Source organism: Heterocephalus glaber, unplaced genomic scaffold, assembly GCF_053883595.1.
Source record: "Heterocephalus glaber isolate CG9 unplaced genomic scaffold, H.glaber_assembly_v1.0 deba00001666, whole genome shotgun sequence".
NCBI lineage: Eukaryota > Metazoa > Chordata > Mammalia > Rodentia > Bathyergidae > Heterocephalus > Heterocephalus glaber.
The window spans coordinates 709,619-770,566 of record NW_028258406.1 but is presented as its reverse complement, the minus strand read 5'-3'; the positions used below and the strand labels follow the sequence as shown (position 1 = coordinate 770,566).

Sequence of the window (60,948 nt, the reverse complement as noted above, 5' to 3'; positions counted from 1 at the left end):
TATGACTAAAATAAAAAATATGAAAGAGCTTGCTAGAAAATCCCCAAACCTGAAAATGATAGATATTACAAATGTTTCAACTTCTCTCACTTCTTATTTTAGAAAAAAGATCAAAACACCAGAACTATTAAAAAAATAAATCCATGTTAAAAACTAAATGATAGAAATGATCACACCTGAAATTATCTCTGCCAATGTTCAGGCCTTATACTCAATGAAACTACCTGCAACCTCGTCTTTAAGTTTTCCTTTTTCACTACGTCAAAGACCCCACAATCACATCATTGAAGACCCCTGAATGTACACAGGTGTGTGACTTTATTTACTGTAGATATATAGGTCACAGAAGAGGTGATTTGAATAATGTATTCTGACCTCAGCCCTTTTCCTTTTCTCTGTTTTCCCCCTTGCTGTCTGCCCCTGACTGCCATGTGCTGAGTAGCTTTGTTCTCCCATGCCCCTCTCCTATGAAGTTTCTACCTTCTGTATAGTCAATCATGGACTGAAACTTCTGAAATGGTAAGCACAAATAATCCCTTGCTTCCTTAAACTGATTTATGTCAGATATTTAGTCATAATAACAAAAAGCTATCACAATATTCTCTAAAATAATATTGTAACTATATTTTTGCAATTTATTTTTTTATTTTTAACTTTCTCTCCTTTAAGTTCTTTAATTTTTGGTATTGATATTGTAAGACTGTGTGTCTCACCAAATGCTCTGAGGAGCTGACTACAGTGAAGATCCAGGAGGGAACACACCGGACAAGTTGTTAAAGTAAAACAGACTTTTATTAGTCTGGCCAGACAGCACTCTCCAAGCTCCAAGCTTAGAGAGGAAACTGGCTCAGAGTCCAAGGCTATTTTTATAGGGGGTTGCAGGGGAAGTTGGCAAGCAGAAACACAAAAGTGGAGGAGAGAGATAAAACAGAACTTTTACAGATTGTCTTTAAGATAACATATTCAGATATGGAGTTGGGCAACCATGATGGAACACTACACACACAACAGACCTTCCTGGCACAACAACAAGCACATCCCTGGAATTTGATGTCTACCTGGTGATCCGTAACAGAAGCAGACAAGTTGGGGCCCTATTACAAAATGGAGTAACTGTTGTTCAGTCTCACATTCCCCACTGATTTTTCCCGTGGCTGTGTAATCTTATACAGCATTATCTTGGTATTCTTGTCTCCATCTTTCCTCTTTCTCATCTAGCTCACTTAAAGGATGATATTTGGCCTGTTGATTCAAAATCATTAGGTGAACAGATCCTATCTGGGCCCTTACATTGGCCATAAGCTCATTAATAATACATGGGCTGAAAGTCAAAGCTAGTAACAAGATTAACAGGGGTCCAGCAAGGGCAGAAACAAGGGTAGTCATCCAGGGAGACCAGTTAAACATTGACTGGAACCATCCCTCCTGTTTTATCAATCTATTATAACTTTCTTGTAAATGTTTATTTGCAGTGGCCAGGGTTTCTCTTATTATTCCAGATTTGTTAGCATAATAGCAACATTGCTCTCCTAGGGCTGCACATAGCCCTCCCTCTTTCATAAACCTGAGGTCAAGTCCTCAGTGGTTTTGAAGGACCATCTCAGCCAGAGAATCAACTTGTTTTTGCAAATGAGACACTGACTCAGTAAGTAGACCTAAGACCATTTTTACCTGTTGGGCAGGGGTCTTGAAATTAGAGTCTTGCATTCCTATTGCAGTCACGCCCAGAGCCACTGATCCCACAATGCCTGTTGCAGTTAATACAGGAATCAATGCTGGGTGGTGCTTCTCTGAGGTGTGTGCTCTCTTAGTTAGGTATTCCCAACCCTGGTCTTCATATATAGTGACTTGGGGTAAAGTGTGGACCACTACACATACCTCAAGTTCCTGACTGAGGACTGTCATGGATAAACAGGGAGTTATACCATTTGTACATGCCCACCATGCATTGTTTCCAGCTTTTAAATATTTTTCATTACTGATGATGGGTGTCTGATAAGAACATATACTGTCCAGATAAGAAGATGTAACACTTGGATTTTTAACACATGACCCTTTTCCTTTTATATACCCAATTGACAACCTCAGTTGTTTCCAATCACACTCATTCTGGTCAGCTTCTGAGAAGGTGCCATTTACTGCCAACCCTACATAATATGGGGGACATGGACTCAAACACAGCCAACACCCTTGAGTAAGATTGGAGCTAGACTCATTTAACAGGGTGTACATGGCATCCAGGGTTTTTAGGTATGGTTGGATTGGAGATTCAGGAGCAGCTAATGACACATTATAGGTTCCTTTTGCCTTTTCTTTTTCTTGGGGGCCGGAGACCCTATAAATGTTGCCTACCGGTTTAGGCAGTACTATTACTGGGCTACACTGAATGAAGAGGTCAGTCACAGGGTCCTTTCCACCCACATAAAGTGCCACCATCCAGGATTTTCCTTTTTCCCAATCTTTATATGGATTCTGCCATTGTTTTAAGGTTAGCTTGATGGGATTACATTTTCCTTTGGAACATGAACCACTTGGTGTTTATCATTCCAAGGCCAAATACACATCATTATTTTTCCATGGGGCAATAGATTCACAACCCCAATGATGACAGTGGTTTCCTGGTCCCCCATCACACCTTTTACTTTTTCCTATGGGGCAGGCATAAATATCTATATCTTGGAGGGGTTTTTTTCCAACTTATCATCTGTTCCACACCTCCCTCTGCAGCCCCCTTTACCCATCTTTCCAGATGAAACTTTACTCTTTGATCCAGCCCCTCCACCACTAATGATTGGAAGCCCCAGAGAACACAGGTCTATAGTAAAATGGGGCTGTCTATCAGTAGTAATGGTGGCAATGTGAGCTCCTGTTAAGGCATTTTTCAAGGACCAAGTCCAGTTCTGGGGAGTGTGGCTGGACAACACCAGCTGGAGTCCAGATCCTCCTTCCATTGGGGCTGGTAAGAACAGTAGCCCCAAGAACCCCCATATTGTCCAAACTAGTCTTTGATCAATCTTATCTTGAGGGGGTCCTTTGTAATCCAGTCGATCTGCCATGTTGACATTGTTTCCTCTGGGTGTGCTGCCTTTAAATGGCTGTGGTGGATCCAGGAAGAGTGTCCAGCTACCTTTATCGCTGAGGGAGTCACCAGGATGACAGGAAATGGTCCCTTCCAGCGGGGTTCAAGGGTTTTGGAGTTAAACCTGTAAATGAAAACCAAATCTTCCGGCTTATAGGGTAAGGGTTGCAAAGGTTTTTCACTGGGACCAGGCATAGTTCCTTTAACTCCAAATCAACCAGAGGGATGATTGGGGGAGATCACCCATAAATGATCTGGAAGGGTGACAGATTTAGGGGCGGCTTACACAGAGTATGAAGGAGGGCAAAGGGGAGAAGTTCTACCCAACCTTGTTCAGTCTCCAGCATAATTTAGTTAGAACTTCTTTTAAGGTTCAATTTGCTCTTTCTACTTGTCCTGAACTCTGAGGCCTATAGGCACAATGAAAATTCCATTTTATCCCTAAAGCTTTACTGATGAATCGAGATAATTTAGCCATAAAGCCTGGGCCATTGTCGGACCCCAGAGCTAAGAGCAAGCCAAAATGAGAAATTATTTCTGTCAAGACCCTTTTGACTGTTACCTTGCGTGTCTCTCTCTTAGTAGGAAAGGCTTCTATCCATCCTGAAAAAGTATCTACAAAGACTAATAAGTACTTGTACTCATACATGCCGGGTTTCATTTCAGTAAAATCCAATTCCCAATGTTCTCCTGGAATTAATCCTCTATATAGGACCCCTGGGGGTCTGGTCACCCAGTTTGCTTTTACCCTGATACAGGTGGGGCATCATCTCACTAGGTCTTTGGCCTTTTGTGCCATTTCCTTGCTGACAAAATGGGGTTGCAGAGCAGCCATCATTCTTTGCTCACCAAGGTGGGTGGACCCATGCAGTTCTTATAGCAATGTGTCTGCTATAGTGGCTGGGAGCACCACTTTTCTGTCCTTCATTGTCCACCATCCATGTTTACCTTGGGTCCACCACTTTTTGGTCATTTCCACCATTTCTTCATCTGTGTACTCTGGTTTCTCTGGCAGCACTGGTATGGGGAGCAGAACCATCTGTTTCCCCACTGATTTTTGGGCAGCCTGTTTTGCTGCCAGATCAGCTGCATTATTACCAATCACCTCAGGGCTAGCCCCCTTTTGATGCCCATGGACATGGATGATAGCAACCTCTCATAGCAGCCAAATAGCTTGTAATAATGTCAATATCTCAGTTTTATTTTTAATTGTCTTTCCTTCAGAGGTCAGTAGCCCTTGGTTTTGATAAATCTCCCCATGCACATGGGCAGTGCCAAAGGCATAACAGCTGTCAGTGAAAATATTTATCCTTTTATCTTTACCTAGTTCTACAACCTTGGTCAGAGCAATCAACTCAGCCTTTTGTGCTGACATCCCTTGGGGCAGCCCTTGCTCCCATTCTGGAATTAGATAGCCACTTGCTAGGGGAGCTGTTTAATAAGGGTTCAATGTCATAGGGAGTGACTAAAGTCAAATCCTGTCCGAATGTCAGTTTGTCAGCCTCTTGGGTTAGAGCAGCTGCTGCTGCTACAATCCTCAGACAGGTGGGCTACCCGTGAGCCACTGGGTCTAGCCTTTTCGCGAGGTACACCACCGGCTGCTTCCATGGTCCCAAAGGCTGAGTTATCACTCCCTTAGCTACCCCATTCTTCTCTGCTATATACAGAGTGAAGAGCTTGGTTATGTCTGGCAATGCCAGGGTTGGTGCCAAAGCAAGCATAGTTTTAAGCAGTTGGAAAGCCTGCTGGCAAGCCTCAGTCCATTTGAGGGGTGTATCTCCCCCCATGGGGGCTTCATGCAAGGGTTTGGCAATTTTAGCAAAACCTGGGATCCAAATTCTGCAATACCTGATTGCCCCTAGGAATTCATGCACCTGTTTCTTTGAGCTTGGTTCTGGAATCTGGAGAATTGCTGATACCCGTGATTCTGCCAGCCTCCTCTTCCCTTCCTCAAGAATATAGCCCAAGTAGGTTACCTTGGTCTGGCAAAGCTGAGCTTTTTTCCAGGATACCTGATATTCCAGGTCTTGGAGAACTTCCAGGAGGCCCTGGGTGGCTGCAAGACATTCTTCATTGGTTGAAATTGCCACTAGGAGGTCATTTAAATATTGAAGAATAGTTGCTTGGGGAAAATCTCTCCTTACCACTCATAAATCTTTGCTGAGAGCTTCCCCAAACAGAGTGGGAGAGTTCTTGAATCCCTGTGGCAGCTAGGTCCATGTCAGCTGCCTGGTAGTCCCAGTGTCTGGGTCAGTCCATTTGAAGGCAAAGAGGGGTTGGCTCACTGGTGTCAAAGGTATGCTGAAAAATGCATCTTTGAGGTCTAGTACTGAATACCACACATAGGCAGGAGGGATGAGACTCAGCAGAGTATAGGGGTTTGGTACCATTGGGTGGACAGTCTCCACCCAGCTTTTCACCTCCCACAAATCCTGTACCAGTCTGAAGTCTGAGGTGCCAGGCTTCCTCACAGGAAGCAGGGGAGTATTCCAGGCTGACTGGAAAGATGTTGGGAGCAATGCTACATAATTCTAGGGATAAATCATTTGGTTAGCCTAGTTCTCTTGCCTACAGCCCAGCTACAGAATAACTCCAGTTTGGCCTCCGGTCACAACTGAGACTTCAGTGATCCAGTGATGCTGTGATTCTCCAGGACAAGAAACATCCTGGGAGAACAAACACCTGCTCAGTTCCTCATTGTTCTTGGACTGATTAACATCTTGTTTGCCGGAGATGTACTGAACTCTCTGCAAGCCTTCCGTTACACCTTGTTTATCCCAATGTGAACTATTGAACTCTCTGCAAGTCATCTGTTACATTTGTTTCTCCCGATGTACTGAATAAAAGGTGTGGTAAGCTGGGGGCTTTTGTCTTTGCTGCCCAGAGCAGCACTGATCAGACCCAAAGCTCAGCTTCTTCTCGGTCTCATTTTTCTACCTTTCCTGTAATTCGCCGTGTGCTGCCGTGGCTCGCAGGAGACCAGGACTAACTGCAGAGGTTCTGGTAACGTCCCCTTCCCCTGTCCCCTACAGAAAGAGACCAATATACTGGCCTCTTGGAATCGGTGGATGTGCTTAGAGATTCCTACTTTGGCCTCCAGCCAGAGGGGGTATTGTAACACATGGATGGGGGCAGCAGAGGCCAGCAACCAGACCACCACCAAGGCATGGTGGTTGGCCAGCCCAGGTGGATTGGTTTCAGCCCATACCCTGGGAAACTTTTTCTGAAGGTAGTCCCATTTTTGTTTGGGGGGCTCTGCACCCTCCCTTAGCAATCTAGATTCATCTTCTAGGGGAACCATCACCATAATGGCAGAGGGTGGCTTAAGCTCAAAGGTCCCTCTTTCAGGCTCAAAGGAAATAATAGCCCCCAACTTTTGTAGCAAGTCTCTTCCCAGCAATGGGTATGGGCACTCAGGGATAACTAAGAAGGAATGGGAGATGGTGCCTTTTCCTAGATTCACAGTCTGTCTAGTGGTCCAAGGGTAGGAGGCCACTTTCCCAGTGGCTCCAGCAATGGAGGTTTTTGAGGAAGTGAGGGGTCCAAGGGGGGGTCTTCAAGACAGAGTGGGCTGCACCAGTGTCCACAAGGAACAGAACATCTGTTCCCCCTATCTCCAAAGTCACCATAGGCTCACTAGGGTTAAGCAGCCATGAGCCTTGGCCCCGTCACTCTTCTTCATCTACTAAGAGGATTCCACCTTTTTCCTTTTGGGCCTCCTTTTTTCTTTTTCTTTTTAGTTTTTCACAGTCCTTCTCAAAATGGTCCTTTTCCTTACAATAGGCACATTGATCTTTCTCTAATAGGGGTCAAATCCTTCCCTTGCTCCCTCCCTTATTTTTGAGTCTTTCTTTCTGGACAAATCCTCCATCAGCCAAGGTGGCTATGGTCACTTTTCCCAGCCCCTTGGCCATCCTCTCTTCTGGGGGATCTCTATTGTTAAATGCCTTCATGGTTACACTCATCAACTTTTCTCTATCCTCTCCCTCAAATCCTTCTAGTCTTTGCAGCTTCTTTCTAATGTCTGGGGCTGACTGGGTAACAAATGCCAAATTTATTGCCTGCTGATTTGCAGGGGCATCTGGATCAATTGGAGTATATGTACAGTATGCTTCCAATAGATGCTCCAAAAAGGCAGAAGGGGATCCCTCTGGTCCTTGAAGGACCTCACTTACCTTGCTCAAATTGGTAACCTTCCAAGCGGCTCCCCTCAGGCTGGCCAGGAGATGCTGACAATAGTTTTGGAGAGCTTCTCTCCTGCCCAAGGTACTAGTTTGCCAGCGGGGTCAGGTGGATGGGAACTGTGCTTCCAGATGGGCTCACTGTTGGTCATCTAGGGGGCCTTCCAATCAACCTAGTACCAACCTCACAGCTTGTTCCCAGATCCTTTCCCTCTCCTCTGAGGTAAAAAGGGCCTGGAGGAGTTGTTGGCAGTCATCCAAAGTAGGATCATGGGTATGGAAGATAGATTCTAGGAGAGATATTAGGGCTTGGGGCTTCTCTGAGAAGGGAGGATTTTGATGTTTCCAATTATATAAGTCACTGGTAGTGAAGGGGATATAAATATAGTGACCTTGTTCTGTTTCCCGAAGGGACAAGAGAGGGGCTGAACTAATTTCTCCAGTGGGGACCTTGCAAGGTCCATACGCAGCCCCAGATCGCATGTGCGGGGGAGAAGTCACAGAGTTCCGGGACTGGGGTCCCTCAGGGAGAGGAGGATAGAGAGGAGTAGGAGCCGAAAGTTGAACAGATGGAAGAAGGGAAGGATTGTGGGGTCTAGAGCGGGAGCCATCTGAGGGGGTGGAGGATTCCATATAGGGCAGAGGCCCTCCTAAGGGATCCAGGGTGTCAGATTCCTGCAAGAGAACTGGTTTAGGAGCCCGGGGTTTAAGTTCCCGGGGCCCTTTCGGGGCAGCAACTAAAATGCGAGTGCCTGTTTGGAGGGAACAGCGCTGCAGCCAAGCCGGAGGTTTCTCACAAGCCTGTGAACCCAGGTGTCTATGTAGGGAAATTGGTCCGGGTGGCCAGGGTGACCAGTGACTTTGCCCCAAACCACCCGGCAAACACTGGGGTCAAAAGTCCCTTTGGCTGGCCATCCCTCCCAGAAAGCTGGCCATTCCAGTTGGCACGGGGAGCGGAGATTTCCACAAGAAAATTTCACCCCATATTCATCTTCTTGTTCTGGAGAAAAAACCAATTTAAAATTAGTGAGAAAGCAGTCAAGTGGAGTGGACCCGGTAGAACAGGTTCCTCCCATTACTCTGCTCCTAATGAGGATTGGAAAAAAAAATGTAAAATCAAACGCACAACAGATACAACATTAACATACAAAAGACAAGACAAACAGGCGCCATGGCAAAATGAAACTAAATCTTCCCTTGTTCCTCCTCAGGAACCTCAGGGTCAGGGGAGGCTTCCTGGCTCATTAGCCACCTCATGCCTGACTTAACAAATGGTTGCAACTGGCTGAAAGCTTACCTCCTGAGGTTTTCTGAGGTCTGTGCCTGAGAGTCTCCTGCCGGATCCCATGGAGTCTCAGTCGAACCGGGGGTTCCTACCCAGGGATCTCGCTGGGCCCTCCAGAATGTAAGACCGTGTGTCTCACCAAATGCTCTGAGGAGCTGACTACAGTGAAGATCACCTGGGAGGGAACACACCGGACAAGTTGTTAAAGTAAAACAGACCTTTATTAGTCTGGCCAGACGGCAGTCTCCAAGCTCCAAGCTTAGAGAGGCAACTGGCTCAGAGTCCGAGGCTGTTTTTATAGGGGGTTGCAGGGGAAGTTGGCAAGCAGAAACACAAAAGTGGAGGAGAGAGATAAATCAGACCTTTTACAGATTGTCCTTAAGATAACAAATTCAGATATGGAGTTGGGCAACCATGATGGAACACTACACACACAACAGACCTTCCTGGCACAATAACAAGCACATCCCTGGAACTCGATGTCTACCTGGTGGTGCGTAACAGAAGCAGACAAGTTGGGGACCTATTACAAAATGGAGTAACTGTTCAGTCTCACAATATGTGTCTTAGTTACCTTTCTCTCACTGCTGAGACCAAATACCTGCTACTCAAAGTTAAAGGATAAAAAGGTTTATTTGGCTTACAGTTTGTAGAGGTTTCAGTCCATAGTTGGCTGGCTCCAAGTCAGAGTAGCACATGCCAGAGAGGCATCACAGAGGAGAAAGTGTTTATTGCAGGCAGAGATAGCAAAAACAGCCTTTTTGAGTGGGTAGAACTCACACCTTTAATCCTAGTGCCCCTTAATCCTAATGCCTTCCCAGCATTGCACCATGAATCATTCACACACCCTAGATCCAGCCACCTCTGAAAAAGTTCAATCTATGACCACATGAGCCCCTGGAGGACATCTAAACACAAACCATAACAATATCTTTCACTATTAACACAGACCTCACAGTACAGTACCTCAGTTGGAACTTGTTAAATTGAGTTTTAAGTTAACAATGTTAAATATTGAAAAATAAAATATGTAAGGGTCAAGAAATATAAGCTAAATAATATAGCAGCATGAGAAAATTTTTTAGCATATATTCAATTTTAGCATATTAAAGTATAATGTATTCAATTTTAATATTAACATATAAAATAATTTATTCATCAGATCATTTATTGCCTAAAAGTTTCCTGTGTATCAGAGTCAGACACTACAAAGTTAAATATTGTTTTCTAGTATCATTAAAATCTTGTAAAGTTATTCAAATTATCTTCAATGTTGGATATTCTTTCAAGTTGGAAAATTTTTTTTAAAGATTTGCAACTTTTGCAATAGATCCAACTATAACTTACAACTTTTTAACTGTTCTTTTTGTTTTTTAGAAATGATGGTCATGACCTTCTATTGAACGTTTTATACTTCTCTTGATTTCAACATGATGCTATAAAATGTTAAAATGCTGACAAAATTTATTGATACTACCTTCAGGTAACTTTTAAGAAGCTCTGTAAACTCATGAATAATATGATGTAACTGTTCATGAATACTAAGTGTTTTATATGACATATTCCTTGTGGAAAAACGTAGGACGCTACAAATAGTGCATAAATTTTTACTTGCTTTAATTAAAGAAATTTATTCTCTAAACTACAAATAATATTTTCAATGGTAATTGCTAAAATAATTTTATCCTTGATTTTGGAGATTATATTTTCCTATTGTTACTATAACAAATTAACACAACATTTGTGGATTTCACAACACAAGTAGATTATATTTATGAAGATCAAAAGTCTGAACTGTATTTTACAGTCTAAAGTCAAGATGTTAGCAGATTGTATTTCTTGTAGAGAGGTTCTGGAGGTGAATTCATCCTTGATATTTCCAGCTTCCAGAGGCGACCTCTACTCCTTGGCCCATGGCACCTTCTTTCCTTTCCAAAGTTCATCACATTGTGCATCTGTGCTCTGCACCATTCATAGCTTCTCTCTGATTCTAACCTTTTCTTTCTGCTTGGAAGAGCAGCAGTGATTATACTGAATCCACACAATGGTCCCTGCTAACCTATGAATCAGAAGCTCTTTAATCCAATTGCAAAGTCCTTGTATATTACTTTGCTGAAACTTCCATAGCAAAATACTGTAGATTGGGTGTCTTAAGTAACAGAAACCCATTTTTTCATCATTCTAGAGGTCAGGAGCTTACTATGATGATGTTGTCAAGTTTGATGTCTCCCTGAACCTGTATTCTCAGTTTGCAGAGAACCATCTTCTCTTTGTATCTCAGGTAGCCTTTCCTATATCATGAATTTCTGGTGTGTCTCTTCGGGTTCCCTTTCCTCTTCTTAAAACTAACAATCAGTTTAGGATGTTCTATGACTTGAATCTTACAAGTCTCCCAGGATCCCAACACTTATTTTAATCTTCTGTGGCCCATCCATTATTTTATTTACCATTTCATCTGCTCCTCTTTCTTATGATACACACACCTCAGTCACAGTTTTGGTGAGCCCAGAAGCTAATCTCAGTCAAAATGAGTATAAAACAAACATCACTGAAAAGCTTCTTTGAAAAGGAGAAAAAAAAAAGACTTGATGAGGTAGCAGGAGACTCTGAGACTAACAACAAAAAGAAAGTGGTATTTCAAAGAAAATGCCAAAGGCCTTACTTAAATTACAGGTTTATTGAAATAGGTGATTCACTTTTATGAAACTAACATTCTATAATATGTGGTGACTGATTATTGAACAAAGCCATTAATCCTTCCAAACTGCTTTCCCACATAGAGAATAAGCACTCTTCATTGAATGACAAGTCTTTGGAGGTTTTTCCCTTCTTCAAAGTGAACACAAAGGAAAAACAGAATTATTGAGGGTCACCAGTTCATTAAGTGTATCTGCACCAAGAGCATCATTCTTAGTGGCTAGCTGCATTGTTAAAACTAAGAAGCCCTGTATTTGTGAAGAGTTGATCCTGCCTACTTCTATGGACATTTAGTGAACTTTTTGAAGCTGTGTTTCAAAAAGTGGCATGTGTTTTCCTCCAGCAAGCACCATAACTAGACAAGTTGAAAAAGTAGAGGATACTGAGGCAAATTATTTAAGAGGATTAATGAGTCACTGTGGCAAGCAATTTAGGTTGATGAGTCTACTGATATTGACAACAATACTTGTTTTTGAATGATATAGTTTTCAGGAGGATGACAATACGACTACTGTTGCCAAAATCTCAGTTACTGAACTATTCAAGTCATTGAATAAATATATGTTGGGAAATCTGAATTGGTCCTTTTGAGTTGGTGTATGTACAGATGAAGCAACTACCATGTGTAGAAGTTTTTATGGTTTCACTATTCATGTCTAAGAGGTTGCTTTTAAATGTAAGAATGGGCACTGTGTCACTCATATAGAAATGTTTTCTGGCCAAAACCTGACACCTGAGGTTAACAATATTTTGCTGGATATGATTTGATTTATCAACCACATTAAAATATATGCCTTTAATTTATGTCTGTTCATGCAGCTCTATGAGAAGTTGAATGTATAGCACATGTGCCTTCTCTTATACATGGGTGAGCTGGCTTTCCAAAGGTAGATTACTGATTACCATTTTTCAATTACACAAGCCACTCCAGAGATGTTTTTTAGAAAAATAGTCACCATTAGAAACACATTTCAGTGACATAGAATGGGCCACAAAACTTGCTTCCTCTTGAGACATATTCAAATTGTTCAGTGAACAAAATCTGTTACTTCAGAGAAGAATGACATGGTGGTTAATTAATGGTCAACTTGAGTGGAAAGGCCCAGCCAAATTGAGTTAGCTGGGATCTAGAGAATGGTATAAAAGGAGAACAGGAGGGGAAGATTTTACAATGATTTCCCTTGGAGAAGCTTCTGCTGTTCTCCTCAGCTGAGCTCTGGTCTTTGCCTTTGCAAAAGGCAGCTGTTGTTCTCTTGGGAGGAGCTCTGGTCCTTGCTTTCTCCTTTGAGCATCATCTTTTTGCCTTTGGCACAGAGACTTTGGCTTGGAGTTCTGGTCTTTGCCTTTACCTTGGGTGTCCTCTACTGCTTCTCCACATTTTTTTTTTTTCTGATTCCAGCATTGGGCTTTTAAACTACTGGCACAGACCATCTCACCTCTGGCACTGGCCGTAGGACTTTCTGGCAGAGGTCCTTCAGTCTTCCAGTCCAGATTCCTTGGCCTCTTGAAGTGGATTTCCATGGAACAATACCCTCAGCTGGACTCAAGTGGGACATTGCAGTGGGATCCAAGCCCTTAGATGGATTCTTCAGATCTCTAGTACATGGAAAGATCTCTTGCACTCTTCTACACCTGACTCTAGTAAACACTGACTAATACAAATAACAATTGTGTTCACAAAATAGCTAAGTTCAAACCCTAACTAGAATAATGGGGGTGATGAGTGAGCATTGAGCTTTTTGACGTGTTTGAGACATTACCAGAGACTTTAAAGAAGACTAAACCAGGACTTTCCTTTTCCCTCCTATGTCCACTTTAAAAACAGTTTGAGCATATTCAAAAGATTTCCCTAACCACAAAAGGCCCCTAAGCTTTGGCAGGAATGGATCTAAGACCCATCTGTGAATGAGCCAGGTGAATCAACTTTGTGCTAGAAGATCATCAACTGATTGACATCATAAATGGTCTAAAAAGTATGTTTAAAACAACTTCAAACCTCCACAGATTCAGGGTGGAATATCCTAATGCCACAAAAGCACTGAAAATCCTGCTTCCATTTCCAGGATCCTGTATTTGTGAAGCAGAATTTACTGCAAGGATGCAACTACAAGGAGAATGTGAAGTAGTCAGGACATAAACAACACATTCTATGGGTCACTGCCTCCCATTACCCCCAGATGGCACCATCTAGTTGCTGAAAAACAAGCTCAGGGCTCCCACCAATTCTGCATTATGGTGAGTTGTATAATTACTTCATTATATATTATAATATAATAATAATAGATGTAAAGTGGAAAATAAATGTAGTATGCTTGAGTCATCCCCAACCCTCCTCCATATCTATTTGTGGAAAAGTTGTTTTGCACAAAGTTCTTCTCTGTTGCCAAAAATGTTGAATACCGCTGCTATATAGGGCCCCTGGCCTGTTTCATTGTTGGCACTGTTCTTCTGCTCTGTATCCTGGCTGCCACAAGCTGAGCAACCTGATCTTCAATGTTCTTCTACAGTAATGTTTCAAATTATAGAGCTATAGACTCAAACCGTGAGCAGAGCAAACCCCTCCTTATTAAAATTGTGGGTGTTGTGTATCATGTTTGAGTGACTGGCAAGATAAATAATAAAATTTGTTTAGATTGCTTATTTTCTTACCTCAAGATTTTATCTTTCACTTCCAAAGCACTCTTCAACTACCATGGGTAGTAGCAGAATACAGAAAATTCAAGCTTAGTATCATATAGCCACACCAGAGTCTTTTGACACAAGGTATAGTAATATTCAGTGTTCTGTATTTAATACTGATTATTTTAAAAATATTTTATGTCATCAGTGGCAAAGAGTTGGTAAGTTAGTTTACAAAGCATTTAAAATAAATAGTTTAAGTAAATCATCATTTGCACATGTATTTTATAATAAAAATACCTGATATACATACACAGTGTGCCAAAAATGTATGCAGACTTGAGAGAAAGAAAATAGTATGATATTTTTTCAACAGATAGCATTACATTCATAAGAGGGATGCTAGAAGATGTTTTATATCACAGAAAATCCACTATACTGCTGGTCCTTAGAGAAGAAATTGAAAATGCACATGCAGCAATCTCAATGACCAAGGTTACCATGTAGTAAAATGTATTTGGTTCTTCATTAATTGAAAAACATTGTCAAAACTCTAAACTTGTATACTATTTTAAATATATTTCAACAATAACACTAGAGATTTTAATTTTGACTTTTATAAAGATCTGAAGGTAATTCAAGAAATATTGTATTTTGTAGACAGTCACATTGTAAAAAAATCCATAGTTCTGGATTTTTATGGAACTACTATAATACTGTATTTATTAAATAGATATTTCCACATACCATTATTATACTACATTGTTATTATGATGTATTTAACTGAAGCATTGAGTGATTTTGCAAGCCTATCAACAAATCTTGCTGACACAGGGTATCTGAACTTCCTCATTAGATTCATGAAATCTGTTATGATCTTATGTGGCCATGTAAATTGATTGTTAAGAACAGTGAGTTAAGCCAATCAGCTTTTTAAATATGAGAGCTCATAGAAAAGTGGAAGTAGTGGATGCCCTAGTATTCAAGGTAATTTAGATGTTAATGATATTTTTCTGTTAGTGGTGCAGATTGACCTTGTAAACTAATATACACATGTGCAAGAAGGACTGCATATTCTCAACATAAATACAGTCAGTAGTTTGGTTTTGAATGTGGAAGTAATAATGATTTCAAAATAGACAAAGGAATGGTATTAAATTGGTGATTAATAACAGCATCAATCTTAACTTATGGACAATGGTAATTTTAAGCATTAAAAAAAATAGAGGATTGTCATTTGTCAAAGGTCACTAATTGTAAATAAAGAGGGGTGGAGGGATTGAAGGGCAGGCAGAGGATGGGGAAAAATAAGAACCAAGATAGATTATGTAAAGGTATATATTTCTAATGATGAATGTCATCATATTGTATACTTAAAATGTACCAATAAAATTAATAATAAATAAAAGGTCACTAATGATTTAGATTATTTTCCAGTTCAAAAGTTTGTCTTTGCTATATCAAGTTGAATAATTAAATTATATTTTCATTGATGAGAAAATTGAAGCTTACTTTTTTATTTGATTACCTTTCTTGCTGTTTATTTTTATGCTTCATTATTATATAAAATATTATTTTGAAAAAAGATATGTATATACTTATTGTTATAATTTTAAAATTTCAATATGCTTTGTATCTATGAACAACAACCTGTAGGATTCTCCATCCTTTAAAGTTCATGCCAATTATGAAACAAACAAAATTAATGTCAGAAAAGTCAAAATTCCACTTCAAAAGTTAAAGTGTTTAAAGTCAAGTCCTGTTCAATATTGTTTCTTTCTCTTTGTTTTTCTTTTCTGACCTTCCTTTTTACTTGTGCACCACATTATCTAATATTTTTTGCCATGATAGAAAATCAAAAATGGTATAAAAAAGAACTAAACTTGATTATAGTTTTTATCACGGGCTATCTTGATCATAGGCATAAATTTTCAAAGAATGCAGACTTCCTCATAAGCCAGATATCAATTAATGGATTTTTGTATTGTAATTGCAATATTCATGCCATCAAACACAAAATATGACTTGGCAAAGATAGCCAAAATCAGTTTTAAGTATTATGAAATTATTTTGAGGGTACTAGCCCTCTATGGTCAATTTCTACATGTTGAATTTGTGACAGAGAAACCAAAGACATTTCTAAACAAAATAGCAGTGATGAAGCTAAATGACATATCTGGGGTTTTTAAAATCTAAAGTTGTGACAGTTGGCAAATGTGCACTGAAGTTTCCTTCTTCCTTTCAAAACTATTTTTGTGGAAGTTTAGTGACAAGAGAAATCTTTTACAAAAGGTCTTCTGAGTTTTCTTAGCATGAACACTGAAACCTTCCTTTCTCCTACATATGATGACATGGCTTAGAGGCTTGTAGGTCTTTGATTTTCAGAGCCATTACTTGGTCTGCCTCCTAATAAGAAAAATTATGATTTAATGTCAATTACCCAATGCATCAAATATTTTTCTGCAAGAAGCTATTTTTAAAGGAAGTAGATAGTAAGCAAGAGAAGCATTATTAGTAAGGAGAGACCCTGAATTCCCCCATTATTTAAGCTGTGTTCCAAACAGGAGGATAGTCAAGACGGAAATTTTACACATGTAAGTAGAAATTCTTGCACTGTGTAATGATGGATTTAGCTAGACAAAATTATATATCTAAGTGAAATGGAAGATGAGAATAGCAAGTAAAATATGTAAAACGATGTGATAAGGAACTATGAAAAAATTCTGATAGCAGTGACACACCAAAAATAAAAAATAACATAATTTTTAAAAGCTTGTTAAATGCATATATTTATAAATAGATATTTTAAAATTAGTAATTCCACTCATTTTTTCCAAGCCTCACATATCTTCCCACTAATCCTTCCTGAGTGATCACTCATTTGAATCATTCTCATGTATCTAGTTGGAAAAGTTAAAGATGGAGAAACATTTCCCTCTCCTACACATTAATTTTACAATAGAACTCCATGACCTAGGTAATTAAATTTCTAAGCATCTATAAAATTCATCTCATTCTCTTCATTACCACCTACATAATGCTAGTTGAAGCTATTAAATTATCCATCTAAGACTACTGCTATTCATTTCTGATTGATTTTATACCTTCCATATTCTTTATTAGAGTTAGACAGAATATTTGTAAAATATAAATCTTAATATTCTTCATCTATGATTAATAGCCTTCAGTAGTTTCATTTTATTTTAAAAAACTGCACTACTTTAAGTGAATTTTCTTTCACTTGGTTTCCTATCTCACCATTCTCTTCTTTGATACACTTTTGCATATTTTGTCTATATTTTTGTAATTCATTTGAAAATCAGTTTGGTTAACAAAGATAAAAATTTCAAATCAAAGGAAGATTTGATATGATCAATGTGTTGTGAAGATATTCTCAATTGATGTAATTGATAATTAAACAATAGATTATTTAACTATTAACACCACCAATAAGCAAGTTAGAAAGTGGCAATATACAAAGTTAGTTATGCTGTGAAAAGAATGGAGTTTTCCTACTTTGTTGAAAAATTTTTCATTAATACTTATTTTTTAGAAAGGAAATTGGTCAATGTCTAAAATCCATACTCACATAAAACTTGACCCTACCAGCACTACATACCAATTGTAGCATATAAAACATAAGAATATATCTATTTATTATATTTTTGATAATATATTTATAACAGTTCAAAATTAGAAATGAATTAAATATCTGTTGAAAAGTAATTAAAAGAATGAAGTTGATAATAAACACATAAAATCTCACATATTTCTAGTTTTTATGGCACACTTACTGAAGGTCATATAAAATGGATGATTCAGGAATGAGATTTGTCAGCATATATTTAGGCTTCAATTGTTTTTGCATCTTCTAATTGCTCTAGAAAGGCAGATCTGATCCTTATACAGTTGTCCACCAAAGCACATCAGTTATATGGAACATAATCAAATCTACAGGTATTTGAAAATACTATTATTTTATGAACCGCCTAGACTGAAATTTTTAATACTTTTACCCATTGTCAGGATGTACACACAGCTATATTGTGTGTTTTTCCATTTTATTTTAACTGTTGACCAAATTTACTTGCAGTTAAGTATTATGTGTGTTTTGATTTTTTTTATTTTTTTAAATAATTGTACTTATGCATAATAAGGCTTGAGCAAATTAATTAAAATCACTGTTAATTGCATTAAAAAAGATTTGCCAGGAAATTAATCAAAATGTTCAACTCATTTAATGTGGACTGCACTTTCTCTATAATGACATTGAACAAAAGGGTATATAGTTTTGAATTTTAGAAAAATCTGAGAAAATGGTGCACAAATTTCCAACACTTTTGAAGTACATACAACTCCAAAATAATTTTAGCTAAACAGTTAAGGAATTGCAGTAAAAATTAAACATAGTAGAATGTATCTAGTATTATATCATCATTACTATAAAAATAATAGTATCGGTTAAGCAGACAAAGACCATTTTTTAGGATTGGATATATCCTGTATTTGTCTATAGAGCCTTTCAGTTCCTTAACTGTATCATTTCAATTATCTCTCCTTCATCCATGTCTATAATAATTCTGCTGCCTTGGATGGCTATTCTGAATAAGCTAATGGATATTTTATCAAATTTTACCCATAATATTACCACTGCTCATCACTTCACTTTATACCACATTTGTGCATGCTATCCTCATATACCATCTGACATATTCCAATTGTCTTTTAACTGTCTTTTGTCTCCAGTCCCATCTTTTCTTCTGTACATCACTGTCAGCAGCAGATATATTCCCATTAAAACCATGAGGGAAAAGTAGTGTTCAAAAGATAGATATCACAGAGAAAAAAGTAAATTCATGTAATGACTAAAGAACTTTAACTGAATAAATTACCAAGTACAAATCTGGCGTGGTGTTTGTTTTTCTTATTCTCAATTCAGTACACTCACATCTCACATTAGTTCCAGAATAGAAATATATGGTGTGTGTGTGTGTGTGTGTGTGTGTGTGTGTGTGCGCGCATTTGTGTGAGTGTAATAGCTACATATCTTGGGACTTTAAAGCTTTAAATGATGAATTTGACTTCACTCCTCTCCTAGTTGTTTGAGAACTGTTTTCCCAGCAATATTTTGCTACAAAATTTTTGAAGTATTTCAAGTCCTCCATAAAATCTAACCTGATACTCCTATTTAAAATTATAAGTTACTGAGATTCTTTCTTAACATGATCCTGGATTTATTTCCTTTTTATGGTTGTTAATCTCTTACATGCAATCTGTGAAAAGTTGTGTTTTCCACAGACAACACAGTGTTGTTTTCCATCCTGCATGTGCTTCTACAGTCTGAGATTGTTCGAGTCTCATTGCTCTCTTCTTCAATCTGAACTTCTGTGAAAGTGACTTCTTGAACAATGAAAAGAAAGAGTATCATGATCTGGGATTTCTATGGCTCTGTGGTAAGATGCCTTATAGCTTTTTACTCAACCCCGAGTGCCTCTCCTTGGGACTCTCCCTCTTAGAATACCAACACTATCCTGTCAGATGCTGAAGTCACTTGGAATTAGAAACATGGGTGCAGGAACACATAGATCTAGAAGAGCTCTCAACTGACAAGCCAGCATCTGTTGCTAGCCATGTGAGAAAGCACTCTTGAAAATTCAGTCCAATTGAATTTTCAGATGTTTTCTGTGGACACAGTTGACTACTGACTACTCCTTTATGGGAAATTCCAGGCAAGAACATTTCATCAGTGTCCAGACACACTCCAGATAACTAAGTGATAAAGATATACTTTCTTTAAATCTTCAAAATTTTTAACATACAAGGTATATTAAAAATATACAGAAGGATTAAATTTTAAAAATATATGACACTAAAAGGTACATTGCCATTAGTCCTCATGAAAATACTACCTGTCACTTTGAACATAATTATTTCATCATTCTTGGTACTTTCATGCTTGTCTTTAGTTGCACTGTTGTGGCTGTCTTAAAAATTGGATTCCAAAACTTACCTTTCATATTCATTTTGATTTGAGGAAGAACCAGAAATCCCATCATGCCAGATATTGTGACTAAGCTAGATGAAGAACCATCATATTAATTTTATAGGTCTGCCTTTTGTTTATATGGAACTCATCAGTAGCATTAGCTTTACTTTTCAATATATACCATAGAGAGGGTAATCCTCATGAAACATGACTTCCTGAACTGCTTCAGAAAGTGGCAAGAATGATATGAGAAGTTGTTTGGAGCAAGCAAGGAGAAATATTCTGAGAGGCATTAATGGCAATATGTCTTTTATTGTAATAATTTTCTATACAATTTAATCATTAACCATATTTTGAGCAATCCTTGTAGCAATGGACTACTATTATTTATAATTTCATTGTCTGTCTACCTAATAAAAGAGTATCCCCCAAAAGACAGAAATATTCTTTTTCTTGATTTACTACTATATTTATAGCATATGAGAAAGTGTTAGAGAAGTGTTACATACTTGAGAAATATTTATTTATTGATTATTGTAATAGTTATTTTTTATGTGTAGACTTGACTAGATCATAGGATCACCAGAAATCTGGTTGAACATTACTTTTTGGTGATTTTGTGAAAATATTTCCCCAAAAGGCAGCATTAAATGAGTAGGTGGAGTAAAGCACATGGCCTTTACCAATGTAAATTGGAATTCTCTAATATATTGAGAGACACAAGAGTACAAAAAGATAAGGATGGAAAAATTCACCTTTTCTTTGTCTCACTGCTTGGTCTGGGACATCTTCCTTGTGAAGTTCTTGGTATCCCTGATCCTAAGCCTACAGATTCAGACTGTAAATTCCACCATCAGGTCTCCAGTTTTCAGGTCTTTGAATTACACACCTAGCTACTCAGCTTTCCAACATGAAGAAGCTGGGTAATGGAACACTTTAGTTTCTATATTCAAATGATTCAAAGACATAATAAATAAAAATGTACAATTTAATTTTTATTTTCATATTATTTATCTTTGTATATTAAATGTATGAATACAGTAATGCATTATACTTACACATAATAAGTTAATATATATTGTCATAAGTTATAAGCTTACATGATTATAGAGGCTAAAAAAACCCATATTTTAACAGTTAAAGCTTGTATATTTTAGCATGTATAATCATTTGTCAGCGGCCACAAGGGATTGATTACAGAACATTGCAGATATTAAAATCCAGGAATATTCAAGTTCTTTACATAAAGTTATGCAGTATTTACATATAGCCTACATGCTTATTTCTGTATACTTTAGATCATCTTGAGATACTTTAGACTACCTAATAAATAGTTTTCATGCTGTGGCTGGTATATAAGGAATAACAAGTAAAAAAGACTGTAGATATATTAGTGTAGGCATAATTTTTAAAGTTTTTTTTTTAATTTAGGATCTCTCTATGAAGCCTAGAGCACCCATAAACTCACTATGTGGCTCAGGCTAACCTCAAAATTACATTCTTCCTGTCCCAGCCTCCTAAATGCTGGGATTAGAGGCATGTGTCATGATGACTGGCTCAACTTTTTAAGGATTTTTTTTCTGCAATTGGTTGTATATAGATGCAAAGCATGCAGATTTGGAAGGTCATTTGTATATATGATTAGTTTTAAACTTGAAATTCTCTTATCTCATATTTTCCTTACTGATAACTGACTTTAGTACAACTGCTAGATTAACTAAAATATCTCAATTTTCTCATTTTTCAATCACTCTTGAATCAACTGCAGTTAATGACAGCTCAGTTATGTCTGTTATTATAACTGAAGGTATAGTATCATTGGGAAATGAGCTGAGAGATAGATTAGCAAATGAAAATATATTCTTTAAAGATCATAATACACAGGCCAGGGACTTAGCTCAGTGACACCATGCCTGCTTCGCAAGCACAAGGTCCTTCGTTTAGTCCCAGGTACTCCCACACAAACAAAAAAAGATCATGATACACAATGTATTTACCGTGGTTATTCTCTAAATAATTTTTGTTATGAAAAATTACTTTTTCATAAAACAGCCTTTGTATTTTCTTTATTAATCTCTTCTTTAGTACATTAAAATAAAAAGTTTAAAAATATTTCTTCACTTGTTAGAGAGAACAAACTCTTCTAGTATTTCATTTGCTGCTTCTTTTTAATTTCTAATGTTGTGTCCTTTTTGTCTTGTCTACTTGTAAATAATGTGCACTATCCCCATAATTTTATGGATATTTTATCTAGTATTTTAGCTTTAACATTATGCATCTTAGATTTATTTTTATATTCAGAACTTCTTATTTGTTCTTAAAACCTGCATTTGGATCCTAGCTACCTCCACTTCTTTGTCTAAATAAAAAGTCTAAGGGGAATTTCCAACTCATTTCTTTTATTTCTCCTCACTCATGGGTTCCTTTTCCAGTTCCCAATTTCTGAAAGTGGCCTTGCTTAGCTGTTCAAGCACCCTCTCTACAAATGTAACTGTTGTTACTTTCTTGTCTTTTTCTACACCATTCCCCATGTATCAGCAGTTCTAGTTAACTCTGTTTTCAAAAATTAAGTCTTGTCAGACAATTGCTTAAGTTTTCTAAAACTATTCCCAAATTCAAGTCACTATGTTCGTTTTTATTCATTCAGTCTTTGTTTTCATTATGCTATCTACCTTCCTATTATACATTCTCCAAACAGAATCAAAAATGAATCTCCTGGTAAGATTTTTCTCCATGCAAATCCTGTCAAAGCTTTATCATAGCACTTAGATGAAAATGTACAAATCTACTTGAATCTCATTGTTGTTTAGGCAAAAATACATCTTGTCCAACTTCTTTTTTTTTTTTTGTATCAGGGATCTAACTCAGGACCTTCCGTTTGTGAGGCAGGAGGCAGAACCACTGAGGTATATCCCCGGCCCTGTCCAATTTCTTTCATGCCAATTTTCCCCTTATTCACCTTACTTCAGTTGGCTAGTGTCTCTTTTTTTAACAACACAGTAAGCATTTTCTTGTCCAAGGTTATATAATCTTCTAAATTTTGCTTATCCTGATTATTTTTATAAATAGTTTGCTCATATTATTCACTTATAATGACATATGTTCACTATTGAAAAATCATTGTAATAATATCTTAATACTGTGTTCCATAACAAGTAAAAGTAATTTTTTCTGAATCATGCTGATAATAAACCATATTGATTTCTAGTGGCCATGAGATATCTTTCACAACTATTTAACATTGTCCTTCCTTGTACAGTACAATGAAGCAATCATAGACAATATGTAAATAATTAGACCCACCTATATTTCATTTCTTATAAAGTATTATTTACAAAACAGGCAGGTATAGGTGAAAGATAGTTAGTTTTTAAATCATATACACACCTGGCATGTTTCATTAATTTTCTGGCATTTACTCACCTAATACTGCCTTATACATTTATTGTTTTGGTTTACTGTTTGGCTTGTTCTTATAGAATATAAACACCCAAGAGAAGATAATTTCTCTACTTTTCATTGTTTTCTGTCCATAAAACAAAAATTAAAATATTATTAATTTTCAACAAATACTGACAGAGTAAACAAATGTACATGCAAAGGCATCAAGAAATACTACTTCTAAACGTGAAGAAATATTAAGAACCTATCCTAGAGCACTAAAAATATTTGTTCATTTTCTGTCTTTTTAATTATTGTTTCAGAAAGATAAAAGTATCAGTTTATTTTTAAAGTATTTTTTAATCCACTTTTAGATACTCTAAATCTCTAGTTTACTGAAACAATATTTCTTGTTTTTTCTCTTGGTTCTATGATTTTTTGCTTTTTTTTTTTTCTTAAATTCTTTTATTGGTACATTTTAGGTATACAACACAATTACATTTCTCACTGGGAACTTGTGCCTTTACATGATGGATCTTGGTTCTTATTTTTTCCCCATTCCTAGCCCTACCTTCACACCCCCGACCCTTCCCTATTTACAAGACTTTATTTCCATTTTTTCCATTTCTCATCATTTTTCCTTTCCCCTCTTTCCTTTCCCCTGCCCCTCCCACTACCCCTACCCCTTTGGACCTTTTCTTCCTATTTTGCATTATTGATTATTCATTCTAATCATTGGTACATTTTAGGTATACAATATAATGACATTCATCATTGGAAATTTGCACCTTTACATAATCTCTCTTGGTTCTTATTTTTCACCCTTGCCCAGCCCTCCCTTCAACCCCTCCATTCCTCCCTATTTACAAAGATTTTGCTCCTATTTTTCCATTTTCTCATATTAATTCCATTCTCTTCTTTCCTTTCCCCTACCCCTCCCACTTCCTTCCCCTTTGCCCCTTTTCTTCCTATTTCACATTACCTATTATACATTTCAGTCCTTATTTACACTTTCAGTTTCTCACACCAGAGAAACTATTCAGTATTTACACATGTGTGTCCTATTTATTTCACTTGAGAGTATCACCTCAATGTGCATCCATTTAGCTATGAATGTCTCCAATTTTTCATTTTTTATAGCTGAGTAGTACTCCATTTTATAAAAAAACCCCACATTTTCTTTATCCAGTCTCCAGTTGATGGGCATTTGGGCTGTTTCCAAGTTTTAGCTATCACAAACTGTGCTGCTATGAACACGGGTACACATATATCACTGTGATATGATTCTTTTAATTCTTTGGGGAAGATCCCCAGCAGTGGAATAGTGGGGTCAAATGGGACTTCCAGTCCTAATTCTTTGAGGTATCTCTGTACTGACTTTCACAGTGCTTGCACCAGTCTACACTCCCAGCAGAAATGGAGAAGGGTTCCTTTCTCCCCACAACCCCACCAGCATTTGTTATTGGTTGAATTCATGATAGCAGCAATTCTTTCCAGAGTGAGGTGGAATCTCAGAGTTGTTTTCATTTGCATCTCTCGAATGACCAATGATGGTTCTATGATTTTCACTATGTAGTAAATCATCACATTATATAAAGAAACATGACGTTGGAGCAGGCATATGATAAAAACAAAAACAAGATCTAAACAATGATAAATTTAAGTGGAATTCATTAATTCAAAAGTATTTCTGAAATTCCGAAAGTTATTTCAGAAATGGAGAGGATTGCAGTTATTAAGGCAAATGATTCAAATTTTACTGAATGATTTATTGGTTAATTAAATGTCCAAAACATTGGAAACATTTCCTCAATGAATAACAAGTTTGACTCTAGTTTTTGTTCACATTCACATTACTAAAAAATAGAACAAATTTTTCTTAAATAGTATTTCCAAAACTATATTGAATAAGAATGGTGATGGTGGACATCCTTGCCTTGTTCCTGATTTTAGTGAAAGCTTTCAGTTTTTAAACAAAATTCATGAATTTCTTTATTACCTTATCATGGAAAATTTCTGTATGTAAAAAATAAAATTTTGTTTTCGTTGAATGGCTTCTGATTTTTACTGATTGTCAATGAAGATTCAATGAACATTTTTGTACAACTGTTTTTGTTGTTTACATAAGTATTCATTTCACCACATTTCATTTCTTGTTTCATAAATATGAATATTATTGAATAAAAATTTGTTTAGAAAAATGGAACAATAATATGAATATGAGGATATTGTGTCATATAAGATAATTTAACTTGCTAAAGCAGTTATAAAATATGATTTTAAAACAAGTTAATAACATTTCTGAAAGTGTATATTAAGTAAAGAAGAATGTTAAAGAGGATATAGGAAAATAAAGTCATAATCATCTGGTTTAACATTAAATATCAAACATGTTATATATGGTGAGTTTAAAATTAGAAAAAAGAAATCAAAATAACCGTTATTTTAAAATTATTAAATATATAGCTTTATAATTATGAGTTTAAGAACTCTGGCTCTGTGCCCAGATTAGATCAAATTTATTAGAATAGATCAAATCCAACTTTCAACACCACCTTGAATAAATATATTCAGCTCTCTCTTCTTCAGCATCAAATTTTTATAAACAGTGTAACAATATTATAGGGATTGGGGAGGTTAAACATGCAAAAATTTAACCTGATGCTTAATTGAAAATTAATATTAGTTATTATTTTATAGTAAAAATAACATAATAATTCACATTGATACACTTTTATCAATGTATTAAAGATAATGTATATTTACATCTTGTAACACGTATATGTTATCAATAGCAAGTGTAGCAATAGTTGTAGTTTACACTGCTCTTTGACTTATGTTTTACATTATCATCTCCAAATCAACATAGGTATTAATTTCAGTGCATTTAATTTATCTCCATCTCATCCACAACATGAATGCTTTTGAAAGAAAAGTAAAAGGAAAAACATCTTTGTCAATAATGATATCCTTGGAGGTTACATCTATGATATTGGAACTCTGGAATGCTGAGGGAAGAGAATCACAATTTTGAGCCTATCCCAGGCAATTTAGTGACTGAGAACTTGTCTCAAAATAAAAATAAAGGCTGGATTTGTAGCTTAGTGTAAAAGCCCTGTGTTCAATCTCTAGAAATGAAAAATGCATACAAATGAATGAATTGCATACGCAAAAATTAAAAGCCTAATATTATTGAAAATGAAATATTGATATTTTTATATAGATGGGACAGTTTTGCTCAGTATTTTTATGAATGTATCTGGTATTTCCCAATTAATGTGAAAAGTGTACATTTAATTAAAATAGAATAAATATGTAATTAATACATGATTTAAAGGATGATAAATGAATATTCATTAAATTATAGCTACTACATCTAAGAGAAATGTAAAACTTCCAGTATGTGCTTAATCTCAATTGATTTACTTTTTCTACATTTATTTATTGGGTACTATGTTTAAGCAATGTGTTAAGACATTAGCAATGTGAAGTGAGGGAAGGAATGAACACAATCAACTGTCCTCCTAGAAGTTATTAGCTAATGAGAAATCAAATAATTATTCAGAAGAGGAATGAATGTTACAAAATTCTACACAGTATTTTAAGTCACCCGGCTGTTAAATTTTAACTTTCCTTACGAAAACAGTTTTTCACTGCTGAAATCTAAGGATTGAATATATTGGCTAAACAAAGGATAGGAAGACAGGAAGCATCTGATAAAGATGAAAGGAACTAGGTGAGTAGCTCTGAGGAGGTAACAAAAGGAAAAAAGACACACTTGTGACTAAATCATGAAAAATTAGTTGACTAACCCCAGCAAAGTTCCAAAAGTGATTATCAGAAAAAAATCCACAAAGCTTTTGTGTGAATATTTAAAACTAAAGAGGGTAGTAATTGAAGGGTTTAAAAGTGAGTGTGTAATATGATTATAATATTAATATACAAATATCTGTCTATATTCAATGGAAAACATGAGTTTGAGAACAAGACTGGGTGTAGGTCAAGTTACTAGGTTACTCCTTGCACCTTTCATGATGCTAATTAAGATTATAGAGGGGCACTTGAAATAGATCTGGCCATAAGTCACAGGGAAAATTAAGTCAAAGGGATTAGTATCATCGTTTAACTGGGAGAAATAAGAGCATGATTTCATATTAATGAAAAATTATTAAGAAGAGAGAAAATATTCTGCCAGAAAGAAAGCAGAGTTCCTAGAATGATAACTTCCAGAATATCTTGGGGGAGTTTAAGATACAGAGCAGGAGGGGAGGAGTTGTACTTAGCTAACAACCAAGACTGTCCTTCATAGAAACACAGAGGATTTATTAACAATGAGAACCAAGAGAAGGAAAAGTTACATAACAAAGAGACTTGAAAACAGGAAGAACAAAGAAGTTTTTCATAACTCAGTGATTATGAAAAGCATAATCCACTCCAGTTGATAATTTCCAGTTTCTACCACCAACAAAATAATGTGTCTCTAATGGGTTTAGGAAAAAGTAGAACAGATGCCAATAAACCTTTCATTATACAGAGACCCATAAACATATGGAATGATCCACTAACCAAACTGTGGATTGGAATCATTGTCACCCTCTGGGAAGTGATTCAAACACATATTTAGTGATCAAAACTTTTACGAAAGAAAACATTTGGTGACTTGTATGGCATATAGTTTTTTTAAACCAACATTTCCTTTATTTTATGATTTTATCCCTCTGGTATTGTAGAAAGATGTATTTCTTCCATCTGTTATTTTCCATTTTGGATACTGAAGAGTGAACTGAAAATTCAACTAGAAGATTCATATGATATTTTTATTGATTAGCACTAAAAAAATTTAAAATGCAACTACTTATAACCATGTGAATATGTAGTCTACAAAATCTTAGATATAATAAATTAAACAAGGAATGAGTTTTTCTTAGTTCAACTGAAAAAAATTACTCATTTAATTTTAAAAACTTTTGACGGTTTCACAGTAGTTATTCATGAAAATATTTTTAATTAAGTCTGACTCAGGCTGCTATTCTCAATATTTGATTTTTATTTATTTCTATTTATTTTTAACATTGGATATAGCAAAAACCTGATAAAGACAAATAATATGGAGTCTAAAATATCACTGTTATCAGTGATTAGCTATTTCAGTAGATATTCATTTTTCTGTGTTTTCATAGATGCTATTTTATTTTGTTAAATAATATTGCTATGAATCAATAAAATAACTGGAAATAGCCTTATGAAATTGTGGAAGTTATCAAGTGACTTAATATATATTAAACAAAGGATGCCACTTTAGATGTAAAAATTAGTAAAAACGTGTTCATATTTTTCTTCTTTGCACACTATTTAGTTGTCAATGTGTTCCTGCTATCAACATCAAAGAAATAAAGAGTTCACCTGAAATGATTATTGTTTAAATACAAGAGAGAAATATGTTTAAAGATATTCTTATAACTTACAACTATATCAGGTTTTAAATGAAGAACAAAAGTTTACATTGATTTGACAATTGTCAACTATGTTTAGTTAGTTCAAGTGCAATTCTATTCTTTAAATTATAAAGTCTATAATTTGGCAGGCTCAGAAAAACCATGCTTCATGACTACTTGATTAAAATATTAAATTGATCAACTAAATGTGCTTCAGCAGATTACAGTAACTTCTTTAGTTACCATAGCTTATTCAACTGAAAAAATGTGGATATTTTAAAGTACAAATTTAAAACTTTTTAAAAACTTCATTTACTTTTAAAACTTATAATTTCAAATACAGTATATATTCTTTATTATTCTTAAAAGCTAAAATATTCAACCTTTTCTATGAACACTTAAGAATGATAGCTATATTGAACATTCATGTTCTTAACATTTAAACTTACAACTTATTGTAGTATGTATTTTATCACTTTTATGTTTTTGAAGAAGTAATATCAGGTTTTGTGTAACTTTCTAAGGTAATAAAATTATCAGTTTTAGAGAGAATAATTATTAACATGGACTCATGAGAATATTTCTTTTTTAAAATTTTCATTTTTAAGGAAAAAGTGGGGCCAGAATTCAGGTACCACTTAGCTACATCCCCAAAATTTGTTTATTTGTTTGTTTGTTTGTTTTTAATTTAAAGCAAAGTCCCATTATGTTTCCCAGGCTGGCCTCAAAGTTGCAATCCTCCTTCCTCAGCCTCCTAAGTAGATATGATAACATGTGTGCATCACCTTGAAAATATTTGTAAAATAAATACATATATGAATATTTAATTTTTAGCCCTCCAGCATCAATGGACAATGTATTCTTTGTCTTGTCCAAAGCACAGCCTTTCTCTGTAAAGTCATAAAGCCTATCCATCTTCTCACTGACTTCAAGATACTTCATTTTCTTGTTAATCAGTTTAACAATAACCCACAACCTTCGGACCAACTGATACTTCATTTTCTTGTAAATTTTTCTTTCCCTGAATTTGCTAAATATCTTTGTGCTGTATTATTCTGAGAAGCACTAAAAATTCTCATCTCAAAATTTACTAACAGTTATTCTTATATTTCACTGACTTGACTTATTCTACTACCAGTGATCTCTATTTATCTAAGTATAAATTTCTAAAGAACATTTTCCACAAATGGCAAGTACATTAAATGATTTGTTACACACTTTGTTCCTGTCTCTTTGAGCTTCCCACTCCACCTAACCTATGACAGCCACTTCTTTTACCTCTGGAAACTAATTAAATGTATACTCCACATTTCTATTGATGTTTTTGTCTCAGTTAATAAACTCAGTTAATATTGCTACACTTTTTTAGTAATTTTATTACATATAAGTCCACATATTTAAATAAAATACACATTTTTCAATAAAGCATTTTGAAAATTTGGCCATATATTATGTGTACACAAGGAACACATTGTGAAAATAAAGATAGTACATATATATATATATATACATATATATATAGTCTACATATGACCAAATGTTTTCTTTTCTCTTTATCTTTCCTTCTCATTTTGCTTACCAAGTAATTACATCAGCCTCTGTTTGAAATGAAAATTATTTGTATGACTATCAATTTTTATTTCTAGATTATGAAATTATTTATCCAATATTTATTTTTTTCCTGTGACTTCTATCATTTGTTCCATGTTGCTGTGTATCTCAATAGTTCAATATATTTTAATAGTATTCCATTATATATAATGGTACATCATTTATGCATTTGCATTAATGGATATTTGAGTTAATTTTTATTTTTTATTTCTTGCAAAAAGATTTATTGTAGACAGTCTTTTAAAGTATGTAGATGTATGTTTCTATTTCTCTTGGGTAAATACAGGATTAGAATGAATGGCTCATGTGGTAATTATAAGAATTATTCTACAAATTGTTTTCCAAATTAGTTATAATATTTTGCATTTTCCTCAGCATTGCACTAGAATTCCACGAGTACCAAATTTTTTACCTCTTGATCAGTACTTTGCAAATGTTCTTAATGTTAGCCTTTTTCTTGCTTTTATAAGTATCTCATTATGTTTGAATTAATTTCCTTAGTGAGTAGTGATGTATATTTTTACATACACATACTACTCGTATATAGATGTTATGAATGATGAGTAACTCACACTTAAAATTGTTTTTATAGAATTCTAGGTTGAAATGTGTTTAGAAGTTTCTTCTTTTAGGTGTTTCCAGCTTTATCCATATCTATGAAGTTTATAAAATTATTTTTCTATTAACTCATTTGGCAAGTAAGGGCTTACTAATATATAAAGAGTGAAATTTGAAAAAATATTGACATTAAAATCATCAAGAAATGGCATTAACTTCATAATCAATGTGAAGTAAGAATTTTTTAAAAAAGAAAGGAAATGTTAATGAATATTCTGGCACTGTAAAATTACAAACCACGTTGAAAACACCACTTAAACCTTTCAGGTACTTCAAAAAGAATTGAAACAATCAATACTTGTCCATAAATCATGTATTTGTTTGATATTGAATCATGTAATACAAAATATTTGGCTCATCTTGATTGTTAATAAACATTTTATGTATAGAATAGATAAGTAGAAAACTTAGCCATGTCATTTTACATACATGTTAGATATTTTCTTATTAAAAAGGGTAACAAAGTCTTTGTAAATAGGGAGGGGTGAAGTGGTTGAAGGGAGGGCAGGGAAATGGGGGAAAAAAAGAACCAAGATATATCATGTAAAGGTATAAATTTCCAGTAATGAATGTCATCATATTGCATACCTAAATTGTACTAATAAACTTAATGGAAAAAAACCTTGATTTTCTTTATATCTTTCTATTCCTTGGATGATGGTGGTGCTGTTGATGATAATAATAATACTGGTGATTTAATTAATGATCAACAATTACTGAGCAGTTTGAAGTATAATTGAAATATATGGTGGGTGTTTAAAAATGTACTATAGTCTATGAGAAATCGACATTAATCCTCCCTACAAATTGTCCGCTTTCCTTTGAACACAGTTCTCTCATCATTCTTGCCAACTTTCTGAAGCAGGTCTAGAAGTTCTCTTTCATGAGTGTCTTTTAGAGGTTTCATAAAAAAATTCTGTGAATGCTACTGCCAAACACCATCCCATGGAAAATTAGATTAATACAAACACTTTGATGTGTTCTTATCCACCTTCTCCACTGGATCTGGCACAACACAACTTTTATCTCTTCCTCAAAGTCAAGGAGAACATGAAAGGTAAATGTTTTCAATTATTCAAGATATTGATGCAGCCACACAGCTCAACTAATGGTACATGAAAGAGGACTTTCAGAACTGCTTCAGTAAGTGGCAAGAATGATGAAATAAATGTGAAGAGGAGTATGAGTGAAGAGGAGTATTTGGAGGGTGCTTAATGGCGATGTGTCTTCTACAGTAAAATTTTTTTAGAAATTTCAAAATTCACTATATTGGTCACAATTCATATGGCCAGTTCATTCAACATAAAAAGACAAGGGATTCTTTAAAGGTGATGGATATCTCTATTACCTTGATTATAGGTATGGTTTCATAGGAGTATCAAATTAAATGAATTAAAGATCTGTAGTACTTTGTATACTAATCATTCTTCAGAAAAGTTGTTAAAGGAAAAAGGAGCAAAATTTGTTTGTTAAAGTAAAAAATGATTAGAATATTACTGATTTGATTTTAATTGATTATTATCAGTTTTGCTTGGGAATATCATCACAGTAAACAAATCCTAATGTTACTGCAGAAGTATGTCATGAAGGTAATTATGTTCATTTCTTAGGGACATGAGGCACTTGTGTTATTCCTCTAATTAATAATTTTTATACCATTACATAAATATTGGTCATTCATTTATTTGTCTCCCTACATTAGCTCCAGTAATAAATATACATTTGGGTGTTTTTTATTTCTATTTTCAGAAAATATGTTTTCATCTTTCTTTGTTACCAAATACAGTGAATATGATTAATTTTAATGTTAAATTTATTCTGCGACATATCCTAATGTATGAAATACTTTTGCACTGAATATGATTATGCCAGAAATCAATGTTTAATCTTCAATTCTATCTTTATTTCTATGGAAGTTAAAATTGTAATGAAGGATTCTATTTTATATTATGCAAGAAGACACATGAATTCCTTGTCACTAAGGTCTGTCACCAAGACATCTTTAAAAGGGCCTTTTTATTGAATGTGTCATCTAAATCAGCCTTCCCATCAATTCTGAAGCTATTTGTAGTCAAAAGTAATGAGTGTCTCAGCTGTTACTTCTTAGGGTTCAAAGTGCTATATTAGAAAATCAAAGTAAAAGTGCAATGAATAAAAACTCCATTGAACTTCAGATAGCAATATTTCCAAGGCAATTACATCAAATAACAATCAGCTTTTTGATGTTATTAGTAATTGTCAATTTAATTACATTAAGGTTGTCTCATGTACCTCAAAGGGGATGTTATTAATATATAGGTCATAGAAAAATGTTTATCAGGGAATACAGACTTACTTATTGGGAGATCTGAAATAGAGAAGATTTTAGATGTTTTCTATAAAAGAATTCAATATTCACATCACTGACTCTATTAAAGGAAGTAGGTCACAATTTATTCCAGTTTTAGAGAAAAAAAAAACGCATAGTAACTCTGTTTCAGAAATAAAGGATGATCAAACTTGAATATGAATAACATGCTCCCCCATTACTGCTAAAATAGGAAGTTGAAGACAGGGTTATCACAAAGATGCAAACAAATTAACTGCATTAATAAGTGATACAAGAACACCATTTCAGAAATATTCTTTGTTAATTTAGTTATGTTTATTAAATGTTTTTAGATTACTTTGTCAATAACTTTACATTTAGATGTAGTTGAAACAAATACTTATTCAAGTCCATTTTTTCTCAATGTTCAAATAAAACAAAGGACATGATGAAAAGGTGATATTGATAGAATTTTGTTATTTGACTATCTGGCTTACTCCCAGTGGAAACAGATTTGTTCACACTATTGCCTTGATTATATCAACTGTGCTTTGAGCAAATTTTCAAGCATAAAATTTTGTTGAAGTTAATATGAAATTATTTGAACTATAGAGATTAGCAAATCAGTTATTCCTATTTTTAGAGTTACTCCAAAATGATAGAAAATATGTTGTTTTCACCTATTTCAAATTAATTTCACATATTTTACTTTTGTTAACTATTGTTGTGATAGGGACATCTCTAAAAATTCTGCTAATGATTGACTGAAGGTGATGACCAACATTATTAAAGTAACAAAAATTATAATTCCACAAGAAATCATTCATGATATATTCCTTTGAAATGCTATTTAAATCACCAAAAATATAAAACAAATAAAATTTACCATTCTATCACAGACAGAATATTCATTTTAAAAACAGGTCAAATAAAATTTTCAACATGTTCTTTATATTTCAGTTTAAACAATTAAATGAACTGCAATATGAGTAAAGTGTAGTTCTCTTCACATAAGTATATATATATCCTAATGTTAAAAGTATGATTATTTTATGTGACATAAATTTTGTAATTGATTTATTGAATGAAAATCTTGTGCAAGTAGTTGTAAAATTCCATGAAAAGATGACTCAGTCATATAAATAATAACATAATAAAAATTATATTTCAACATAACAAAAGAATATAATTTAATATCAATATGATCAATTGAAAATATATATAATTTTACTTTTCAGTGTTAATCTCATTTTTAAAATATATCTATAAACTTTATAATAAAGTACAATAACAAAAATGATACAGTTCATATTTGAGAATAAAATTAGGTTTTATTAAAAATCATAATCATGGTGAACTATGAACTGTGATTCACTACATTTATGTAACTTATTTATTTATTTTTATTTTTTTATTATGTATATATTAATTGGCACATTTTAGGTATGCAATACATTTACATTTATCATCAGGTGCTTGTACCTGAACATGGTGTATCTTGGTTCTTATTTTTTCCCCCATTACCTATGTGCCCTTCACCCCCACCACCCTTCCCTATTTACATAGACTTTGTTTCCATTTTTTTTCTTTCTCATAATTTTTCCTTTCCCTTCTTCCCTTTCCCCTTACCGTCCCACCACACCTAACCCCCTGGACCTTTTTCTATTTCAAATTATCAATTTCATTTTAATTATTTTCATCCTTATTTACACTTTCAGTTTCTCACACTAGAAATACTATTCAGTATTTACACATGTGTGTCCTATTTATTTCACTTAAGAGTATGGCCTCAATATGCATCCATTTTTATTGAATCCCTATAAGTATATATCACAGGCAACAGGACATCACCTTTGGGTTATGTTCAATAAAATATAAGAAAATGCAAAAATACAAAAATAACCCAAAAAGTGTCACAAATCTATGGACTTAATCAGGTAAAGTTTATAAATTAAATTATAGTCTATTATACATTTATTATATTGACCAAAATTTATTTGGTATCAACAGTGTACATTCTAAATAATTCTCAATGTATAAATTCATTTCCCGGGGTCTTAGCTGCCTGAGTACAATTAGACTACCTCTTTAAGACAAAAGTTACACAGCCCATTGCCTCAGTGGCTTATTGCTCAATTTATAATTAATTATTGACCTCTTTGTTCTTCTTGTTTGTATTTGAGTGTGTAGAAAGTTTGCAAATTATTTTTCCTACCTTTACAATAAGAAAAAAGTGAGCAAATTAAAATCAATGGCTTTTCTTAGATATTTTGGAGAACAGAGATCACAGATTTCAAAGAAATATATACTGGACAAAATTTAACAGTCAAGAATGAACTGATTAAAGACTATATGAGAACAATAGGAGAGAGAATAAAGTCAACCATACTGAATTAAAATGCCAAAATACTAAGTGCTATAATGAGATAAGTGAAATAATATTGCAGGACATCAGTGGGGAGTTGATGAATGGACAATGTTAAGCTTTGTACAAGTTTTTCTCTGTGCCTAGGCCATCTGAATTCACCCTTTGACAACCAGTGAAGTTAGGTTTCTATCCTCTATGGAGACCAAAAGATAGGGATACTATCCCCTTTGTTGTTTCTATTGCAAAATAATGTTTTCTGGGTCAAGGTTTCTGAGTTGGAAAATTGACAAGAATCCTTGGAAAAGCATTATATGCACTGTAAATGAAAAGAAAAATATACCTGTAAGTGATCTAAAATAAATCTTCTAAAGAAAAGGAGTTCTGGGACCTATAATCAATCATAAACAGGCCTGAAATTTAGTCAGGCTGACAGGTATATTACAGATGTGTTTGTCACATGATAAAACATCACTGAAAATTGTAAAAACAAGTGAGCATAAAATTTTAAACCAATTGTATCAGTCAGTGCTTACTAGAGAAACAAATTTCATGTAAAATATATGAATATATAAGGATTTACAAGGTAGGCATATAATGGCTGACCACAAAGTCAGGAATGGAAGAGTGCAAAGGGCTGTTTGCAGGCTGGAGATCCATAGGATCCAGTCAAAGGTCCAAGTCCTGGAGTTCACTTTACAGACTTGTGCGAGTCCATACCAGGAGGCTGAAGGCATGGTGCTGGAAGGCAAAAGACCATGTCCAAGGTGAAGGTGAAGACTGGAGCTTTTCCAAAGAAACAGAAATGAGCCCTTCTTCATTTCTCTTTTATTCTAGTCAATCTACAAACCTATTGGTTGGTAACACTCACATCCAAGGCGAGTCTTGTGTCTTCAGTAAATCCATTCTGCCACACACAGAACTATGCTGATTCAAATTAGTTGGGCATTTCTTGCTCAAGTTGACACAGTTAACTATTACACCAGTTTACCTGAAGCAGAAGCTAGTAAAGCCAGTAATTGGGTTGGGAGACATGTAATAACTGACAAATTCTTGAAGGTAGATGGTATGTACAAAATGTCCTTGTTAATACACAAAGACAAAAAAAAGGGAAACAAAGGGTGGGAAAGGTCAGAAAGTTTCTTTTTGCTTATATATTAAAAATTTTCTAGATCTAAAATATCAAGGAATAAACAATAATCTGGAATTAATGAGTAGTTATAGTGAGCTTGCAGGGTACAATGTTGATAAATGTCAATTTTTTCTTTTGTCTCTTATTAATTGTAATTTAAATCACAAAATCACAAAACCATTATATTAGCATAAAGTAAAAGAAAAATTAATTAGATAAAGTTTTAAGAAAATATATTCAGTCTATATCTAGAAAATATAAAACTATAATAGAGATAAAAATAAATTAACTTTAAAATATTCTATTTTATGAATTAAAAAAATGTAATCAAGCTGTCAATATTCTCTATCTTTATGTCTAGATTCAATAAATACTTAATGAAAATTCTGGGACATTATTCTATGGATATTTACAAATTATACATTTCATATCTAAAGTCAGTAAGACCCAACACAATATAAAAAGACAACATCAGAGGACTGTCACTACCTGATATTAATAATTATTACAAAGCTACAACAATCAAGCTAGCATGATGGTGGAAGAGTATTTAAATTTTTCAATAAAACAGAATGTGAAACCCAGAAATTGACCTATACAGATGTTGTGAACTGATCTTTGATGAACAAGGACAAATTTCATTGGATCCAAGGTTGTCTTTCAACAAGTGGATTGAACATATGTTAAAAATATAGCATTCACAAAAATTAATGACGTAGATCTTTGACTTAAATGCAAAATATAAAGTGATAAGACTTCTAGAATATAACATAAAAAGCTATGTGATTTAGGGCTTTTCAATGAATCTTTAGATACAATACCAAAAGCACACATGTAAAAACTCAAATTTTTCAAATTAATAATTAACCTCTCTATATTGATTAGAATTTTTTAAAAGTGAAGGAGAGGAAAAAAAAGAAGAAAGTCATAGATATCCTATTTTTCAGAATCAAAAATAAGATTGGAAAGGAAAGGTATATGGATTCAAATTTTATTAGCAACTAATTCATTTCTAAAATATAGTGATAATACGTGTGTGTGTGTGTGTGTGTGTGTGTGTGTGTGTGTGTGACTAACCTAATAAGGGCAAAAACCTGCAGGAGACTGGAGGAGAGAGGTTTATTTTCTGACTGGGTAGGCTTAAAAGAATGAACAGTGGTTCTGGAGATAAAGAATGGGTGTGGTGGGAATAGATAAGAACCTTCCATTAAAGAAAGTATATTCCTAGCTTGAAAACCTACCTATATGACAAGAGCAGGCTCATAAACATTTTAACAGATACATTACATCAAACAATTAGAGCAGAAAAAAGAAGGAACACTTCTCCCCTCATTTTAGGAACTCAACATTGTGCTAATCCTAAAACTGGATAAAGATAATAGAAGAAAGAAGTATGAACATAGATAGAAATTTGCTTAACAAAACAAACTATTAGAAGTCAGATCTGGCAGTATGTAGAAAGTGGCTTTATTATAGGGATGGCAGTGTTGGTTCAGCATTGGAAGATCCATCCCCAAAAGTCATCATTTTAACAGAGGAAAGGAAAAAGCCATATGATCTAGTCACTAGTTGGAGAAAAAGTATTGGACTAAATTCTACAGCTGTTCATTGTAAGAGCTATCAAGAGACTAGAAGTAGAACATAACCTTCTCAACAGATTAAAGACATGTACTACATACTTCCAGAGAGAATGCTTTATATGAATGGAAAAGATATAATGCTTTCTCCTTAAGGTGGGGAACAAGGACAGATATGCTTACTCTTTATCTGTCCATTAAACTTTGAAACCTAGGCCCAACCAAAATAATCTGGCAATAAAATGGCACAATTAGGATAGGATTGGCAAGGTAGAAGCAAAATCTTTATATGTAGATGAAATGATCATCTACAAAGAAAATACTAAGAAATCTCTAGGAGACCCTAGAACTTGTATTTTAATTTAGCAGGTTTAGAGAACACAAGGTATATATAAAAATTCAGGGCTGTGTATACTTGGTATAAATGAAGAATTGGATATTGAAATTTAAAAGTTACGTAGGAGTACAAAGGACCTAGAAAAGTTAAAAAGAAAAAAAAACAGTGTTAGAAGATGTTTAGTACCTAATTTTAAGACTTCTTCTAAAGCTACAGTAATCAAGGCAGTGTTGGTGTAAGGAAAGACATATAGATCATTTGAATAAAACAGAGAATCTAGAAATAGAACCACACATATATGGTCCACTGAGTTTTGAAAGATTATTTAACATTAGCATTTTATAGAATATAAACTCAATTCAAGAGCTGAGGAAGAGATAGTGTTTTCAGCAAATGGCACTAGAACAGCTGGTATACATATATTAAAAAATCAACCTCAATGCTTTTTTCCATACATGAAAATAATTTGAAGGGATCTATGAACCTAAATAAGAAAGCCTAAAAGTATAAAACTTTAAGAAGAAAGTATAAGGGAAAATATTTATGAATTCAGAGTAGGCAAGAACTACCTAGGATTTGTCTTCCAAGTTACTTCTTAGAAGTTGTCAAGTTTATTTCAAAAAATATTTTTGTAATATGCTTTCTGTATCCTTTTAAATTCTGTAAAATCTGTGGTAATGTCTCCTAGATCTTAATATTGTAATTTAAAAAAATGTATACCTGATATTGTGTAACAGGAAGAAAAGGTCTAAAAGAACAGGGGAATTGGGAGGGGTAGGGGAAGGGAAAAAAAGGAAAGGAAAAAATATGAAAAGAGGAAACAAATGGAAACAAGGTCTTTGCAAATAGGGAAGGGTGGAAGGGGTGAAGGGAGGGCAAGGGAAAGGGAAAAAAATAAGAACCAAGAGATTCATGTAATGGTACAAGATCCCAATGATGAATGTAACTGTATTTTATACCTAAAATGTACCATTAAAGTTAATGGGGGGAAAAAAAACTTTCCCAACAGAGAAAAAGCCTTGAGCACACCCAGGGAAGTACAGAGACCTGGGGGACTGAGGATGAGCTGTGGCCAAAGCTGATACTGTTCAGGGTCTGTCATTCAGTCAACATCTGATTTTGAAGAAACATATGGAGTTCTATTTTCCCTAAATTTATCATTTAAGTGTAGGAGACTTTTTTTTTTTCAGTAGCAATGCTAAAATAAGATATTGCATACATTAGCAACTGGAATTTTGTGTTTATTTTGTTTAGTAACTAATTTTCCACTGTTCTATTTCTTTCTACAGACACAACTGGTCACATGATTATAAACAATTCAAGTATTTCCATACATGTGAGAGCAACAAATAATCTTGGGGATTCAGAAGTCCGGTGATTGTCTCACCAGCCTCACGCTGAAATAAAATCTAGGAAAGTACTGATTCAACCGTAGACATTATAGGTTTGCCCCTGGTCATTTCTGTGAGCTAATCCAAATTTAAGCACTGGCTGTTAATCATAGCTAGAGTCATTCCAATTTTTCCTGCCTCCAGTTGACTTTTGCATTTAAAAAGTCTGATGTTACAGACAAATTTTAAAATATGCCAGGTTTAGATCTTCAGGTAAATGAGTCTACAGATCTAAAAATTTTACATTAGCAAGGAGGCTGAGTAAGTGTTTAATAAAATATGCAGTTGCTACTCCATTCTGTTATGAAATTGGAAGTATAACAAGAATCTTAGTATCTTATATTCAATGAGTACATTAGATTGAAAGGATCATCTTTTCTTTAAAGAGTGCCCTGTAACATCATTCAACATCATGTCATCAAAATTGTGGCAATTACAGCAAGAGGATAAGAAGCTAAAGCAGTGCGATAATTATAGTGCAAAGTCCAATAGAAAGTTCATGAGAATATAAAGTGTTGCAGCTCATATTGAACCAAATTTGATGATTCCTTGAAAACTGAATACAGAATTATTGTATGACCCTATAACTCCACTTCTAGGCAAATAATTCAAAACCAGGACTCATTCAGATCCTTTTACACTTATATTCATGACAAGGTTATTTGCAATAGCCAAAGGGTGAAAGCAACCCAAATGTCCATGAACAAATGAATAAATGACCAAAATGTGGAATATAAATACAATGAAATACTATCCAACCTGAAAAATGAAGGACATTTTGATACATGCCACACCTTGGATTAATCATGAGAACCTTATACTGTTAAGTAAGTCTACTAAAAAAATAAATATCACATGATTCTACTTATAAAAGGTACCTAAAGAGATCAAATTTACTGAGAATGTATAATGTAGGCTAATAGGGCTAAAGGGAAAGGCAGTGAAGATTGGTGGCTTAGCAGGCACAGGGTTACTGTCTGGAGGGATTAAGAAATTCTTGGAAGAATATCATGCAAATAGTTATATGCTACTTCAGTATAATTAATGCTTTTCAAATGTTCCTTTATAAGTGGTTCAATGACAAATTTTATGTTATGTTTTAACACTATTAAAATTTAGAACAAATGAATATGAATTTGTTATATGCAATAGAGAATGTTTATAATAAGGTGAACTACATAAGGATTTTGTTTTTGGTTTTGGTTTTTTGGTGATACTCTATTGAATCAGGGACCTTCACACTGAGGTACATCCCTAGTCCTTTTTAAACATTTTTGAAACAATATCTCACTAAGTTGCTAAATTGGCTAGGACTGACCTTGCAATCCTCCTGTTTCAGCCTTCCAGAGTGCTGGGATTGTAGATATGTGTACTGCACCAAGCATAAAGAACATTGTAGAAGAGAAAAGTGAATGAGCACAGAAACACATGAGAAGAGGTAACATTGTGATGCAGAGTTTATAACTGATTAGAAATGCAAGGGACAGTCAGAACAATTCCACAGACAATGAGAAAAAGCTGAGCCATGCAACTTCCATTTTTGTAATTTTTGTTTGATATTATATTTTTAATGAAGCATGTCAGCCAAACTATTTCATTTTAGTTGTACTTGACAGAAGGAATAAGTTTAGTCAATCATAGTAATTTTTGGAATTTTGACAATATGCCTAAAATATAATTTAAGGTCATATTATAATATAAAAGAAGTCTGCTTTCCTACTATTTTTACCAGTAAAGCATACATCCAAATTTAGTGTACTGTTTAAATTTAGGTTCAGATTGAGAAGGGTTGTAGCACAGCCCTGATTATGCTATTTAGGACTGAACTTATTTTCAAGAGGGACTACTAGGAAATTTTTGGAAATTTGGTCAAGTACAATTGGCAAAATTGTCGTATTACACAGTATCTTCCTCAAATCTGATATAATATTTAATTGATTTTTTCCAAAATATGAAATAATGTAATGGATAAAATGCTATCTATTTTGGAACAGCTTTGTTGCAAAGTATTAAATTCAGTAATCAAATTTGCAATTTGAGGAAAACAATTCTGGCTCATACCTGCCACAGACAACCTTGCCTGAACTCTGATCTGTGGGTGAGCAGGGCTGGGACTCAGTGTGCAGTCCCCCAACGTGCAAGTGCTGACTTGAATAAAGGGTGAGAAAGAACACTTTGGAATGAAATCATGTTTCACATTCTTAATACCAGGTGGATGGATTCCAATCCAGAAGTCCAGAATAGAAATGTTTTTATTTTAAATACCTCTGCAAGAAGGAATCTTTCACTTTTATTAGTTTTTGCTTATGCTTCTGATTTTACAGTTTGAAAGCAAACTTGGGAACCAAATGTTTAACTTCTGGAAATTACAGTTGTCCATTTTCATTTGTACAGTAAAACTGTACTTTGGTTCACAAATGCTTCTCTTCATGAATAATTCAGTCTGCGAACAGAAGCATTCAGCATAATTTTCTTTCCTTCATGAACTCTACATTGGGTGATGAACATGATCACAGCCCTTTTCCCAAGAATGGTGGAACAAATTAAGTTTGTGAACTAAGGTACAGCCCCTCCCTATATTTCTAAAGAATAGTGTTTGTAGCTTTGCATGAATAGACTATGAATGGCTTTCCAAAGATATCCTAATATTTTACAAAAAAATAATGGATGTAGTACTAGAAAGAGTAGTACATTTTATTTTCTGTGTTATAGGCAACTATAAAGTAATACTGTTTCAATCAAATTTTGTTGTTATTTTGAAATAAAATGGACACACGATCATTTGTTCATAATAAATATTTTCAAACTGTTAGAGATAGTTTAGGAAGTAAGGGGAAATTTGAAGGAAAATAATATGAAGGATTTCTGAATATTGTTGAAGTGGAAAACAACAAAAAATATGTTTCAGAGTAGTGACTGGAAGTTACTGTTCAATGAATAAAAAATTTCAGTAACAAAGTAAGAATAAAGTCAAGATATCTATTGTGCTGCATAATAATTAGGGATAATTATACTGTATTGTGTACCACACATATGCAAAGAAAATAGATTTTATATTCCTACCATAAATAAGTAATAACTACATGAGGTAACATATTCCACAATGGATAAATAACATCATATTGCAAACCACGAGTATGTTTGAATTTGTCAATTTGAAATAAATAATGATAACATCATTAAAAGTAAATTTTAATGGGATGGATATTTTTAAAGGGAAAAAGTAATGAAATTATAGGGCAATATGAAGACTTAGATCACAAAAATCTCACATTATTATGTATTAAGTATATGATCATTTGATAGCTTCTACTGTGCACTGTTATAATCAAATTGATCAAAGGAGAGGCAACTAATTAAAAATGATTGCTATATCATGCATTTTAGTTCTTTAGAAGGTTGTGCTAATATTTTACATAGTAAATATTCAGGCTTCATGTACATTTCTTTGTTATGGCTAACTTTAGCTTGCCTCTTTTCCTTCTTTTATGAGATTTACTTTTTGCTATATTTTACTCTACCTATGAGCCATACATGGATGAAAGAAAAGTGTCTCTAGAGTTCAGAATATTCTAGAAAATATTTGGGAAAAACATATGCTCACTATCTATGTGGCTCATGTGGTCTGAAGTATAATCAAAATGAGTTAATGGAATATTGTACTAAGTAAGTATCTTACTTTTGCGGGGATTGGTCAGTAATATAAGTTTCAGTTTGGTCAATTAGTGCTAGAATTGCTTTAGTTAGTAATTGGCAAATTTGGAAATGATAGTAATATTCTTTTCAGCAATGCTGGAGCTCAAACACAGACTTTGCACATAGTAGACAAGTGATTTAATGATGATCAACATTTCCTACCCATTTTTATTTTGAGGCAAGCCCTTGCTAAATTGCCCAGCCTGGCTTCAAATTTATAATCCTCCTGCATCAGCCTCTTTTATTGGTCAACTTTTCCAATTCTGGAACAAATAAAAATGGTATATACAGTTTATAACAGGGATCATGATTTCAGAGGTTTCAATTCATGATCCACTGGTTCCATTGCTGTGTGGGTCTAAGGTGAGAAAGAAAATCATGGCAGAAAATCATGATGTGAAAGAGCAAAGCTATTCAGTTCATGGCATTCCAAAAGCAGAGAGTGGGGAAAGAATGCCTATGAATAAGGAAATAAGGGTCAGATATAGTCCATAAGGTCATGTACTTTTGACTCAGCAAGACACACCCACTAATGGGCTTTAAGACTGTATCAAGTCAATTAAATGAACAACTAGTTGGAATTACAAATGCACACCAGTAAGCCTAGTTTTCAGTGTACCTTTGAAGGAATGAAAGGTATCCAATGTGAATTTTAAAAAGCTCCCAATACTGTAAAATATCTTAACTTGGTGATTGAAGAGGATGCGAAAACTATGGAACATATGTTTTTTTCAACTGATGTAAAAAATTGAAAATTTAGATTAAAAAATGTTTCAAAGTACATTAATGTATTGAATATTTTAAAATTTTTTATAATGTATAGTTATATGATCTCAAAAACTTTACTTTGAATAAAAGTTAAAAATATATGTTATACTGATAAGATGATCTTATTTGCAAGGCTATTTGCATTAGAAAATATTCAGCTAATATATATTTTGCAACATCTTTTTGAAATAACAACACAATTTGCAATGAAGAAATTATAAAACATATAGTTGAAGTAACTTGGGTAAAATTAAACACTTCATAAATTGTCACAATTTTAATGCAGAATATCAAATGTCAAGCTTATGTGACTGAATACTTAACAATGCTGCCTAGCACAACGCTAAATAAGTAAATAGCATTATATGTAAAGTGTATTAAAGAAGGTCATTGTTACTGCAGTCTTGACTTGGAAGAATTTTTGAAATTCTTAAAAATTAAACTATGTATTTCTAAGCTGCAATAGGGAGGGGGGAAGCAGAAGAAATATTTTAGGCAGAAAAATCATTAGGAAAAGAGATATACAAGTTTATATTGTTTTACGAGAAATATGCAAAGACTAGCCTGGTGATCAAAGGTAGTTTGGAGTCAGATTTCAGTTTTCTTTTATTTCATAGGATGAAGCTTAGATTTTATCTTTTTTTAAAAAAATTCTTTTATCGGTACATTTTAGGTACAAAATCCATTTACATTTATCATTGGGTGCTTGTACCTGTACATGATGTATCTTGGTTCTTATTTTTTCCCCATTACCTATGCACCCTTTTCTATTTACATAGACTTCATTTCCATTTTTTTTTCTTTTCTCAAATTTTTACTTTCCCTTCTTTCCTTTCCCTTTCCTCTCCCACCACCCATATCCCTTTGGACTTTTTGTTCTGATTTCAAATTATCAATTATTCATTTTAATCATTTTAACCCTTATTTACACTTACAGTTTCTCACAATAGAGAAACTATTTGGTATTTACACATGTGTGTCCTATTTATTTCACTTAAGAGTATATGCATTTATTTAGCAATAAATGTCTCTAGTTTCTTGTTCTTTATGGATGAGTAGTACTCCATTTTATAAAAAAAACCCCTCATATCTTTTTTATCCAGTTTCCAGTTGATGGGCACTTGGGCTGTTTCCAAGCTTTAGGTATTGCAAACTGTGCCATTATAAATATGGGGGCACATATATTGCTGTGGTATGATTCTTTTAATTCTTTAGGGAAGATACCCAGCAAGGGAATAGCTGGGTCAAATGGGACCTCTAGTCCTAGGTCTTTGAAGTATTTCCATACTGATTTCCACAGTGGTTAGACCAGTCTGCACTCCCACCAACAATGGAGAAGCATTCCTTTCTCCCCACACCTTCTCTAGCATTTGTTATTTTGTTGATTTCTTGATAGCAGCCATTCTTTCTGGGGTGAGGTGGAATCTCAGTGTTGTTTCCATCTGCATCTCTTGAATGACCAGTGATGTTGAACATTTTTTCATATATTCATTTGCTGCTTTTACTTCTTTGTCTGAGAAATGTCTGTTCATTTCAGATGCCCAGTTTTGAATTCAGATGCCCTTCTTTGTCTGAGAAATGTCTGTTCATTTCAGATGCCCATCTTTGAATTTGGGGACTCTGATTTTTTTCAGTTCTTTATATTCTTATTCTAGATAGTAGTCCTTTGTCCGAGGTACAGCTGGTAAGAACTTTTTCCCATATTGTAGCTTGTCTGTTAGCTCTGTTGGTGGTTTCTCTTACAGTGCAGAAGCTTTTTAATAAGATGAGATCCCAGTTGTTGATTCTCTCTGCTAGTTCCTGTGCTACTGAGGTTTTGTTCATAAAGTCTTTTCCTATGCCAATGTCTTCAAGAGTTCTACCTAACTTATCTTCCAGCAAGTTTAGTGTTTCTGTCCTAATATTTAGATATTTAATCCACTTTGATGTTAGTTTAGTGCATGGTGATTGGTATGGATCTAGTTTTAATCTTTGGCAGGTTGAAATCCAGTTTTTCCAACACCATTTATTAAATAGGCTATCTTTCCTCCAATCGTGGTGATTGGCTCCTTTATCAAAGATGAGGTGTGTCTGTCTGGAGTTGTTTCTGCATCTTCTAATCTATTCCACTGATCCTCAGGTCTGTTTCTTTGACAGTACCATGCTGTTTTTATCACAGTAGCTTTGTAGTATAGTTTCAAGTTGGGGATGGTGATATGCCCATCCATGTCTCAGTTGCCTAAAATTGCTTTTGCTATTCTAGGTCTGTCCTCATTCCAAAAGAATATTTGGATTGTTTTCTCTAGTTCCATGAAGGATACTATTGGAATTTCAATAGGCATTGCATTAAATCTATATAGTAGTTTTGGAAGTATGGCCATTTTCACTATATTGGTTCTTCCTACCCAAGAACAAGGGATGTCTTTTTCCTATATCCTCCTCAATCTCCTTTTTCAGAGTGCTGTAGTTTTTAGTGTAGAGGTCTATTGGTTCTTTTGTTAGATTGATTCCTAGATATTTCATTTTTATGGATAGTATTGTAAAAGGAATTTTTTCCGGAATTTCTCTCTCAGTGAATCTGCTATTTGTGTAGAAGGCTATTTTTTTTTTGAGTGTTGACCTTATATCCAGCTACTCTACTGAATCTGTCAATTAAGTCTAGAAGTCTTTTGGCAGAGATTTTTGGGTCTTCTATGTAAAGTGTCATATCATCAGCAAATAATGACCGTTTAACTTTTTCCTTCTGTATCCTTATTCTTTTGATTTTTTTCTCCAGTCTAATTGCTGTGGCTAATGTTTCCAAAACTATATTGAACAGGAGTGGTGATAGTGGGCATCCTTGACTTGTTCCTGATTTCAGCGTGAAAGTTTTCAGTTTTTGAACATTTAGTATATGTTGGCTGTTAGTTTTTCATAGATAGCCTTAATCAGGTTGAGGTAAAAATCTTCTATTCCAAATTTCATAGGGATTTTATCAGGAATGGGTGCTCGGTTTTGTCGAATGCTTTTTCTACATCTATTGAGATGATCATATGGTTTTTGTCCTTGACTCTGTTAATATAATGTATTACATTTATTGATTCACATATGTTGAACCATCCTTGCATCCCTGGGATAAATCTGACTTGGTCAGGGTTTATGATCTTCTTGATGACCTTCTGTGTTCCATTTGTTAGTATCTTGTTGAGGATTTTTGCATCTATGTTCATTAGGGAGATTGGCCTATAGTTCTCTTTTTGGATTGGGTCTTTCCCTGGTTTTGGAATCAAAGTAACAGTTGCTTCCAGGAATGAATTTGGAAGCCTTGATTCCCTTTCACTTTCCTTGATGAGTTTAAAGAGTAATGGTGATAGTTCTTCCTTAAATGTCTTCTAGAATTCAGCAGTGAATCTATGAGGAACTGGGCTTTTCTTTGTTGGTAAATATTTTATTACATTTCCAATTTCACTCATTGTAATTGGAGCATTTAGAATATCTATATCTTCTTCATTTAACTTTGGCAATTCATATGTACCTAGGAATCTGTCCATTTATTCTATGTTTTCCATTTTATTAGAGTACATGTTCTCAAAGTGGGTATTGATGATGCTCTGGATTTCTGCTGGGTCTGTTCTGACCTCACCTTTTTTTGTTCTTAATTGCATGAATTTGAGCCTTTTCTTTTCTTTTTTTGATAAGGTTCGCTAAAGGTTTATTGATTTTTTTTATTCTTTCAAAAAACCAACTCTTTGATTCATTGATTTTTTTTGTATTCTCTTAGTCTCCATTGCATTGATTTCTGCTGTGGTCTTTATAATTTTCTCTCTTGTATGATCTTTGGATTTGCTATGCTCTTCTTTTTGTAGGAGCTTGAGGTTCTGTATTAGGTTATTTATTTGAGTTCTCTCTGTTTTCCTAATATGGGCATTCACTACTATAAATTTCCCATGTAGAACTGCTTTCATTTTGTCCCATAGATTCCTGTATGTTGTACTGACATTATCATTTACTTGTAGAAACTGTCTAATTTCTTCTTTAATTTTGTCTGTGACCTATTGATTGTTCATAATGGTGTTATTCAGTTTCCATACATTTGTGGGGGTTTTGCAGTTTTTTATGTTATTGATCTCCAATTTTATTGCACTATGGTCTGTTAATATACAGGGGATAACTTCATTTCTTTTACATCTACTTAGACATTTCCTATGAGCTAGCATGTGTTCTATTTCAGAGAATGACCCCTGTGCAGCTGAAAAGAATGTATATTCTGATTTTTGGGGGTGGAACACTCTGTAAACATCTGTTAAGTCCATTTGTTCAATAGCTTGGTTCAGTTCTAGAATTTTCTTCTTAACATTTTGTCTAGATGATCTGTCTATTTGTGATAGTGGGGTATTGAGGTCCCTCACTACAATTAACTTAGTGCTTTTTTGGTTTTTCATGTCCATTAATATTTGTTTTGTATAGCTGGGGGCATTCATATCGGGGTCATATATATTTATGATTGTCATCTCTTCCTCTTGGATTATTCCCTTCACAGGGATGTAGTGACCATCTTTGTCTCTCTTAATTACTTTTGGTTTGTAATCTACTTTTTCTGCAAATAAGATTGCTACCCCTGCCTTTCTCTGGGTTCCTGTGGCATGAAGAAATGTTTTCCATTCTTTTACTTTCAGTTTTTTAATTTATCTTTGAGATAGGTGTGTTTCTTGTATACAGCATATTGTTGGATTTGCTTCTTAATCCATTCTGCCAGTCTACTTCTTTTGATTGGTGAATTGAGGCCATTACCATTGATGGTTATAATTGATAAATATTGACTCTTCCTTGTCATAATGTTTTACTATTGTTGACTCTTTTATTTCCCCCTTTCTCTTTAGTTTCTTGCCTTGCCTGGTGGCTTCCCTCTGTTGGGCCTCATGGAGTTGTGACCTTCATTGCTTTTTGCTAGGATATTGTTTAGAGTTGCTTAGAGTGCTGGTTTGGTGTTCATGAAATTTCTCAGGTGTTCTTTGTTGTGGAAACATCTAATTTCCCCATTGATTTTGAAAGATAATTTTGCAGGTTACAACAATCTAGGTTGGAAGTTATTTTCTTTTAGGTCTTGAAATACTTCATTCCAGGCTCTCCTTGATTTGAGGGTTTGTGTTGAGAAGTCTGCCATAATTCTGATGGGCTTTCCTTTGTAGGTGATTTGTTTCTTTTCTCTAACTGCTTGTAGGATTTAACTCTTCTGTTGCATTTCTGGGATCTTGACTATTATATGTCTAGGTGTAGATTTTTTTGATCATGGCTAGTTGGAGTTCTATATGCCTCACTTATCTGTATGTCAAATTCTTTACCTCTGTCTGGGAATTTTTCAACTATTACATCTGTGAACATCAACTATTACATCTGAATACTTTTCTGTCAATTGTATTTTCTCCCATTTTTTTGTGGACTCCTATTAGTCTTATGTTATTCTTCTTTGCATCATCTAGAAGCTGCTGGATTGATTTCTCATGTTCCCTTACTATTTTGAAGAAATCTCTGTTTTCATGGTCCTTCACCACAATCCTGTCTCTATGTCTGATAGTCTATCTTCAGAATCCTTTAATCTGCTGTGCCTGCTTTCAATGGAGTTTTTAATCTCCTGAATATCTGTCTGAATCTGTCTCATGGATTCCATTTCTTTCTTATGTTGGGCATTCAGAGTTTCCATTTCTTTCTTACGCTGGGCATACATGGCTTCTAGCATGTTTCTTAGCTCATCTATTTTTTTATCTGTTTTTGTTCTGGAGCCTCTAATCATGCCTTTCACTCTGCTCACCATCTCTGTATTTATCTGGGAGATTATTTCTGCTTTGAATTTTTCTAGAGATTCATGCATCTCTTTTGTTACTTCCTGTGCTGTCAATTCAGGGTGTCCCAGTGGTTGATTATCAGACTTTTCCTCCTCGTTTCCCACAGAATTTACCCCTGGTTGGGTGGAAGTCTGAGTTTGTGCCTTGCTTAAGTGTTTTCTCATTTTTTTTTTGTACTGTCCTTGGTTTAATTCCTGGGTTGATAGTTTGAAATTGCTTATTGTAAGTAGCTTTGTTGCTTGTGATTAGAACCCTTATGGAATGATTGCTTCTCGGAGGTGTCTTCCAGATATAGCTGGTCTTTAGGTTTTGAGTCTCTAGTGACTCCGGGGCTAATTTTCAATATACCAGGAAGTACCACTGACTAGATCAATCACAACATCTTAGCTAAAGTGATACAATTAGCAACACCATAGCATCAAGTACATCTTAGAAAATGACAATTTGTGAAAGTTATTAATCTATCACCTTTAATTGTGTGAATTAAATCAAAATCGAGGACCAACTCAATGTATGTTGATAGTGAATAAACTCTTGAATATAGCAACTTTACCCTTAGGTATGTTGAGTTAAAAGGAGTTGGGGTGGGAGGGATAGGTAAGTAGAAGGATAGGGGAAGGTTAGCAGTGAGGCCTGAGTACACTGGTGAGAGGAGGAAAAAGAGAATAAAAGAGGGCCGGGGATTTAGCTCAGTGGTGTCTCTGCCTGCTATGCAAGCACAGGGACCTGAGTTCAATCCCTGGTACAAAAAAAAAAAAGAATAAAAGAAAAATAAAGAAGAAATATTAAGTAGAGCCAGAACAAGCACAAAAAGGGAGCTGTAGATCACTTTGGGACAGCAAGAGAGCGAGTGACAGAGAAAGAAAAGAGAAAAAAAAGAAGAGAAAAATACAAATTTGACAAGAGTAGGAAAAAAATTAAAAATAAGAGCAAAATAAATCCCAAACAATATTAATTTTGGAAATAAAAAATAAAAGATAAAAATGAAGGCCCTCCTTCAGGTTATATCTCTGCTGTCACAACAGACAATGTGGGCAGAAGTGTGCAGATATAAATCAGTGAGTCTCAGCAAACCAGAAGCAGACCCCTGAAATTCAGGCTGATTTCTGGCTGCAAGGTCTAAGTTGAGTTCCCTGACCTCCTGGAGGGTTGAACTCTGCAATGTTCTAGTACAAGTTCCAGCTTCCTTCCCTTGAAGATAGTCCAGGTTCAGATGAGAGGCAGTGATCCCTCCAACTTACCAACTATGGTGGTCTAGTGTCCCCCGTGTCTTTGTAGTGTGGAACCAGGTACCAGTACAGTCAGGAGGCCAGAGGTGGGGGGTTGAGGGGGATGGGGGGGTGTCTTGCAGGCTCCTGGACAGCTAAGGGGATCACCACCATGGGCATGGCCAGGCATCACCTTTTAGCTGGTCCCCACCAATGTGCTTGGCACAGGCTGGATGGAACGGGGCTCCTGGTGACCCAGGACCTCACTATCCAGTGGGGTAAGTGTAGATTTTATCTTATAAAACAGAAAAAGAAGTTTTGTAAGTGAAAACTGAGTTCTAGTCATACCTCATAAGTTCAGGATCACTTTGGAATATATTTAATATTATGAATAACACATAAATCAAAATATGTTAATATAACATATAATATAGATGATGATTTCTTTACCCTTGTTACATTACATTAGAGCAGTTGTACAAGTCCGGATGCTCAGTGTCAAAGGCATTTTACAAAGAGTATTGAGAGACATATATATATATATATATATATATATATATATATATATATATATATTCCTCCAAGTTTACAATTCAAATTATGGAACTATACTACTAATATGTGATGTTGAGTATGAAAACAATATGATTGTATACACAAAGTGTTATGATCAAGAACCAATCATTTCTATCTTTGTACTTGTCCATTACTTATATTAGTATGAGTCAAGGCCATTTGAGTTTTAGCTAAAATGCATGATACACATTAGGCTGTTTAATTTGATCTAGGTATACATTTTGGACTTGTGATTATGGTAGATAAATGTCTTGAAAAAAGACTTGAGTGATATTTTAAAAGTATTTTTCCATCCTTAGTGATAGACCAGGGAGTTACAGAAAAGAGTGCCAAGGTACATTTGATTAATAATGCAAAATATTTAGCTAATGCTTTCAATTTTTAATTCCCTTCAATTAGGTCCAAGACAGAATTCTGAGTAAGATTAAAATTTTAGATTTTCAAACTTTCCTGAAGGCGAAATTCATGGAATGCTCTTTTATAACTCTGGATGCTGAAGTAAAAAAGCATGTCAATTAAATATGTGTGACTGAATTAAGAGCCAATAATCAAAATGAATATATTTTTAAAGATCTTTCTCTTCCTCTTTTCTTTTTCTCATGATTATTCCATTGTACAGAAAATTTTGAGAGTCACAAACTCTGGAAAATATTATTTTCCAATTTTGGATTTTTTAATTAAGATTTTCATTTAAAATTTAAAATTAACCAAATTGAATTAAATTTGGTGATTTTAGTAAAAATATTTAATAATAGATGAATCTAAAGCTCTTTACTTTTATATTCCAGATGCTGATAAAGATTATTAATTTACCTTAAACATTTACAAGGATTATTATTATCTATTTATTGGTTAGGTTTCAATGTAACATGATAAAGCTTAAAATATTGGTTTTTCATACTTCCAAACAAAAATTAATAGCTTTCAGGGTTTGGATACAAATAGGAGACATAAATATCAAAGAATGTAATAATTAGATGAGCTCCCTAAAAGCAAGTGTCTCAGGATTGTCTTGCTGTGTATTTCCTTGTTGAGAATGCAGTCCTTCAAGTTTTATTTTTCTCCTTCAACTCCCACAGAAGGCATGATGATATGCAATCATCATCTTTCAGCTTAAATGGCTTTCAACTACATTCAGCAGGATTTCCATTAGAACTTGTGTGATAAACTCCATTATCAAGTAGCTATTACCATAAACTGCTATCACTAACTCATTGTCTTCCTCTTTGAATTCTTTAAATGTATCTCACTTTATGATACTTGATTTCACTTAAATTAATTATTTTCTTTTCTGAAAAAAATCACTTCTCTTTCATTACCACAATTCCGTGTTGACTGTAGCAGACTCATTCATTCACTACCCACATTTTTGTAATTTGTCATTATTTAGGCAGAATTTGATACTTTTAAAGAATGGTAAATTTTATCCTTATTACTGTTGGTATGTCACATATTTTCTGTTCCCTCAGTGGGCTGTTGACGTGATATGGGCTTTGTGTCAGAAAATAGATCTTTCATACAAAATAAGCCAATTGCCTGCTGAATGGTAAATGAGCAGAAAACTGAAAGCATAGATCAAGTAATCACGTCAAATCATGACTATTATGCAATAGGGGTAGGTAGAACTTTGTTCCTACTTTTTTCTTCTCTTTACAGTCTAATGTCTGTGCATGTCTGATTTTAGAGAAACATAAATAACAGCATATATATGTTACTGTAGTGATATGACTTTATTAATTATGTCAAATAAGGGACAGAAAATTATGGCATGTTTATACAGTAATCTAAAGATACAAAATGTAGTTTTTCATATAATTTATCTTGTTTTGAGAAGCTATGCCCAATTTCAATGTTGCCATCAAATTTCTTATGCAAAATACATGCATCATAATACTGGTTGCCTAAATAATTTAAATTTACTATCAAGTTAATTTTTAAAATATACTTGCGCAGTCAGATCATGCTGGTTTTATGAATTGTTTATGCAACAATGGCAGAATTTGGGGAAATCTGTGTACATTCTGAATAAAAAGCATTAAGTATTTATCAAGCTACTGTGCCATGTAGCTAGCAATACAGTTCACCTACAATTATTTATATAAATATATAAATTGGATTTAGTATTTTAAATATAAAGTAGAGTTTGCTTGCTATGTGCAAAACGTAATTGATTTACATATATTCACATAATTTTAATATATTTTTAATATATTTACATATATTCATATAATTTTTTAGTCTAACCAGATATAGAAAAAATGATGAACTATGTTTCATTATAATGGCACTTAGTAGTATGTAAATATATTTACAAGAAAAAATTATTTAACAATTTATAAATGTTACTTTTTGTTGCTTAGAGTAACCTAGAAACTTAAAAACATATATACTTATGACTCTTAACTTATATTTAAGCATAGTCAAAATGTATGTTTACACAAAACAAATTCCTTCATTTAAAAATCACACTCAAGATATCATCTGTCATCTAAAACTTTCAGAAAATTCAGACTGTATCTTTAAAATGTAAGGGAACCATAAATTTAATGTATAGTTTTAGGGTTATTTTATATAGTACTTATTGACTGTGGGGCAGCTCTGAGCCTTTCATGATTCTCCAAATATGTCTTCAATCTTAAGTGATCATTTGTAAGTGAATATCCTGATATACCAAAAATTACCAGTATTGGCACATAGGAAAGAACGTATGGCACATATAACCAGAGATAATTCCAGGAATTGTGGATGTTGCTATATTAAACTTTTTGTTATTAGAATCTTTTTTAAGACTCTTCACTCTTAAGAAGACTCTCACTATTCAGGAAGGGCAAGCAAAAAGTATGAGTGCCTCCTTTGTCTTGCTCATAATTTTAAAGAAACAATAAATTTTTTTGATATATGCAATCTGTCAATATTGAATTAAGAAGTAACAGAAAATTTTGATAGATCAGTAATTAGCAATGAGATTGAACCTGTTACTAACGTTTCCCACTGGGAAAAAAAACCCCACAACTTGGTGGTAATACAAATAAATTCTACAAAATATTTAAATAAATAGTATCAATTCTTCTCAAGCTATTTTTTAATACTTTTATTGGTAGATTTTAGGTATACAATTCACTTACTTTTATCATTGGGTGTTTGTACCTGTACATGATAAATCTTGGTTCTTATTTTTTTTCCCCCATTACCTGTGCACCCTTCACCCCCTCCGCCCTTCCCTATTTACATAGATTTCATTTCCTTTTTTTTTTCTTTTCTCATAGTTTTTCCTTTCCCTCTTTTCTTTTCCCCTTCCCCTCCCTTCACTCCTTCATCTTTGGACCTTTTTTCCTATTTCAAATTATCAATTATTCATTTTAATCATTTTAACCCTTGTTTACACTATCAGTTTCTCACACTAGTGAAACTATTCCGAATTTACACATGTGTGTCCTATTTATTTCACTTAAGAGTATGGCCTCAATATGCATCCATTTAGCTATAAATGGCTATAGTTTTTCATTCTTAATGGCTGAGTAGTACTCCATTTTATTTTTTAGAAATCACATTTTTTTAATCCAGTTTTCAGTTGATGGGCACTTGGGCTGCTTCCAAGCTTTAGCTATTACAAACTGTGCCGCTATGAACATGGGTGCACATATATCACTGTGGTATGATTCTTTTAATTCTTTTGGGAAGATACCCAGCAGGGGAATAGCTGGGTCAAATGGGACCTCTAGTCCTAGTTCTTTCAGGTCTCTCCATACTGACTTCCACAGTGGTTGCACCAGTCTGCACTCCCACCAGCAGTGGAGAAGGGTTCATTTCTTCCCACAAGCCCACCAGCATTTGTTATTTGTTGATTTCTTGATAGCAGCCCTTCTTTCTGGGGTGAGGTGGAATCTCAGTGTTATTTTCATCTGCATCTCTCGAATGACCAGTGATGTTGAACATTTTTTCATATATTTGTTTGCTGCTTTTACTTCTTTGTCTGAGAAATGTCTGTTCATTTCAGATGCCCATTTTTTTAAATGGGTCTTTGAATTTGGGGGGTCTAATTTTTTTCAGTCCTTTATACATTCTAGATAGTAGTCCTTTGTCTGAAGTACAGCTGCTAAAATTTTTTTCCCATACTGTAGGTTGTCTGTTAGCTCTGTTGGTGGTTTATTTTGCAGTGCAGAAGATTTTTAATAAGATGAGATCCCAGTTGTTGATTCTTTCTGCTAGTTCCCATGCTGCTGAGGTTTTGTTCATGAAGTCTTTTCCTATGCCAATATCTTCAAGAGTTCTACCTAATGTATCATCCAGCAAGTTTAGTGTTTCTGTCTTAATATTTATATCTTCAACCCCCTTCAATCTTAGTTTAGTGCATGGTGATAGGTATGAGTATAGTTTCAATCTTTGGCAGGTTGAAATCCAGTTTTTCCAACACCATTTATTAAATAGGCTATCTTTCCTCCAATCGTGGTGATTGGCTTCTTTGTCAAAGATGAGGTGGCTGAGCATGTCTGGAGTTGTTTCTGGATCTTCTATTCTATTCCACTGATCCTCAGGTCTGTTCCTTTGCCAGTACCATGCTGATTTTATCACAGTAGCTTTGTAGTATAGTTTCAAGTTGGGGATTGTGATACCCCCAGCCATGTCTCTGTTGCTTAGAATTGCTTTAGCTATTCTAGGTCTCTTCTGGTTCCAAATGAATTTTTGGATTTTTTTCTCTAGTTCTGTGAAGTATATTGTTCGAGTTTTATTTGACATTGCATTAAATCTATATAATAGTTTTGGAAGTATGGCCATTTTCACTATATTTGTTTTTCCTACTCAGGAACAAGGGATATATTTCTATTTTCTTATATCCTCTTTGATCTCTTTTTTCAGAGTAGAGGTCTTTTGCTTCTTTTGTTAGATTAATTCCTAGATATTTCATTTTTTTGGATTCTATTGTAAAATGAATTGTTTCCCTAATTTCTCTTTCAGTGAGTCTGTTATTTGTGTACAAGAAGGCTATTGTTTTTTGAGTGTTGACCTTGTATCCAGCTACTCTACTGAATCTGTCAATTAAGTCTAGAAGTCTTTTGGTGGGGTTTTTTGGGTCTTCTATGTAAAGAATCATATCATCAGCAAATAATGACAGTTTAACTTCTTCTTTTCCTATCTTTATTCCTTTTATTTCTTTCTCTTTTCTCATTGCTGTGGCTAATGTTTCCAGAACTATATTGAACAGGTATGGTGATAGTGGGCATGCTTGTCTTGTTCCTGATTTCAGCATGAAAGTTTTCAGTTTTTGACCATTTAGTATGATGTTGGCTGTTGGTTTTTCATAGATAGCCTTAATCAGGTTGAAATAAAGACCTTCTATTCCAATTTTCTGCAGGATTTTTATCATTAATGGGTGCTGGATTTTGTCGAATGCTTTTTCTGCATCTATTGAGATGATCATATGGTTTTTGTCCTTGATTCTTTTAATATGGTGTATTACATTTATTGATTTATGAATGTTGAACCATCCTTGCATTCCTGGGATAAATCTGACTTGGTCAGGGTGTATAATCTTCTGGAGGACCCTCTGTATTCTGTTTGCCAGTATCTTGTTGAGGATTTTTGTGTCTGTGTTCATTAGGGAGATTGGCCTGTAGTTCTCTTTTTGGGTTGGATCTTTTCCTGGTTTTGGAATCAAAGTAACACTTGCTTCCAGGAATGAATTTGGAAGTATTGCTTCCCTTTCAATTTCCTTGATGAGTTTAAAGAGTAATGGCATTAGTTCTTCTTTAAATGTCTTATAAAATTCAGTAGTGAAGCCATCCAGACCTGGGCTTTTCTTGTTGGTAAATATTTTATTACATTTTCAAATTCACTCATTGTAATTGGGGTGTTTAGGATATCTATATCTTCTTCATTTAACTTTGGCAATTCGTATGTATCTAGCAATCTGCCCATTTTTTCTGTGTTTTCCATTTTATTACAGTACAGGTTCTCAAAGTAGGTATTGATGATCCTCCAGATTTCTGTTGGATCTGATTTGATGTCGCCTTTTTCATTCTCAATTGCATGGATTTGAGCCTTTTCTTTCCTTTTTTTGATAAGGTTGGCTAAAGGTTTATCGATTTTATTTATTCTTTCAAATAACCAACTCTTAAATTCATTTTTTGTATCATTCTCTTAGTCTCCATTACATTAATTTCTGCCCTAATCTTTATAATTTCCTCTCTTGTATGAGCTTTGGATTCATTATGCTCTTCTTTTTCCAAGAGTTTGAGGTTCTGCATTAGGTTATTTATCTGAGTTCTTTCTGTTTTCCTAATATGGGCATTCACTACTATGAATTTTCCACATAGAACTGCTTTCATTGTGTCCCATAGATTCCTGTATGTTGTACTGGCATTTTCATTTACTTGTATAAACTGTTTAATTTTTTCTTTAATTACTTCTGTGACCCATTGGTTGTTCAAGAGGGTGTTATTCAGTTTCCATGTGTTTGTTGGGGTTTTGCGGTTTCTTATGTTATTGATCTCCAATTTTATTGCACTATGATCTGATAATATACAGGGGGTAACTTCAATTCTTTTACATTTACTTAGACATGTCCTATGAGCTAGTATGTGGTCTATTCTGGAGAATGAATAATGTGCAGCAGAAAAGAATGTGTATTCTGATTTTGTGGGGTGGAACACTCTGTAAACATCTATTAGGTCCATTTGTTCAATAGCTTGGTTCAGTTCTAGAATTTCCTCATTAACTTTTTGCCTAGATGATCTGTCTATTTGTGTTAGTGGGGTATTGAGGTCCCCCACTACAATTGTGTTAGTGTTTATTTGGCTTTTCATGTCCATTAATATTTGTTTTGTATATTTGGAGGCATTCATATTTGGTACATATATATTTAGGATCGTCATCTCTGCCTCTTGGATTGTTCCCTTCACAAGGATGTAGTGACCATCTTTGTCTCTCTTAATTAGTTTTGGTTTGAAATCTACTTTGTCTGCAAATGAGATTGCTACCCCTGCTTTCTTCTGGGTTCCTGTGGCATGGAGAACTGTTTTCCATCCTCTTACTTTCAGTCTATGAGTTTCTTTTTGAGTTAGGTGTGTTTCTTGTATACAGCACATTGTTGCATTTTCCTTTTTAATCCATTCTGCCAGTCTATTTCTTTTGATTGGTGAATTGAGGCCATTAACATTGAGAGTTATAATTGATAGATATTGATTTATCCTTGTCATGATGTTTTACTTTTGTTGGCTCTTTCATTTCTTATTTTTCTCCCTTTCCCTTTAGTGTCTTACCTTGCCTGATGGCTTCCCTCTGTTGGGCCTCATGAAGTTGTGGCCTTCATTGCTTTTTTCTAGGATATTGTTCAGAATTGCCTGTAGTACTGGTTTGGTGTTCATGAAATTTCTCAGGTATTCTTTGTTGTGTAAGTATCTAATTTCTCCACTGATTTTGAAAGATAATTTTGCAGAATACAATTGTCTAGGTTGGAAGTTATTTTCTTTTAGGGATTAAAATACTTCACTCCAGGCTCTCCTTGATTTGAGGGCTTGTGTTGAGAAGTCTGCCATAATTCTGATGGGCTTTCCTTTGTAGGTGATTTGTTTGTTTTCTCTAACTGCTTGTAGGATTTAACTCTTCTGTTGCATTTCTGGGATCTTGACTATTATATGTCTAGGTGTAGATTTTTTTTGATCATGGCTAGTTGGAGTTCTATATGCCTCACTTATCTGTATGTCCAATTCTCTACCTCTGTCTGGGAAGTTTTCCACTATTACTTCTGTGAACAGTTTTTTTTTTTATGTCAATTGTGCTTTCTCTTGTGGACTCCTATTAGTCTTATGTTGTTCTTCTTTTCATCATTTAGCAATTGTTGGATTGATTTCTCATGATCCCTTACTATTTTTAAGAAATCTCTATTTTCATGGTCTCTAACTGCGATCCTGTCTTCTATACCTGATAGTCTATCTTCAGATTCCCTTAATCTGCTATGGATACTTTCAATGGAGTTTTTGATCTCCTGAATATCTGTTTGAATCTGTTTCATGGATTCCATTTCTTTCTTATGTTGGGAAATCATGGTTTCCATTTCTTTCTTATGCCAGGTATTCATGGCTTCCAGCATGTTTCTGAGCTCATCTATTTTTTTATCTGTTTCTGTTCTAGATCTCTAATCATGTCTTTCACTCTGCTCACCATTTCTGTGGAAGTCTTGGAGATTATTTCTGCTTTGAATTTTTCTAGAGCCTAATTCATCTGTTTTGTTACTTCCTGTGCTATCAGTTCAGGGTATCCAGGTGGTTGGTTATGGGAATTTTCCATCTCATTTCCCCAGGATTTACCCTTGCTGGGGTGAAAGTCTGAGTTTGTGACTTGCTTAAATGTCTTCTCATTTTTGTTTTGGGTACTGTCCTTGGTTTAACTCCTGGGTTGATAGTTTGAAATTGCTTATTGTAGGTATCTTTGTTGCTTGTAATTAGAACCCTTATGGAATGATTGCTTCTCAGAAGTGTCTTCCAGATATAGCTGGTCTTTAAATTTTGAGTCTCTAATGACTCTAAGGCTATCTCATTTTCCTTATACTATGAAGGTTCATTGACTAGATCAATACCAACACCTTAGCCCAAGTGATACAATCAGCAACACCATTGCATCTAGTATATCTTTGAAAATAACATTTTGTGATAGTTATTAATCTATCACCTTAGGCTGTGTGAATTAAATCAAGATCAAGGACCAACCCAACATATAGTGAATAAACTCTTCAATATAACAACTTTACCCTTTGGGATGGGGAGTTAGAAGGGGTTGGACAGGGAGGGATAGATGGGAAGAAGGATAGGGGAAGGTTAGCAGTGAGGTCCAAGGACACAGGTAAGAAGGAAAAAGAGAATAATGGGAAAATAAAGTACTCCAAATGAGGACCAAAACAG

General features: G+C 34.4%; 2 long non-coding RNA genes across 6 annotated transcripts; one reads left to right on the top strand and one right to left on the bottom strand.

The window, feature by feature from the left end:
- Positions 1 to 770: 770 nt before the first annotated feature.
- Positions 771 to 9,311, bottom strand: LOC106009347 (uncharacterized). 2 transcript variants are annotated; one of them, XR_015445910.1, is made up of 3 exons: positions 9,190 to 9,311; positions 8,558 to 8,720; positions 771 to 3,203 (listed from the first exon to the last, which is right to left on the bottom strand). It is a non-coding gene; the product is annotated as an uncharacterized LOC106009347 (long non-coding RNA). The 2 variants fall into 2 exon arrangements; XR_015445909.1 differs by lacking the exon at positions 9,190 to 9,311 and having other exon boundaries at positions 8,558 to 9,175.
- LOC147822237 (uncharacterized) lies at positions 5,586 to 44,428 on the top strand. 4 transcript variants are annotated; one of them, XR_015445914.1, is made up of 6 exons: positions 5,586 to 6,082; positions 9,923 to 10,028; positions 13,306 to 13,477; positions 19,160 to 19,314; positions 22,703 to 22,753; positions 39,901 to 44,428. It is a non-coding gene; the product is annotated as an uncharacterized LOC147822237 (long non-coding RNA). The 4 variants fall into 4 exon arrangements; XR_015445912.1 differs by lacking the exon at positions 22,703 to 22,753; XR_015445913.1 differs by lacking the exon at positions 39,901 to 44,428 and having other exon boundaries at positions 22,703 to 22,925.
- The last annotated feature ends 16,520 nt before the right edge of the window (positions 44,429 to 60,948 follow it).